The sequence below is a fragment of the Herpailurus yagouaroundi genome, unplaced genomic scaffold (assembly GCF_014898765.1).
Source record: "Herpailurus yagouaroundi ecotype Mexico unplaced genomic scaffold, PumYag 140, whole genome shotgun sequence".
In the NCBI taxonomy this organism is placed as follows: domain Eukaryota; kingdom Metazoa; phylum Chordata; class Mammalia; order Carnivora; family Felidae; genus Herpailurus; species Herpailurus yagouaroundi.
Genome location: NW_024412395.1, coordinates 60,701,973 through 60,774,061, shown reverse-complemented (window position 1 = coordinate 60,774,061; position 72,089 = coordinate 60,701,973). Strand labels below are relative to the sequence as shown.

Sequence of the window (72,089 nt, the reverse complement as noted above, 5' to 3'; positions counted from 1 at the left end):
AACTCTGGGATTTAATTTATATTTCAGAGTTTTCTTGTAGGCTCAAGCTGAAATAATCTTTCCTAATTTGTCTAAAATTGTCCCTTTGCTTTGGCTTCTTTCCCTTCCCTGTCCTGCTTTTCCCACTTCCTTATCAGTTTCTCCTTGCGAACAATTCAATAAATCACTTGCTTTTGAATTCTTGCTTGGGGTTCAGCTTCTGGGAAACTTGACCATGACAACTTATGGTGGACAAACAGCAGTACAGGTGAGCAGGAGCAGGAGGCACCCTGGGCGGGGGGGGGGGGGGGTCCCAAAACCCCAGCTGAGGACAATACCACTGTGCAAATGGGAGGCAGTTTTACTGCATACAATTGGAATCACTGAGATGACTAATTTTGACAGACCACAGAGTAGGTTTTTCCATAGGCCCTTGTAAAGAAAACAAAATCTTCAATTATAACTTCCAGGAACTCTAATGCCAATTTACAGAAGGATGTTTTCTACATCATTATTTGTCACTCAATATAATCAAATTCTGTTTAGAAACAAGCAACCACACAGGTTGCCAAAACAACACGGTGCTGTGTGAACCCATCTTCCTGCAGTTTAATTTCATGTAGACATAGACTTGAGAATACCTAGAAAAACAGAGGAAACTATATCCATCAGCTAATCTCCCTAAAATATTATTTAAAAAAAATTTTTTTTCAACGTTTATTTATTTTTGGGACAGAGAGAGACAGAGCATGAACAGGGGAGGGGCAGAGAGAGAGGGAGACACAGAATCGGAAACAGGCTCCAGGCTCTGAGCCATCAGCCCAGAGCCCGACGCGGGGCTCGAACTCCCGGACCGCGAGATCGTGACCTGGCTGAAGTCGGACGCCCAACCGACTGCGCCACCCAGGCGCCCCTAAAATATTATTTTAAAGTACAGTCAACCTGTGAGGTGGTTATGTCACTATAAACCCATCATTAAGTACAAAATAACATAAGTCAAAACTGTATTTAATACACCTAATCTCCTGAACAGCATAGCTTAGCCTAGCGTACCTTAAATATGCTTAGAACTCTTTACATTAGCCTATAGCTAAGCAGAATCACCTAACACAAAGTCTATTTTATAATAAAATGTCGAATGCCTTGGCCATTTGTTGAATACTGCATGGAAAGTGACAAACAGAATTGTTGTGTGGGCAGAGAATGTTTGTAAATGTGTTGGTAATTTACCTCCATGCTTGCGTGGCTGACTGGGAGCCGTGGCTGCCACCACTCAGAATCACAAGAGAGTATTGTACTGCATATTGACAGCCTAGGAAAAAAATAGAAACTCAAAATTCAAACTATGGTTTCTACTGAATGTGTCTCACTTTCACACCAACATTAGTCAGGAAGTCGTAAAGTGAGCTACCATGTTGGGGATTATCTGTAGTTAAGTTTTTGGTAAATATTGAGCATTAGCAAGTTCAAAGTTATTTTTTTTTCCTGATTAGCATTCAAAATCAAATCCAAGTTGCTGGTTTAGTGAAGAGCAACATACTTTAAGTGTCAGTTAAGGTGATACTATAGTCTATAATTATCAGACATTATAAGGTGGGCAAAAATGATGAAGCATAGGTGATGAGAATTAATGCATCTACCTGACCTCTGTTTCTTGTCTTCTCCAATATTCAATATTTTGGAGTTAAGAGTTCAAACACTGTATGAAAAAAAAAGGTTGTTTCTACTTAAAACCAAAGCCCCAGAATTATAGCAACAAGAACTGAGACTTTCACAACCACCACTTCATATTAGGAAATGTACAGGCTTTGCTTCCTCTCTCAGAAGTCCCCTTTAAGTTCCAAAGGGAAGGAAAAAGGAGAAAATATTTTCAAACTAAGATTAATAAGTGGAAAAATTCAAGAGATAATGGATACAAGTGATTATATAAACATTCTCCTTTTAGGGAACATCTTGAGAAATTGAGTGATGGTCATAATGTGTAATTTTTCATCAATAGATTCATCTAAGCTTAATACCAACACAATACTGACTTTTTATTACCAGCATGGTAATATCAAGATGTGATGATGACAATAACTGAAGTCATTGAGTTATTTTCCTCTCTCTTCTAGTGGGAAGACACATCCAACACTCAAAGCCAGCAAATCTATTTAAGTGTACAAGTGTACCTTGCAAGGTTGCCAAATCTTAAGCTCTCTTAAGTTCTTTCTTCCAGAGGCAACCCACTGACATGAGAGGACCCTAACAGCAGGGTAATGAAGAGTGGATTACTCTCTGTAGACTTGAGGGTGGGGAGGAAAAATCCCATTGTGGAGGTGGGGGGAGGGATGTCTCAGTAAGAGTATTAACCCACAGAACTGCACTGGAGGAAGTTCCCTATGGAGCATCCAGAAAATAATAAAGTTCCTGTAGGAGAAAATCAGTATTTGGCAACCAACTGCAGAGCCACAGTTAGATGAGAGAGCAACAATCCTCAGATGAGGAAGATCATTCACTACCACAACAGTAATTCCAATATTCAGAACTTCTCCTTCCTTGCTCCTCTCTACCTACCTCAACACACACACACACACACACACACACACACACACACACACACACGATAAGCAGGTACAGATGCATGGAAGGAGAATCAGTCTGCCATCCTTCCCACTGAGTAATCTCAGAAGCCAGCGTGACCTGAATGCTGAGGTTTTGGACAATTTTCAGTAACAAAATAAATACATAATTTGTTCCCCAAAGTAAACAGAAGTGATTAAAAATGGTACTTGCTGTCAATTTTATATTATCTCAATCCATTGGAATTTGTCAGCTAATATCTGTTATCAGTGATAATAGAAAAAAACTGCCCTGTTTTTACCATGTTGCTGAGTTGTAACCTTGCATTTCTATAAGGGTCTGACCTCCATCGTTAACCAGGACTTCCATCAGATTGACCTTTAATCCATTCAAATATTTATTAAAGGAAAAAAGTTGTGTAGTAGAAAGAACTATACTGGCCTAAGTATCAGTCTGGTTCTATCATGTACCAACTTCAGGATTTCAGGAAAGCTTCTCCTTTAACATCTCTGAGTCCTAGTTTTCTAGAATTTAAAAAGGGGCCCATAATGGGGCACCTGGGTGGCTCAGTTGATTAAGCATCCGACTTCGGCTCAGGTCGTGATCTCACGGTTCATGGGTTCAAGCCCTGCGTTGGGCTCTGTGCTGACAGCTCAGAGCCTGGAGCCTTCTTGGGATTCTGTGTCTCCCCCTCTCTCTGCCCGTCCCCTGCTTGCATTCTGTCTCTCTCTCTCTCTCTCAAAATAAATAAACGTTAAAAGGGGGGGGGAGGGCATAGTATTTATCTATATAGTAAACACTCAAGCTCAACAATGTTTGTTTTCATTCCACTCATATCCTCAACCTCTAGACCAATCTTAAATAGTATTTTTTTCAAACAGTGGACATTAATTAATTGCATTAATTTCTATGGTGTTATCTTTTTAGTCAATGAGTTATTTCCTTTTTAATTCTGCTAAGGAAGTGAACAGATATTTTCCCTTTAGGATTTTTTGTTCTTGTTGTTTCACATCTTTAAACGATGCTTAACATTTGGGCAGCTATTGTCTATAAATCTAGAGTGTGTGTGAATTTAGAGCCCCAATTCACCTTAGCTTGTTAAATCTGTGCCTTAACAGCTTTCGCGGAGCAGGAATACCAACATGACTGAGTTGTATGCCTTCCCTGTGTGCATATTTGTTTTCCTTCATTGTTATTTGAGTTAGTACTTTTAATTTTTTTAAGACAACAGTATGTTTGCATTTGGCCTAGTTCAGCCATAATAAATTCTTGCTCTATCCCATGACAGGTTTTCCTAGGCTGCCATGTAAGTGTCCTGTATCCTGTCAAATTTGCTATTTAAATATTTGGATTTTTCTTCTTACTTTCTTATGGCTTATCTTCCTTCTACTTTATGGTGATGATTGTATTCTGACCCTCAAAGGCTCTAATTTGCATGCCTCTAGTAACCAATTTATAGTTAGCTGCTGTAATAGTCCATAACAGTGCCTGCAGTCTTTAAAATAGTTCCCTGTAGCAAATCATATCTATAAACATTTTACAGGAAGGGTAAGTCAACATGTTTAAACGGGCTGCCTCAAAAAGGACCTGTATAATTTATGGAGTAGAATGGAAATATTGCTACTTGAAGCATTTTCTCATTCCACTAAACCTCTAGTGTGGCTTCAATGTTCAGTGACTGGAAGAGGAAATAAATGTCCAGATATTCTTCTGGAATCTATTTCTTTTTCCATCTTTCCATGAGTATAAATAGCTCTGGACCACATCTCTTGAAATTCTCCTTCAATTTCCCTTGACCTTGGGCAAATTATATCAGTAACTTACCTCTGTGCCTCAGTCTCCTCATCCGTAAAATGAAGATAATAGCAATCTCTTTCCTAAGGTTGTTGAGAGGAGTACATGGTTTATATGTAAAATGTGCTTCAAGAACCTCTGGCCTTCAGTAGGCACTCAACAAGTGTTAGTTATAATTTTTACTCCTTCAATCACCTGTTCAGTGCCTTCTTCATCTCTACCAGACTCCGTCAAGCTAACAAGGCAAAGGAAGATGGGGCACCAAAGCCAAGGAGAAAGAGAAGTCCTGTTCTTGGACTCATACATTTTGGGTTGACTATCACTTCAGGGAAGACTTTGAATCGTTTGTTCCAGTCCAATGTTTTCCATGCAGCACCTTCCTGTCCCCTGCTGTCCTGTAGATTCCTATATATCTCTTGAATCTTACTTCAGTGAATAAGACCACAAATGAAATATTCTTGTTTTACTTTCAGTTTATTATCACTGACACAAGGAACAAGCAATAAGTCCGGAGGAATCAGAGCTAAAAGAAAGCAAGCTGTGGACACGTAAAGATAATAATGACAATGAAAAAGCAAGTTCTAGTAGCAGACTGTCCTCACGTTTCCGATGTTCAGTTTCCTATATCCTTCCTTCAGAAATAACCCTGGGAACAGCTGAGAGGTTGATCAGAAAGCCAAACAGACGTTCTGGCTCCACAGAGGAGATTATGTTCTGGTCATTGAGAGAGCAGCATACGATTTTCAGTGTAATCAACACAAATTGAAAAACTATTTCCCTAGATCTAACCTATTCAATAATACTTACTGAATACCCACTATGTGGGTATGTGCACTGAGGTATGAAATGATAAATAAAACACAGTAGTCTGTCTTCAAGTAGCTCATGACCTAGTAGGAGAAATTAAGTATACAAATAGCCATAAGGAGAAAATATTAAGTTCTGTAGGCAACAAATAAATAAGGATCTCTGAAGCAAAAACTGAAAAGTGTAGTCAGTTCCCATGAACTGTTGAGAGATACTTGACATTCAAATAAAAGTTGACTAAGTGCCTGGTCAGATCAAGGCTCTGTCCTGGATTCTACATTAGGTGCAAAGGTCAAGAGGTAACCTATAATCTTATCGGGGATGTAAGACATACAGACACACAACGATGTAAAAAGCTGAATGTTAAAAGGCACGTGGGAACACAGAGCAGAAAGTACTTCTCAGCAGACCCACACAGGTGACATGGGTGGAGGTGGCTGTCTCCCTCGTCCAAGCCCACTCCAGGTCTCAGGTGGGCTACAGCAATCGCTCTGCGGGGATCTTGCTTCTGCTCTTTCCTCCAGCAACCTTGCCTTCCTCACACTTTGCCCAGAATGACTTTAAAACGTAAAAAGCAGATCATGGTTCTTCCTTGTCTATGGCCCTTCAAAGGCCTCTTACTGGCCTTGGCATCAAAACCAGACACTTTGTCACAGCCTAAAGCTCTGGGCCCCACTACTTTTGTAGCTGGGCCCCACTCAGCTCACAACACTTGCCCACTCCACTGTATTTGCGCTGGCTCTTTGCTGGTCCTTGGCCATATCAAGCATGTTCCCTTCTCAGAATCTTTGTACTTACAGCCCCCTCTTCCCTGGACTCTCTTCACACTCTCAACATGGGTCATACCTGGATCCTAGCCTTGCCTCTTGAGAACCCCTGCTCCTGTCCTCCAACACAGTAGCCAGTGGCTGCCAGTGTTACTTCCTGTGCCTGAGTCATTCTCTTGATACTCTGCCTGCTTTTCAGGTGTGGTGGGACTGGTGGGAGATCTCCCTTTACTATCTCTTGAATAGATCTCAGAGCAGGCGTCTTAAGTCGCTTGTAGGGGGCAAAGTAGCCCAATGAACCATTGCTGGGGCAGTGAATTAGATAATGTCTTGGTCTGTGTGGTGACATAAGTGTCAGTATGAAACCTATACTCCACTTCCAATGCTTTAGTCGTTTCCTTTGAGACCTCAATCAAGTTACTTAACCTCTCTGTGTCTTTCTATCTCCATTCGGAATGTCCCCTATGTCACTCCTAGGTCCAAACTTCTTTCCTCTATTCCTCCACTTATTCATCCCACACATACTTACTGAGGACCTGCTTTATACGTGGTGCTGTGCTACCCCCAAGGGCTAACCTGTGAATAAGACACATACCATATGTGCATTTAGGAGCTTAAACTTGAGCACAGGAGACAGACACCAGGCAGTTTTATCCCATGTGCTAATGGAATAACAATCTCCCTCTCAAACCCCTACTTGGGTTTTCACACATGGGAGAAGATAAATACTTGGATTTTTCCAGATCCTATTACAGAAACCAGTGGAAAAGAGCACCCTTCCCAGAAATTCAAATTGGAAAGGTACAGGAAAACTGTCATTTCAAAGCATCCCATAGTTGGTTATTTTGCTGGTTTGTTTTTCCTAAGAGTAGATGGTGGCTTGTTGTTTGAAAAGGCACAATCATGGGCTCTGCTTTTTCTGTACTTCTTATGTGATGATAAACTTCTAAGCAAATCTAAAAGCAGGAGAGTAAACGAAGGAAAAGTGTCATTTATCTGCACAAACTGTCATCTCCACTGAGGAGAGGGTAAGCTGTACAGATTAAGTTAGATTTAGGGAAAAGTTTTTATTCCTTAATATGGATCTAAGCTAAGTCTATAAGAATTATTGCTTTCCCTGGAGAGTGTGCGTATGTGTGTGTGTGTGTGAGTGTTTGTGTAAAGTGTTCCAAGAGTTTCTTCCAAGAGATTTAAAAAAGAAAAAGGAAACATGCCTTCACTTCATAGGAGTGAAAAGTCTGCTAAAGTTGGCTACCCTGACATGAAAACACCTCTCTAGGTGGTCTTATAGAATGCCCCCATGCTTTTATTTCAGACAAAACTCAGATTTTAGGAAACATTCCAGTATGGTTAGTTGCATGCCTTCACTAACCCTTGTAGACAGAGAGGCAAGAATTACAAAGCAAGATCAGCACTTCTGAGGAAACAGTCGAACAAATAAATAAAAATTTGTCCAAGGATAGTCTGAAGAGAAGATTTTACTCTCCGAGGTACAGAAGGCAGACCTCAAGACTGGGAAAGAGGCAGGAGTTAAGGTCGCCCATCAGGAGAACCTATAAGAAATTCTTTCCCTTGAACTTCTGGAATAGTGACATTTCACAAATAGTTTTAAAATGTTTCTCTCCCACAGTATAGCTTTCTCTGGTAATCCCTGACTCTTCAGTAGAGTGAGCTACACATGGACAGCCTTGTGTTAGTAGGATTGTGAGTAATTAGGTTCAAGTTCAGTGAAGAGAATGGTTCCCTTTCTCACATCACTTCCTGCTGAACTAGCAGCAAGTACTGAAGGAGACCATGGTCCCAGCATCACATAAAGGGAGGTAAAGCAAGTAATATTCAAGACATTCATTTCTGAGAGTACAAAGGAGGAGATCTTGATGTGGTGATGTCAATGCCAAGTTAGTAGACTCTAAATGGCCAGAAGCCAAATAGTCCTTTTTTGTTGTTGTTGTTGTTCCAAATTTACTAAAGGAAAGAAATTCTTAAGAAGGTGAAGCTGAAAGGGGCACCTGGCACGACACTGCAGTCGGTTCAGCATCTGACTTCAGCTCATGTCATGATCTCGCAGTTCATGAGTTTGAGCCCCATGTCGGGCTCTGTGCTGACAGCACAGAGCCTGGAGCCTGTTTCGGATTCTGTGTCTCCCCTCTCTCTGTGCCCCTCCCCTGCTCATGCTCTGTCTCTCTCTGTCTCTCAAAAATGAATAAACATTAAATATTTTTTTTAAAAAAGGTGAAGCTGAAATTGAGGAACTAAGCAAACACAAAATCACAACTGTGGTGGGTATTCCCTGAGAAAGCCCAAGACACTAAAAGATAAAAGAATGGAGAAACTAACTTAATTCTCAAGTTCTGAAGACTGAGTAGGATTTATCAAGCTAAAGGGGAGCATGCCAAGAAAAGCATCTGTGGAAAGAAGAGGGAAGTGAATGCTGACAAGGGTTCATAGAACTGAAAGAAAGCCTGAATGGCCAAATCACTCACCCTGAGACAGAATGAGACTGGGACTGGATCCTGCAGGGACTTAGGAGGCAGTTTTAAAATGTTGAATTTTATCGTAATACAAGAAGGTTAGGCATTTCCTCCAGGTCCCCAAGTGCTGTTAACTGTAGAAAGAAGTGAATTAGTGTTCTGGCTTACAAGAGAAGGAAAGTGACGAGAAAGAGTTTATTGGAACTTGTATATTCCAAGGATGGTCATGAAGGTTGATAGGTTTGATAAGCTGAGAGAACAGAACAGGGTTTCCAAACAAGAAAAAATGGAACACGCATAGCTCAGAAGAGGAGAATTATCAGTTTTCATAACAGGGAGTAGCTAAGTCTATCCGCTAAAAAAGAAGTCACAATATTCTCCCCCCCCCCATATGAAATTATTGTTTCTACTTGCAAAATATCATGATTGTATTTTTTTTCTTTCCAATGACGTGTAATTAAGTATTTAAGACAAGATGAGCTCTGATTTTCTTTGGCAACTAGACTGTAGGATAATTTCTAGCGTTATCATTCAGCCATTGAAATCTTTCATGTTAAAAGTTTATTCATTAATCTACAATAATTTATTCAAGGAACTAGGGTTAGATATTTTCCTTCTTAACTATTTCTACACTATAGGAGTATACACACAATCAAGGAACAAACCATAATTCCTGATTTCCTGCCCACTCCTCCTAGGTTAAGGGACCACCCAGTTTTTAAGAGTAATTTGAAGTGGTATTTGTGAAGTCATACTTTTTTTTCTAGATGAATTTTATTCAGAAAAATAAATCTCTTAGTTGGGATCTTTTGAGCTGCAAATGACATAAGAAGTAACTATAAATCAGGGCGCCCGGGTGGCTCAGTTGGTTAAGTGTCTGACTTGATTTCGCCTCAGGTCACGATCTCACAGTTTGAGAGTTGAGGCCCACTTTGGGCTCTGCACTGACAGTGTGCAGCCTGCTTGTGATTCTCTCTCTGCCCCTCCCCTGCTTGTGCTCTCTCTAAAAAATAAATAAATAAACATTAAAAAAAAGAAGTAACTATAAGTTATTTAGTTAATAATAGGTACGCAATTGTGCGAAACAAGGCAGGTGGTTTCAGGACTGAAAGTCACAGGCACAATGGTCTGAGCAAGGGCCTGGGTGTGCTCTACCTTTCTGCTTGGCCATGCCCAGTATGTCAGAGATGTCTTCCTTGTGGTTTAAGGTGGTGGTAGCAGCTCCCAATGTCACATACAGACACATTGGCATCTATCCTACACAAAGATGACTTTTCTCTTATAAAGCCTTTTTATTGGGAAGAAAAAGTCTCCCCAAAACTCTCTGATGGAAATCTTCCCCTCGGGCCTCATTGGCCACATCTTGGTCACATGTATGTGCGTAATGTGATCACTGGAAAGATGAGACCAATGACGATTTATGCCTTGAGATTTATGCATTAAGAGTTGCATCTTTCCTGAGCAGAGCGGAAGGTGGATGCTAGAGTAAAACTGGAAATCTCCTTGAAGAGTAGAAAAAGAGGAAGACAAGAAAGGGCAGGAAAAGGTGTAGAGAATGAATAATTCTGAAATTAGAGGGCCTGTTTAAAGAACTGAGAGCAGTACTTTAAGAAAACCAATGGCAGTGTGCTCTATATTGTTGGCCTGAAGGGGCAGAGTGGTTACCCAGACCCAGAAGGAGGAGGTTATGTTTTAAAGCCTTCTATAAAGCCAGCCAGAGGCAAACTCACAATGAAGAAGCCCAGGAGACCATCTGGACTCTCCTCATCTCTTGTTGAGGTTCCCCATTGGCCAATCTTGCCTGGAAGCCAGAAGGCAAGTAGTTCATCTAGCAATGTCTCTTGTGGCAGGATGAGGGGAAGAGTGGAGAGCTGATTTGCAGGTGCAAATATATAGCACAATCGAAGTAGCCATTCATTAACTCCATCCCACTGTCATTGCAAACAGAAACCATACTGCACATGCCTTTTCAAACAAAAATTAAGTTACTTTTAATTAAGTAACATAAAGAGTTGTTCTCTTTTCCTTCCTTATCCTATTCCTTTCAAAGTATGCCTACAACATTGTTTCCTTTAGTTAGTAACAGATTTTTTTTTCCTTTAGCCTGATCATTTAGCAACACTAAATGAGTGTTAACAATCACTCAAAATGATTATACACACAGTGCAGTCTAAGGAAAGGGAAATCGATACCTCCATTGTACCTGTTGGACAGAAGACCCCCAAGGAGTAGGGTCTTGGGAGACAAGGCAGGCAAGGAGTAGTTTAAGTTGTTTTAGCATTTACATTTTCAAATATTTTTTCAAAGCTCTTTTAAAAATTCAAATAATCCCTGGGGAGCCTAGGTGGCTTAGTCGGTTAAGCATCGACTTCAGCTCAGGTCATGATCTCACAGTTTGTGAGTTTGAGCCCCAGGTCAAGCTCTGTGCTGTCAGCTCGGAGCCTGGAGACTGCTTCAGATTCTGTGTCTCCTTCTCTCTCTGCCTTTCCCCTGCTCGCACTCTGTCTCTCTCTCTCTCTCTCAAAAATAAATAAAAAACATTAAAAAAACCCTTTTTTTAATCAAATAACTTGAACCTACACAGAACAATGTTATCTTATTTTGCCTCCCTAGATTTCTTCCCAAAATTCCTTACAAGAACCTCTAATATGGGGTGCCTAGGGGGTTCAGTCAGTTGAGCCTCCGACTTTGGCTCAGGTCATGATCTCACAGTTTGTGGGTTCGAGCCCCGCATCAGGCTCTGTGCTGACCGCTTGCTCAGAGCCTGGAGCCTGCTTTGAATTCTGTGTCTCCTTCTCTCTCTGCCCCTCCCCCGCTCACACTTTATCTCACTCTGTTTCTCAAAAATAAATAAATGTAAAAAAAAACAAAAAGGAACACCTAATATTTTTCAGAGTGATTCAAATTTTTCCTATCCTCCAAGTCATGCAGCACCAGGAGAAAGAAAAAGACAGAAGGGCATAAAGAAACCACAGGAAGAACAAGTAAAACTTGAAGGTGTTAACCCTCAAATTCTCAGTCTCTTATTCTAATCTCTACCCATCCACTTCTTCCTTCTGCCCTTTGCTGCTCTGAAAATAGGACAATAAACTCCAAACGCATGACATGCCACCTCCATCTGGGGTCTATCAGCTACTGCGCTTGGCTTTCAAGACTCTCATTTTGTCTTGCTCCTGGCTGAACCACGAGAGCACATTCCAGTGTGGTGCTAATATTAAGGTGCATGTACCATGCTTAATCAATTGACTCCATATTTTAAAACATGATGGTTTCAGGTGAAAGAGCCAGAGAATGAATAAAATAGTTATGCAGTCCCCATTATATGGTACTAATTGATTTTAGTACCTCTTCTAAGTCAAAGAAATGTAAATGGGTTAATTTGGGATAGCTGTTAGCAACACTTAATCTTTTCATGCCTGAAATTTATACTTATCTACGGATAAAATTATGAAATCTCTTTGAAATACTTAATATCAAATAGAATAGAAAAGATAAGCTGGACTTTGTTTTAAATAGCTAACACTCTAATAGTTCCTTGCGTCTTTTTGCTAACAGAAAGGCAAGGTAATTAGTCCACAGATGTAAGATCCACAAGAACAGATACTTTTATCTCCTGTGTTCACTAATGTATTCTCAAGGGCAAAAACAGTGTCTGGCACGTCATAGATACTCAATTAATATATGTTGAATAATGAATGAATAGCTAAAGCCCCAAAGTAAGACTATCAAACAATTTAAGTTTCAAAAATACAGTTAGCTTATTTTAGGTGCTAAATACTAAAAACTATCAATAATAATAACAACATTATTACCGTTTTTAATATATATTCTTTGCCAACTTGGGTGTTTCATTTGTAATACCTCGCTGAATCCTTACGAAAGATTCAATTTTACCATAGAACAAGTAGGAAGAATCCCATTCTTTAGATGAAAACACTGAGAGGCTATTGTTTAGTGAACCCAGGATTCACATCCTTATCTGTACCTGTCTCCAAAGATCAATTTCTTTTTTTTTTTTTTCCAACGTTTATTTATTTTTGGGACAGAGAGAGACAGAGCATGAACGGGGGAGGGGCAGAGAGAGAGGGAGACACAGAATCGGAAACAGGCTCCAGGCTCTGAGCCATCAGCCCAGAGCCCGACGCGGGGCTCGAACTCACGGACCGCGAGATCGTGACCTGGCTGAAGTCGGACGCTTAACCGACTGCGCCACCCAGGCGCCCCTCCAAAGATCAATTTCTTAAGCACAAAACTATACCGACAGTTTGTATCACCAAAGTGTAACATCTCAAACTTGGAATCCAAGATTTAGTTCTTGAATCAAAAAACCTTTAACTTGGGCTCAGGCAGCTCTAGATTTGAATATCTTTATGGCCTCTTTCCTCAGAGTGACAGCACACAAGTTCTTTTATTTCCCAGGGCCTCAGTTACTTTATCTGTAGGCTGTGTTTAGTTATCCTACCTCAGGAGGATTTTGCTAGAATTCAGTGACACATTCTCATGAAGCTTGCCTAGCATATAATAAATGCTTATTTTTATGATTTTGTGACTAGCCACAAAAAACACAATGAATTGGTGGGTTAAATTATTCTATTTGAAACAAAAATGCATAGAAATGTGATCTAAATAATTCCAATACTGAAAATGCCTATTGTCACTTCATATTTTTTTTCCTCTTTGTTAGTTGGGGGTGGAAGAGACATTTCTCTCCCAGGATCCTATAATAAACTTGCTGTTTCACTTTGTCAGTAGAGAGAGCTTTATCTATTAAGTCTTCAGGACCCAGTCTCAGGAAATACTAGTCACTGTTAATGACTGATGAAGGAAACATGAGAGGTCAGACTGACATTAAAGTCATTCTCGTTTCATATAACTTTGTTTTCAGGGCTCAAGAAGAGCACAGAGAAGTAGAGAACATTGCCTGCTAATTACTTTTTACTAAGTCCTAATTGCTAGCTTTTTTGTTTGTTTGTTTATTAAACTTTCTGTTTTCTTCATAAGATCACAGACATTTTCCTTTATTGCTTAATTTTTCCAAATTACTGGTAGGCACAAAGCATCCTCTGAGACCTATCTTTTCAGCTCTACTTGTACCAAAGGGCATTTTTAATTACTTAAGCTTTTCAATTTTTTTGAGAACTATTACATACCACAGTAGAACATCATCTTAAAATGAATGTAATATCTATGCCAATGTTTGTCTGAGTTCCTCATTTCCTTAAGAGCTTCCCTCTAAATGAGGGCAAGACGTGGCAGGCGGGGGGCAGGGGGAAGAAAGGAAAGAAAAAGAATTTCAAGAGAAAAGGGGGAAAATTAGCATACCCTTTTATTTTGTTGATTTTAAGAATTATTAACTTCTAAATCTCTGGCACACAGTAGACATAAATGAAGCTATGTCTTGATATGATGGTAAGAAAGTGAAGTACAATGGGGATGAGAAGGCATAAGGTAGCAATGTTTAAAAAGTGTTTGGGCATAAACCACACAGGTGTAAAGCAAGAGTTCAGGTGAGACAAAGGAAGATGTGATGGATTTGACTGAGAAGACAACAGGGTAGTTCTGAAAACAATTTTGGAGAACAGGCTAGGCTAATGCACTTTCTCAACTTAGGCTGGTCATGACAATCACCTGAGAATGTAATGTCCTGATGCCTAAGCAGCCATTGGGGCATTGAAATCACAATCTCTGAGAGTGGGATCTGGGCACCACGTGGTTTTAAGCTCCTGGTGATTCCATGAACAGCCAAGGCTGAGAGCCACTGGGCTAAGCAGGAAGATTCTAGTGCATGATTCTCCCCCATCGCTTTGAATAACACAGACATCTTAGCAGGCAAAATCATTATTTTTAAGGAGACAGTAAGCAACCTAACACATTTTCCTGTACGAATTCACTGCCTGAGTTTCCTGACAACTTCTGTCCATCCTTGGTAGAACTGGAGACAATGCTCTGAGTAAGAATCAAGTTGCAGCTCTGAGTCTTCAGAGTGGCAGAATTATAAACAGGGGGCTGTTGGATCTCTACACTCCCCTACAGCTGCTGAAAAATCTTGATCTCTGGAGCAGCTGTAGGTAAAGCCTATCTTCTCTCCAGCTGCCCAAGGAAACACTTGCCACCCCAAGCAGCTGTCCCAAAGCATAAATGAATTAACCTCCACCAGGAGTCACAAACAGCTGCTGAAATCAGCTGCTGGGACTGAGGTGAAGAGAAGGGCAGGGAAGTCATTGTCAGTTCCGAGGGGAACCCACGATACTCCCAGTAGTGCCATGGGTGGAGAGTACACAAAAGGGTGAAAGCTTGTGCAACAATTGCAAATAAATATCTGCCAATGAAGTTACTAATTAAGAAGGACACACTTTGACAAGAAGCTCTTAATCACTTTCCATTTTCTTGGAAACTTAAATATCCAGCATGTTAAAAAAAAAACACACATCTTGAAATGCTAAAATAGTTTTCAAATTGACAGAACTGGTTTATTGTTTTCTCATCCATTGTTCCTTTTTTTAAAATCTAGGCATTAACAAGTTTTCTTCTTTGTACTTGTCAGGTTTTAGAAACATGAGCTAAGGCTTTTTTTAAAAAGCTACTTTAAATGAATGAATTTTTCCTTCATTTCAAATGGTGGCACTTTACATATTTTTTAAATGCATTTTTAGTGAGTTAGAGAGTACATTTAAAGGTGTTAACAAATTCTGGAGCTTAAGACATATATTCCAATTTTTCTGGCACCTGGTGCATGTTGCTAAGCAGTGGCAGTAAGCTTCACAACCCAGAAGGCACCAAGGTCCAATGCCATTTTAACACTTAATTTTTATCTCTTACCCCCATGATAATATTCTTACCTTCCTGTCTTGCTCTCTTATATTCTTATGCCTTTAATACCTTACTGCCTGAGTTTATCACATTTTTAGCTTATTATCTTTTTAGTTCAAGATATGGTAGGTTAACCAACAGAGCTGTAGTAAAAAGTATTTTAAAAAGGATAGTTTTGAAGTAATCCCATAATGATTTCATGTACTTTTATGGTTCAAGGTCTATAGATTTAAAATGACACCAATTGAATCTTTTCTATCGTAAAGCCTCAAATATATCAGTAAGGTTGCAAATACAGTATTTTAACTCCATCACCAATGTCTTTTTGATATCATTTTTTTCCCTCAGGGTAAAACATATTTTTAATATATTTTTCTAAGAATCTCCAAAAGAGAATATATACATAACCTTTTGAAGCAGAGAAAGACAGACTTAGAAAAATCTAGAGAATTAGAGAAAGTTCAAAGAAGCATTACATAGATAGCCATAAGGTGGAACTTAGAATACACATGCAACAAGGGAGGAGTAAGGAATATGTCAGTCGGAACAATTTCCGTTACAAATTGCAGAACTCAACTCAAAATGATCTGAGCAAATAAATATTTAAACTCAGAAGTAGCCACTTTCAGTTAAAACTATGTTTTTGATAGATACCATTAGGACTCTGTTTCTCTTCCTTTTACCTCTCCACTTTCCTTTGTAAGTCTTCATTCCTATTCAGGTTCTCTCCCAGTGATGATAAAGAACACAGGAGAACCCACGCTTACATAATACTACCTTAGCAATCACAGAGGAAAGACAGCACCTCTTTCAAATATATCTAGTCTCAGGGCTAAATTTTACTGAACCAAATTAGAGCAAGTGCCCTTCCCTGAGCTGAACTGTGGCCAGGGAACATACCAACATATGCAGGCCACTTGCCAACTTCTAGATCTGGAGAAGGGTAGACTCATGCCTACCTGAATTACATGGACTGAAAGTGGAGGAAGGGTTGTGACGCAAAAGAAAGTCTGTGAGATATGGAGAGGAAGCCACATATGCACATGCATGAAAGCATGTGCCCACCCCCCCCCCACACACACTACACACCTATACCTTTCAGCATCCCAGATAATGTGCTCAAAATAGGATAATTTAAGGAAGGTTTGATAAAGAACTATTTACTTAATAAAGATATGGGCAGGGTAAAACAGAACAAGAAAAAGAGGAGACGGCAGCTAACAGAATCGGAAAGAAGGCAATCTTATAGAGATTTCTCTCCCTTGGAGAGAAATAACAGCCTTTTGTCAAGAGACAGAGCCAGCACAAGACAACCTGGCAAGGAAGAAGCCAGGGGAACAAATACGCTAGCCTCACTCACCTCCTTCCCTCAGATCTCTGATAGAGGAGCCCCATTGGCTAAACCCAGCAGGAAGTCAGATGACAAGGGAGCTCCCAGGACACGGTTAAAAATAGAATGGACATGGCAGATCAAACAGAAGATATCTAGCACATGCAGCCACTACAAAAAGATAGTTCATAACAGTGTCTGGTAGCAAATGTATGATGGAACAAATCCCATTACAATAAAGAACATAGAGATAAGATATCTGTAGAACTTAAAGGAAATCCATCCTCAGTTCCATCTAATCTCCCAACATTTATTTGTCTCCCTGCTTTTCTTCATAGCCAAGTTCACTGAAAGAATAGTTCATGTACCCTACTTCTACTTTCATCCCCAACAGTGGACAACAGTGATTTTCCAAATGCGGTCCCCTGACCAGCAGCATCAATATCACCTGGAAACTGGTTGGAGATACAAACTCATCTGACCTCATCCTAGACCTGCTGAATTAAAAACTCTTGAGAAGTTGGGGCTCACCAATCTGTGTTTTAACAAGCCTTCCAGATGACCCTGAAACACATTAAAGTTTGAGAATCACTGCACTGCAAAATGCCTATTTCTAAGATTACCAATGAATTGTACCACGGTAGTGTCTATGAACACTTTTCTGTCCTCATCTTACTTGACCTTGACTTTGACCTTTTTGTGCAATATGTGATACTGTGATCTCTTCTGCATGGGGGATTATCCTCTCTGTCATTTCATGCTCCTGTCTCAGGTCGTAAGGCAGGAATATCCATCCTCTTAAAATATTAGGAAGAAAACTAATGCTCATGTCTTTACCCATCATATCCAAACCTCCCTAATACCAGTAAGCACCACTGATGATAAGCAGAGCTAATGAAGTGAAAATAACTGCTCTCATGAAAAATGCCCCTTAGGTATGTATGTTTGTTTGTTTGCTTGCTTGTTTGTTGTTTCTTAGGTTGCCTCCTTGAAAGCTTTATTGTGTGTTCTTTGATCCTGCATCTGCCATACATAAAACTCAGTTACAGCAGTGTGGGAAGGTGGAACCTATAGTTTTCCAGCCATTGTTTCTTCTAGTAGAAAGGGTAGTATCATTCAAGGAGTATATAAGAAGGCAACCCAGTCTGGCCTAAGGCAAATTTTCCAAGCCAATAAATAATTGCTGGATATCAACAGTTGTTTGTCAACAAATAATGCTGATATCTTTATCTGGCTCTTATGTATCATTTTTCAATTCAGAATCCACTAAACTAGTGGAGAAGTGTGGTTAATTATGACTCTAAACCCCCAACATAAGATGTATTGTCTGGAAAACTGTGAGAATAGATTCACGACTTAACCATTTTAGATCAAACTATGACATGGCCAGACTGAACATTCTAATGTGTCTGAAATGGCTACCTTTAACAAGTGGTGGTTATTGAATTTTTTGAACTTTGAAATCAGGAAGCTTATATTGTGGCAAGAGTCTACATGAGTCTCTACAAGAGTGTTTAACAGGTTTCGGCTATGTAGGTAGGTAGGCTTTAGCCTAAGTGAATAAGGGGTGGGTTGGATCTCTAAGCAACACTTTAACTGGTGGGCTTGAGCTTAGAACCACAGTTGGTTTTAAGCAGGAAAGGGAGTCATAATAGCACTCATGATGAACATTTCAGAGGCTTCAAACATAACAGGCAGAAATCTGGTTGTAGGTGCAAATAATGTGTCCTTTCCCAAGGTCAGGAGAGACTCCTTTCGGGAATTTAAATTGGGAAGACAATTTCACTTCTTCTGGGACTTGGTCCCACATAGAGTAAGATATTTGTTAGAGCCAAGAAAGGGCCCTATCACAATATTCAGACTTTTTGTGCATACACTTTTGGGAAGCATCTCAGCCTGGAATATGAAGTACAGGGCTGGAGTTAGTGTCTCCTGAGCCATAGAAGTTGAGATTTTTGGAGTCCTGAGAATCAGTAGAAGAAATCTAACAGATTGTTTGTTCCCACCCCTATCCTATTCCTTAGCTGTTGCCAAATGATCCATTATGGGGAGAGAGGAGTCAAGTCTTCCTAAAAGAGGAATATAAGTGGTAGAGGTGGTGCCACTAGAGTCCTAAAGATGGACTGATGACAAAGGAATTAAAAAAAAATACTAGAAGTTTATTGTAAAGAAGCACATGGCATTGGTCACTGTTTTTCATTGGACTTCTGCTCTTGCAGCAATGAAAACACAGGTTTTGCATAAATGGGATCTAATAATAGCCAACTTAACAATTTCATGGAGAAACTAAAACCAAAAACATTTCTATCATTTTTTAAATCTATCTATCCTCCAAATGCCAGTAAATACATGATCCTTAGCTGACAGCAGTAGTGAGTCTAGATAGTGGTATATTTTAAGCCCTGATTATGTTATTTTGGTAAAATTGATGTTACGGAGCCTATGGATTTTTGTGCTTTCTCAATCATGTGGGTAAGCACGTAGCACTGCTGTGATCCAGTGTGTCCTATTGATTCTCCGACTCCTTTAAAGGACCCACTAGAAGATACTGGAGGAATTCTCACTGACTTAAAATGCTGAAGGAATTCTCACTGACTTAAAACCCCTACTTAACTGAAAAACAGAAAAATAAAGCATGATGGAGAGCTAAATTTTAGATTTTAATTCTTTGGAAATTTAATTTAGAAGCAAATTTATTCTGGGCATTAATTTATCCTCAGCAATTTAATAATTAGAGGGTGTTCTGATTGTGAAAATTTGGGTCATGTTTCTAGTGCTCCTGGCATTGTGTTATCTGGAACATTTTCTATTGTAATTTGACTGAATATGTAACTCAGTGAATTATATAAATGAATATAATTTGAGATAGTGAATAGAATAGAGAATACATATAATGCATCTTAGTAGACAAATTATTGAATGTAGTCTTCTTTTCACTATTATAGATCATTCTAGGGCAATATCTGAATTGCCCACCATGGTTCAAAGAGCATAACAGGAGTGGTAGATGGTGACAGTGTGTGATATCACAAAGATGGGAACAAGACTGGCCTTCCAAACTACAGCTCCCTCCTGCACACCAAGTTTTCCATAAGCTTAACAGTCAAGCCAAAGTGTCAAGAAAATGGTAAGCTGTGGTGTATAAGAGAATCATTTCCTGATACTGATTACATTTCAGCTTCAAACCCTAACATGGGACCTCCCACCCTCTCTAATCTCCTCACTGCTCCCAAAGGAAGAGGGAATGACAGATATGGGTGAGAGTCTACCCTTTCTTGGGGACGTTAATGTGATAGTCTTTTTGTGCACTTCCTCCTTTATAAAACTCTATCTTCTTTTGGCTACTGTAATTCCATTTTCCTCAAATGTTTTTCCTACCTCTCTGTCCAATTCTTCACAGTATCTTTGACCACCTCCACTCTCTCCACACATTCCTTCAGCAGGTTATCCAGGATACTGTCTTTGGTGCTTTCAGAATAACTGTGCTAAAATGCAAATAGAGACATGTCACTCTTTGACTTAACATTTTTCAATGGATTCCTTTAGCTTTTGGAGCAAAATCTACTCTTTAGCTTAGTCTATGAAGCTCTTCATAATCTGGTCCCTGATGGCCTGTTGTAAATAAATGAATAGGGACATGATAAAATTTACAGATCTGAAATACCACTGCAATAACAATGTAGATGAACATAATAGGTAAATATTCCAGTAAATATCTGTGAATAAAGGAATGAAGGAATAGGGTATGAGATCCTGACTGAGGATGTATTAAAAAAAGTGAGAGGAAAGAAGGACTCAGAGATAATAAGTTAGTAAGTCTTCAGCAAGGGAAAATAATTAATTAGAGGTAGGAGATTGTAGGGGAAGTGATAATATAGACTTTTTGTGCAGTTGATGGTGTCATTTTTCAAGACAGAATCACAAAGAAGACAATTTTAAGGTAAAATTTGTAAGTTCAGTATTAGAAATATTGGTCTCAAGCTTCCAACCACAACCCAATTAATTCTTTGCTCCATCTGTTTGAAATAATTTATCTGAACACAACATTATATTTTCTCTGTATTTCAAACCTATTCTGACTTTCTTGAGTGCATTTCCCTCTTTTGTTCCTGACATCTTTCCATTCTTTGAGACTCATTTTAAACATCCTTTGCTTTAGGAAGCTTGCTGTGCTCCTTCTATCAATCCATAAATTATAAATTATATCCATAAAATGCATGCACCTATCCATCCATTAATTTACTTGATATTTCAGTATCTAGTTAACAATGTATTAAATATTTATGAAGTACCTACTATGTGTCATGTGCTGTCCCTGTTCTGTACCCCCTACTTCTAAAATAATATTTAACATATTACACTGTAGTGCTTGATTTAGAATATATCTTTTCCACACAGTATATGCTCTTTGAATGTAGATATGCTCTATTAATTGGATTTAGTTTTCCTAGCACCAGGCTATACAGGCATATGGAGGCTGCTTGGAAAATGATTGGGAGGCAATGAATCCAAGAAACCTATTGATAAGTTAGGTGTTAAACTCTGGCCAATGGTGCCTTTGAAAATCTGATCCCTGTAGATTCTACTCTGAGAAAGACAAGAAACACACATAACGTAACACCAAATGTCAGGAATCAAATTTTGCACCAAGGTGAATGAAGTAGGCATCAGTGGGACTGAGCAGCTGGCAAGCCTTGAAAGAACCGGAGGAGAAGCTGTTGCAACAAGGCATCTCACAAGTCAAATTCATAAATGCTAAACAATTACCTGGAGGACCCTTTATGTATCATTAAGAATGAATTTCTCTGAACCAGGACTGGATTCATAAAGGAGTAGAACTCAATGAAATACTGTTAGTATTATCATTATTAGGTCTTTATTGAATTGTGAATGAATCTTCCATTACCTTAAAATATATTGCAACTTTATTACAACTGTGATTTTACAATTTTCTCTGGCTATTAAATGTTACTGTGTCTTAAAAATTCTTAAAGGACTACTGCTTCAAAGTCGAGTTATGATTTTCCCCATATTTTCCAGATATAAACAAGTAATACAAAATTTTCCATTTGACTTGATTGCTACACTTAATAAGTTGTCCAAGTGTGTCCAACAGAGATCAAGATCTTTTTTTATAATGATTTCTAAATTTGTTTAAACTGACTTTAATCTTTTAATAGACATGCACTCATTTGTTAGCATTTCTAACAAATGTTCTTAAAGTCTGTCGTGTTTGTTTTTACATATAGTTATTGGAGAAGAAATTTAGCATACTATGCTTGAGGGCAAAATGTCAAACACACACAGTATTATAACACAAAAGTAGTGAAATTTACCTTTAAATATAAGTTTAAATTAGATGTGTAAGTCAATAAAAATCTACAAATGTGTTTAAAGGCCATAGGATTTTCACTAACCTAGCTCTCACTTACTGATCACTTAAGGAATTTGAAGGGCTAAAGAAATGAGGGAAAGTTTATAGAATATGACTGATTGGTTATGAGAGGTCAAGAAAGGTGTCTGGCCTAGTTAACTAGATAAATAGAATAACTATTAACAAACAGGAAAATAAAAATGAGGAGCAAACAAATTTATTAAAAATGAATGTGTGGCTTTTTAAAGATACTGAATTGGATGGTATAGTGGGATATCAGAATGACAAAAAGCATTTATACATTACTTAGAGATATGAGAGTAGAATTCAAGAAGGAGATAATGACTGAAATAAAAAGCATGTGTGAGAGTCCTTTATAAAAAAATAAGGATGTATGACATGGTAAAGAATTCAGAGAGTAGAAATTTAGAACAAGAAGGGACACCTGGGTGGCTCAGTCGGTTAAGTGTCTGACTTTGGCTCAGGTCACGATCTCACAGTTCGTGAGTCTGAGCCCTGCATCGAGCTCTGTGCTGACAGCTCAGAGCCTGGAGCCTGCTTCAGATTCTGTGTCTCTCTCTCCTTGTCTCTCTATGCCCCTCTCCCACTAGCACTCTGTCTCTCTCTGTCAAAAATGAATAAGCTTTTTAAAAATTTCTTAAAAAAGAAATTTAGAACAAGAAGACAGAAACAATCAATAGAACAAGAAGTAATAGCACTAAGAAACTGAAGAAACCTCCAAACAAGAACCATCTTGCATAATTTTTCTCCCTTTAAGGGAGACGGAAGGGTGTGTTAATCAGAATAGTCTAGGCTGCTTTAACAACTCCCAGACCTAAGTAGATTAACAAAATGAAAGTTTATTTATCTTTCTCTCAGGAAGTCTTTTGTACTTTGGGTGACTCTCCAAGACAAGTGTCTTCTCTGAAGCCACTCAACATTCCAAGAAACTTTGATCTTATGACTCCACTGTTTCAATATGTGGTCTGCATGCTCACTACTGGGAAAATAAAGAAGCAAGCAGGCTGCACAAGGAGTGTGGCAGTTGTATCTTGCATCAACTTGTCCAATCTGACACTATTTCCCAGAATCCCTTTCCGCTTTAAGTTTCACAGTTAAAGGTGGCCAATGCAAGAATAGCCCAAGATTAGAAAGGTAAAAATGAAATGGTAGTGGGGCACCTGGATGGCTCAGTTAAGCATCCGACTCTGGATTTCAGTTCAGGTCACGGTCTTATGGTTGTGAGATCGAGCTCTGTGTTGGACTAGGCATGGACCCTGCTTAAGATTCTCTCTCTCCCTCTCTGTCTGACCCTCTCCACCCTCTCTCTCTCTCTCAAAAAAAAAAAAAAAAAAAAAATGAGGGGTGCCTGGGTGGCTCAGTCGGTTAAGCGTCCGACTTCAGCTCAGGTCACGATCTCTCGGTCCGTGAGTTCGAGCCCCATGTTGGGCTCTGGGCCAATGGCTCGGAGCGTGGAGCCTGCCTCCGATTCTGTGTCTCCTTCTATCTCTGCCCCTCCCCTGTTCATGCTCTGTCTCTCTCTGTCTCAAAAATAAATAAACGTTAAAAAAAAATGAAATGGTAATGGTACGCTCTAAAAATCTTCATGACGGGAGATAGTGAGAGACAGATGCAAAGCTATCAGCAGATTCTGCTTTGTCTTTGCTCTCCCCACACTAACAAATAAATGGGGAGGCACAGAAGATCTAAGCTTCTTACTCACCCTCACTCCATGTCCTGACTACCAGCCTTTCTAATCAACAGTAATACCCAGCCCACTAACAGTTGCAAAGGCAACAACCTACCATATACTTCTCCAGCTCTCTTCTTTCACAGTCCCACACTGGCAGGTGGACATATCCGGCTTATGTAATCCCTGACAAGCACTAATTTATCCACCCGTGCCAGTGCTTCAGAAGTACTGCTTTGTGACTTTTTTACTGATCTCCAAATCACCCTTTTATACTTCTATTTCTCCGTCCACTACAATTGTGTAAATTCTTATCCAATAATAAGTCCCTTGTTCCGTAATACTTATAGTGGTTCTACTTTCCTGACTGACATTTATTGCTAAAAATTTTGGGACCAAGTGTGGTTCCAGGGGAACAGAAGTTTAAGAATGGGAACAAAGAGGGGCGCCTGGGTGGCTCAGTCAGTTGAGCATGGACTTCGGCTCAGGTCGTGATCTTGCGGTCCGTGAGTTCGAGCCCCACGTCAGGCTCTGTGCTGACAGCTCAGAGCCTGGAGCCTGTTTCAGATTCTGTGTCTCCCTCTCTCTGACCTTCCCCTGTTCATGCTCTATCTCTCCCTGTCTCAAAAATAAATAAAACATTAAAAAATTTTTATTAAAAAAAATTTAAAAAAAAAGAATGGGAACAAAGAGTTAGTTTTCTTAGTAAATAGTAATGAAAGCATTAATGACCCTATTGACAGTGACAAAGAAAACTGTTATTCTGCAACATGCAGTGGCAGAAATATCACTTGAATTATCACCTGTACTCAAAGGCCTATAGAAGGGAAAGATTTGAGTGATTTGCTCTTTTAAAACATTTTAATACAAATAAAAGTATAATGAGTTGTCTGTTCTAAATGCACTAGAAAACTTGGAGAAAAAATGATGGACTCAGGATGTTAAATTTACATCTCAAAGATTGGTAACAACAACAACAACAACAAAAACAACAACACACCAAAAATAGTTTCTCCGTCTGCTCCCAAAAGGCATCCTCATTTCTTTAATTGTATATCAAGATTTCTGAAGGCAAAACCCAAAGTCTAATCCACTGTGTGGCTACATTACAACCTCAGTTGGATTCCCAACCTCATGGTAAAGACATTGAGAAAGAGTGAGATGCTAAAAAATATGATGGGCACATTCCAATGAAGTATAGGACCGTGACTCCCTAGATTGTACTGATCTTCTCTTGCCAGTAAAAGCAGCCCTGCTCACCCTGTCCAAGTATGGAGATGGACTTCCCTGAGGTAGTTATCATGTAGGGATTTACCCAATCAAGACCGACTCTCCTTCCATCTAGGCCTACAAACCAGACCTAATTCCTGCCAGGCTCCAAATGGTCAGGTTCAAGATAACTACTATACCCACTCAAAGACTTCTAATATGTTTGTCATTTTTGTTTAATCAACAAACCCGAGCAAATATGTACGGCAATGGCTTATTAGAGTGTTGAGTTGTGGTAGAAGGAATATCTTGTTTGATGGGACAGAATTTGTTGATATGGCAAGAATCAAATGGAACTCTCTTAATTTCCAGAGAGAAGATGAGCAAGACTACTGCAACAGGCCACAGAGCCATAGCAGTAATTAAAATGGTTTCAACAGGGATCTTTGGCATTTGACAATTTATCATGGCATACCTAAAATGGAAAAACTACTGATGTCTTAATTTATATAAGCAGAAATTACCTAGGAATGGAGAACAGATGTCTGACTTGAATCATAATAATAGTCACAGCTCGTTAACAATTCTAAGTTTTGAGCCAGTTCACAAACCCTGAGGCATTTGAGTGAAAGGAAGAATCCCTTGAGGAAGGACCCTGTCACATTGCCAAATAATATATCCTAAATCTTTTTCTTAGTCCTTCCTAAGGGACATGTGGCCTTTTACACATTATCTCTGAGCCGAAATAACTTCTTTTTGTCCATTTGTTGTTAGTTTTTAAAGTTTATTTATTTATATTGAGAGACAGAGAGAGAGAGGAAAAGAAAACACATGAGTGGGAAGGGGCAGAGAGAGAAGGAGAGAGAGAGCGACCCAAGCAGGCTCTGCACTGTCAGCTTCAAGACAGGGCTTGAACTCATGAACCATGAGATCGTGACCCAAGCTGAAATCAAGAGTCAGACACTTAACCGACTGAACCACCCAGGCACCCCTGAGCTGAAACAATTTTTGAAGAACCAAAACACCACAAGGGACCACCAGCCAGTCACAGTACAGGCTTGAGGAAATCAGGCAATTAATTAAGTTTTGTCTTGAGTCTAACTCATAGTAAGCTCAGTGTATCCCTAAAATCAACCCATCCTTCTTTTCCCACTTCTGGAATGCATTATTGGAATAGACATGATAAACAGGCAGAATCTCCACATTAGTTTCCTGGCTCATGGAGGAAAGAGCTATTAAGGTAAGAAAAACCAACTGGAAACCTCTACAACCACTCTACTCACAAAAATAATAAAGGCGGCATTTCATTCCTGGAGGGATTGCAGGTACAAGTGCCAATAACAAGGACTTGAAAGATATAGAAACAGTGATTCCTACCATATTTCTATTCAACTTGCCTATTTTTCCTGTGCAAAGGACAGATGAATCTTGAAGAGTGACAGGAGATTATTGCAAACTTAAACTGGTGGTGACTTCTATTACAGCTGCAGTTCCAGACGTGATTTTTTTACTGAAATAAACCAAACATGTTCCCTGGTTCCTTGTATGCAACTAGTGATTCTGTGAATGCGTTCACCTAGCAGAGATAGCAATACATTATTATGAATCTGCTTCAGGACTTTATCCACTATATAGTCCTATGTCATAATCTATTCCACAAGGAACTTCCTTGATCACCTCGCCATTCCACAAGATATCATGATGGTTCACACTGGTTATATCATGCTTAGATTTGTTGAGCAAGAAGTAGGAACTACACTAGACACCTTGATATGTATACGCAGAAAAAAAATAAGAAAAATTTCTAGGATTCTAACAGTTAGGAGCTCTTCCAAAGTAAAGGTTAAGCTTTTGAATTTGACTCTTCTTAACACTGAGAAAGGGATTATGCCTAGTGGGTCTCTTTGGATTTGAAGGCAACATTTATGTCATTTGGGCATGCTATTAGGACTAAATAGTTTATTTTTAATTGAGATAAACTTGGTATATAAAATTATATGTGTAAGGTGTAAAACATTATACTTTGATATTTATATGTACTACAAAGTGATCACCACCATGTTGTTTTGCTATTGGGTTGTATGGGTTCTTCACATATTTTGGATATTAACCCCTTATAAGATGTATGCTTTGCAAATATCCTCTCCCATTCAGTAGGTTGTTTGTTTGTTTTCATTTTGTTGATGGTTTCCTTCACTGTGCAGAAGCTTTTTACTTTGATAGATTCGTTTATTTTTAGTTTTGTTTCCTGTGCCTTTGGAATCAAATTTAAAAACAACAACAACAAACAAACAAAACATTGCTTGAACCAATGTCAAGGAACTTACCACCTCTGTTTTCTTCTAGGATGTTATGATTTCAGATCTTACATTTAAGTCTATAATACACTTGAGTTAACTTTTGTGTACAGTGTAAGATTCTTTTGCATGTGACTATCCCTGTCCAGTTTTCCCAACATTTATTAAAGAGACTGTCTTTTCCCCATTGTTCATTCTTGGCTCCTTTACTGTAAATTAATTTGCTATATATGTTTAGGTTTCTTCCTGGGCTCTCTCTCTCTTCCACTGAACTCTGTGTCTGTTTTTATGCCAGCACCATACTCTTTTGATTACTGAAGTTTTAAGCTTTGTTGTATAGTTTGAAATCAGGGAGTGTAGTGCCTCCAGCTTTGTTCTTCTTTCTCTAGATTGTTTTGGCTATCTGGGGTCTTTTGCGATTCCATACAGATTTCAGGATTATTTGTTCTAGGTTTCTGAAGAATGCCATTGGTATTCTTGATAAGGATTGTGTTGAATCTACAGATTGCTTTGGGTAGCATGGACATTTTAAAAAAATGTTAATTCTTCCAATTCATGTGGATGGAATATCCTTTCATTTATTTGTATCTTCTACAGTTTCTTTCATCAGAGTCATATAGTTGTCAGTGTACAGGTCTTTCACTCCCTTGGTTAAATATATTTCTCGATATTTTATTCTTTCTGATGCAATTATAAATGGGACTGTTTTCTTCATTCCTCTTTCTATAGTCTGTTATTATTGTATATAAATGTAGTATGTTTTTGTATTAGTTTTGTATACTGCAATATTAATGAATTCATTTATTAGTTCTAATAATTTTTTGATGGAGTCTATAGGGTTTTCTATATATCATGGCAACTGCAAATAGTGACACAGTTGTACCTTATCTTTTCCAATTTTGATGTCTTTTCTTTCTTTTTACTTGTTTAACTTGTGGCTAGGACTTCTAATATTATGTTGAATAAAAGTGGTGAGAGTGGGTATCCATGTCTTTTTCCAGAACTTAGAGGTAAATCTTTTAGCTTTTCACTACTGAGCATGATGTTAACTGTGGGTTTCTCCTATACGGTCTTTATTATATTGAGGTATGTTCCTTCTGTACCCATTTTGAGAGTACCCATCATAAATGGATGTTGGATTTTGTTAAATGCTTTTTCTGCATCCATATGATTTTTATCATTCGTTAATGTGGTATATCATGTTGACTGATTTGTGAATGTTAAACCATCCTTACATCTCCAGTATAATCCCACTTCATCATGGGGTATGATCCTTTTAATGCATTGTTGAACTCACTTTGCTAATACTTTGTTTAGGACTGTTAATTCGAATTAATATTCATCAGGGATATTGGCCTATAATTTTTTGTTTTGTGTTGTCTCTTGTCTGATTTTGGTATTAGGGTAATGCTAACCTCATTAAATGAGCTTGAAAGTGCTCCCTCCTCTTCAATATTTTGGAAGAATTTAATAAGGATAGCTATTAAATATTCATTGAATGCTTGGAAGAATTCTGCAATGAAACCATCTAGTCCTGGGCTTTTGTTTGCTGAGCAGTTTTTGATTACTGATATAATCTCCTTGCTAATAATCAGTCAGTTCAGATTTTCTATTTCTTCATGATTCATTTTCTAAAATAGGTACACCAGCTTTCTTTTCATTTCCATTTGCATGGAGCATCTTTTTTTGTCCCTTCACTTTTAGCCTGCATGTGTCCTTAGATCTGAAGCATCTCATAGGCAGTATGTATATGGGTCTTGTTTTTTTTTTTTTGTTTTTTTTTTTTTAATCCTTTCAGTCACCTTATGCTTTTTGATTGGGAAATTTAATCCATTTACAAGTAAAGTAACTACTGATAGGTATGTACTTAATTCCATTTTGTTTATTGTTTTCTGGCTGTTTTTGTAGTTCCTGTCTCTTTTCTTTTTCTCTCGATTTTTTTTTTTCCCTGTGCTTTGGTAATTTTCTTTAGTGTAATGTTTAGATTCCTTTTTTATTGCCTTTTGTGTATCTACTATGTATTTTTGTTTTGTGGTTACTGTGATATTCACATATAACACCCTCTATATATAATAGTCTCTTTTAAGTTGATAGCATCTTAAGTTTCAACATATTCTAAAAAGTGTATATTTTTACTCCCCACATATGTTCTGTTTTTATGTCATATTTTACATCTTTCTATTTTCTGTATCCCTTAACTAATTATAGTAAACTTTACTACTCTTGACTTTTAACCTTCATATTAGCTTTGTAAGTGGTTAATCCCCTACCTTTATTGTAATTTGCATTAACCAGCGAGGTTTTTACTTTCATATGTTTTCTTGTTACTACTAGTGCCTTTTTTTTTCAGTTTAAAAAAGTCTCTTTAACATTTCTTATAAGGCTATTTAGTGGTGATAAACTCCTTTACTTTTTGTTTGTCTAGAAAATGCTTTATCTCTCCTTGAATTCTGAATGATAACTTTGCCAGGTAAAGTATTCTTGGTTGGAAATATTTCCTCTCAGCACTTTGAATATATTATGACATCCTTTCTGCCCTGCAAAGTTTCTAGTGAAAAATCATCTTATAGTCTTATGGGGGCTCCCTTGTATTTAACAAGTTATTTTTCTCTTGCTGCTTTTAAGATTTTCTCTTTTTTTTTAACTTTTGACATTTTAATTATAATGTGTCTTGGTTTGTATATTGTTGGGTTCATCTTATTTTGAACTCTCTGGGGCTCTTGAACCTGGATGTCTATTTCCTTCCCCAGATTAGGAAAGTCTTCATTCATTATTTCTTCAAACAAGTTTTCTACCCTTTTCCTTCTCTTCTCCTCCTGGGACCCATATAATGTGGATGTTATTCTGTTTGGTCTCACAGGTCCCTCAAGCTATTTTCACATTTAAAATTCTTTTTTTTTTCTTTTTGTTGCTCTGTTTGAGTGAATTCAACTGACCTGCCTTCTAAGTCACTGATTCATTTTCTACTTTGTCTAGTCTGCTGTTGAACCCCTCTAGTATTCCGTTTGTGACTTCTGTTTGGTACTTTCTTATATTTTCCACCTCTTTGCTGAAGTTCTCCCTATGGTCATCGAACCTTCTACTGAGGTCAGTGTGCATCTTGGTGCCTATCACTTTGAATTCTTTATCAGGGAGATTATCTCCCTCCATTAATTGAAGTCTTTTATTGAGGTTTTGTCTTGTTCTTTCATCTAGAACATACTTCTCTGTCTCCTCATTTTGCTTGATTCTCTATGTTTGTTTCTACATATTAGATGACCTCTAATACATAGATGATTATGTATTAGCTACCTCTACCAGTCTTGAAAGAGTGGCCTTGTATAAAAAAAAAATGAACCTTATCTCCAACCTTGCCATGGCTTTTTATTGTTTTTCAGACCATTGAGATTGTCTGAGTAGCCTGATTTATTCTTCACAGGCCCCAGTTGTTGGGGATTTGCCAAGATTTGTCAGTATTCCTAAGGGAGGGCTCTCTGACAATTCTACGTTTCAGGCTAATTGTACGCCAGATCTTCAGGCAACAGCTTTTAAGGCATATAAGTATATAGTCCTGTGGGTCCATAATTGTAAACCCTGCTGACTTCTAGACCAGGGATCTAGAGGCATTCACTGGGTTAGGGTTGTCAAAATTGTGGGTTGGAAAGTGTGTATAAGTTCCTTTCAAAAGGGTATCAGTAAGCTGTGGGAGCCTAAGGGAGGGCACTAATATGGTGTCCCCCTGCCCATATTCCCTTGGGGCCTCTGTAGCTTGGAAACTTGAAGCCTGCTCCATAGGATGAAGTTCAAGGAAAAGAAAAAAAAGACTTTTTTTTTAATGAAGACTGGAGGTGTGTTTCAGTCTGAAGTTTGTGGAGTGCCCTGGGAGTGGTGGCCTGCCAAGAACTGTCTCTCAGATTGTTTCAGATCTATGGGGCCCAGAAGTACAATCCCCACTGGCACTAGAGCCAGGCACTCAAAGGATATCTTCCATCTGTGCATGCCTGCCACTGTGGCAGACTAGGCTGTACCTGAAACATATGTGGCAAGGTGCTTGGTCATCCCAACTGGCGTGGGGCAAGCTGCGGCATACGGGGATGGGGGAACTTGGTCAGTCTGGTTGTGGCAGGGTGAATGACACAATTACTGAGTAATCCAAAAGGCTGCCAGCTTTGAGTAGGGTTCAAACAAAGAAAGGATGTAGAAAAAAATCCAAGCTTCCGTATAAGTTATTCTTCTGCTTAGACCATATAATATAGCAGATCCAACAGTGCTTGAAGTGTTTGAGGCAGTAGGGATGCTGAATGAAGCCACTGTAAAGCCAATAAAGGTTTAAAAAAGTGCACAACTTTAATATTTTGCAGCTAAGTTGCGTCATCCTTTGAAGATAATACAAAGGATATATTTTTCTTTTTGAGAAATAGCTTCTGGCGTTTAGAGAATAGGTGCTCTATAGAGAATAGATGTTTAACAGTAGGCCACCAGATAATCCTGAAAACTAAATTGACTATCAAGAATTGATTGTTAATTTACCACCAAGTTATAAAATTGGGGGGTGCGGGAGGCAGGAGCACTCCATCATTAACTGGAAGAGGTATACACAAGATTAGGCTTGAACAATTCCTGAAAACACAAGCAAGATGTATGACCAAATAATCCAGATTCCTGTGATTCCTACTTCTGCTACCTTGCCTTCACTTTATCAGCCCACACATATGGAAGTTCCTTTCACCAGTTGACCAATGAGAAAAAAAAAGTGGTGATGGACTTACAGATGGCTCTGCACAGTATACTGACACTACCTCAAAGTGAAGGGCTATTCCACTAAAGTCCCACTGTGGGGTGGCCCTGAGGACAATCATGAAGGAAAAGCCCTAGCAGGTACAATTCTGAGCAATGCACCTATTTTTTTTTCCTTTGCCTAGAATGAGAGATGTCTACAAGTATGGATCTATGCTGATTCTTAGGCAAGGGCTATAGTTTGTTTGCTAGTCAGGGACTTGGAAGACACATGACTGGATTTGTTAAAAAGTTCTGGGTAAGAAGCCTGTAGATGGACCTCAGAAAATGAGCACCGAGTATGAAGATACTTGTGTATCATGTCAATGGCCACTGAAGAGGGACTCTAGCAGAAGAAACTTTAGAAATCAGGTGTACAAGAGTAATCATTCTATAGATGCTTTTCAGCGTCTTTCCTTAGCCATTCCTGACTTTGCTCCACTGGTTCATGAATAAAGTGGTCATGGTGGTAAAGATGAAAGTTGCTCATGAACTTAGCAATATGTACTTCCACTTACAAAGGCCACTCTGTCAAAAGCCACTGCTCAGTACTCAACCTAAAAATAGCAGAAATTAACACCGAGTACATGGTGTGCTATTCCCCAGGGGAACCAGACACCTCATGGTAGGTTGATTATTTTGAACCATTTCTTTCATGGAAAAGGCAGAAATCTTTTCTCACTTAAGACAATCATTTTGGATACAAATGTGCTATCCTCAACCACAAGGCTTCAGCAAAAACCACCATCTGTGAACTTTTAGAATGTCTTATCTAACAGCATGGTATTCTACACAGCATTGCTTCCATCCAAGAAACATATTTTACAGTAAGTAAAAAGCACCAATGGGTTTTTGCTCACTGAATTCATTCATCTTACCATGTTTCCTGAAATCAATGGAAAGATTCTGATACAGGGTCAATTGGGTGGTCACACACTGTAGGGTTGGAGTAATGTCCTTCTGCATGTAGCATATGCTCTGAATGAATGACCAACATATGATGCTGGGGTTTTGTTCCCCATAGCCAAGATTCATTGGTTGCAGAAACAAGGAATGGAAGATGATTTACTGTTACTGAGTAACATTTGGCAAAAGTTTTGCTTCCTGCCCCCACAAACTTGAGATCTGCTAGTTTAGAGATATTCATTCCAAAGGAAGGAATGTTCCTAATGGGGGATGCAACAATAATTCAAAGAAACTTAAGGTGAAACTGCCACCTGGCCACTCCACATGATGGTGAATCAGCAGTCAAAGAAGGAACTGTAGAGGGTATAATGATTTATTCTGACTACCAAGATAAAATTGTGTGGTTGTGGCAGAATTCTTAGATAGCTCCCCAAACTCCCACTCACTAGGGCACGCACTAGTATAACTCCCTCCCCTCGAATGTGGGCAAAACCTACAAATATGATTGGATAGGCACTCCCTTGATTAGGTTACATTATATATGACTCAGCTGCAGCAGACTGGAGTAAGATTCTCCTGCTGGACCTGGAAAAGTAGCTGTCATGTTGTTAGATAAGACAGCCTCAGGTCTAGAACCCATGAGCACCTTCTAGGAGCTGAAAGCAACCCTCTCTCCCCCTCAGTCAATACACAGAAAATAAGTGGGACCTTGGTCCTAGAACTACAAGGAACTGAATTCAGCCAATAGTCTGAATGACCATAGAAGAGAATCTTGAGTATCAGATGAGATCACAGCCCTGGCAACAACTTGGTCTCAGCCTGGCGGGACTATGGGCAGAGCACCTGGCTAATTTGCACCTAAACTCCTAACCCACAAAAACTGGGAGAAAATAAACGGGTATTGTTTTAAATTGCTAGTTTATGGTAACTTGGTATGCACTAATTACAAAACTAATACAATTGTATTGTTTCTACACAACATGGTAGGGAGGCAGATGTTTATAACACAGAACACTTCTCAGGACTCATATTCTTACAATGAAAACTTCATGGAACACTAAAATACTTCAAAATAACAGAACTACTAATGGCATAGACCCTTCAGGAATTCAGGTTTGGGACACCCCACCTGTCAAGAAACCATGATCAGCTCAGTTGCTTGCTGAAGGCAAAAGGAATAAGGAACAGGTATTAAAAGAAGCAAGGTCTAAACACCAGCTACAACCATGTGACTATTCCCAAAAATGAACACTATAATAGTTATGACTATTTCCTCCTTTCTTTGATATAGTTGTGTGCATACATTTTTGTGTATATGTCCATATATCTATATAGATGGATGGATGGATAGATAGATATGTCTTTTTCTTTATCACTTTGCTTTCTCCTGCTGTCCTACTATTAAACGTAATATGTGTTAATAACAATTAGCTAATATGTCAGTATTTAAGTTAGAAGATTTCAAAAACAGAGTGTGACTCAACTAGTAAAGATACGAACAATACCCAAAGACAGATGAAATGACTGTAGAATTTTGTGTCCTCTTTTGGGGGAGGATACAAATTAGCATGTTTTCAGTTTTGTGTAGATGCATCACATTAAGTGGAATCATGATTTAGCTATTAGACAGAAATGTGGTTCAAAGCATTATGAACAGATGCCACACTGACAAGAGGTGGTCACCATTGTTCTCTATTTTATCAAGTTGGCTAATCTAGAGCTATGTTTCCCAGAGTCCTCTTCCTCTATATAGTTCTCATTTAAAATGGGTCCAAAGAAGAAATCAATGTGTGAGAAATAAAGCAGCCACCATTACTTTCTGAAGGTCATCCAAGTTTAAAGGCAATAAGAAACACAAAGATCTTCCAAAAGATTTCAGCTTGTCTTTAATCTTCTTCATGTTGAGAGCAGACCCAAACGTACTCCTAGATTCAGCTTATTCTCACTCTTCCCCAGTCTGCATTCAGTTCCACCTCCAAATTGCTAACTCAGCTAATGAAGAGGAACCCCTACTCATCACCAAACATAGAAACAGTAACCTTCCACAGATTTTTCCACCAGTTCTCCTTTATGGTCCTACGCTAGCAGCTGCACATGTAATTAAATCATTAATACAAAATGAAATTTTAAAAAGGAACATCTTGCTTATATATAAAGGCATGTCCTAGCTGAATCTAAATAGCTTCAGAAATCCCCTGACCTTGTTGAGCCACACCAGTGCATCAGAGGGGCTGGTTAGCAGCTCTGTTCTCTAGCTTCCCCTACAATTTTTACAAGGCCTTATTCCTATCACAAATCCTTACTCCACAGTATTCAGTGGTCTGCTTCCCTGAGTGAAGCCTGACTGATACTGGAGCTTCTCACTTCTGCAGCCACAAAGGGATAGTTCATGGGCCAGAGTCCATAGTGCACTTACCTGCAAGGAGGCTGGAAAAGACTGGGGACCTGACAAGCAAGCAACAGTGATGTCCACCATTTCTTTTTCGTTTTTTAAATGCTAATTTTGTATTTTAAAGAAAGAAAAATAATAGCCATGTGCTAATTATTTGTAGAGCTACCAGGAATATAAAAGCTATATCTTATAAATATCAAGATGCTCCCTTTATCAACCTCCCAATAATACCACACTAAAGGAGCCCTTTCTTTTGTACACAAGGTGTAGGACGAAAGGTTTGGAATGAAGTTACATTACACACCTCTACAGAGTTCATTTACTTTCTACGCCTCTAACTGGTCAAAGACTTTTCACATACTGAAAAGGTGAGTAAGAGGCCATAAAATGCCTTTTAAAAGAACAAGTTCAGCATCTTTGTTAACAACGAAAGAACAACAGTAAAGACCAGAACTAGAGCACTGGGTGTTGTATGTAAGCAATGAATCACGGGAATCTACCCCCAAACACTAAGAGCACCCCGTATACACTGCATGTTAGCCAACTTGACAATGAATTATATTAAATAAATAAACAAACAAACATTACAAAATAAACAAATAAAATAAAATAAAAACCATAGAACTAGATAGTAAGGAAACAGCAAAGAGCATCCTGTCAAGAAGGTAAACGGTGGATGGAGGAGGAGATGGGACAGCAAGCTGAGACAGCAATTAAATCTTTAGAAGAATCCTGAGAGCAGCACCTGAGTGGCTCAGTTGATTAAGCAGCCCACTTTGGCTCAGGTCATGATCTTCTGGTTTGTGAGTTCAAGTCCCACATCGGGCTCTGGTACCGGCAGCTCAGAGTCTGGAGCCTGCTTCGGATTCCGTGTCTCCCTCTCTCTCTCTCTGCTTCTCCCCCACGCATGCTCTTTCTGTCTCTCTCTCAAAACTACATAAACATGAAAAAAGAGATAATCCTGAGATAGAGGATCTGAAAACACTCATAGAACACAAGAATGATGTTACGGAGCCCAAACTAACAAAGGAAAAAAAAAAAAAAAAAAAAAAACAGCTGAAGTTTCATTGACCAGAAAAAGACAAAGACCGGAATAAAAAGCATTAGAAGAGGGAGTACCTTAAAAATTATGGACCCCATGGCCCCTGCTAACAGGGAGAGAAACAAGAGCAGGAGCACAGATGCCAAAACGTCCCAATAGAAAAAGGTGTACAACTCTTTTCTCTTTTTCTTTCTCTCTCTCCCCATCCCAACCACACCCACCCACAATGAAAAGATTTTTTTCTATGACATGGTAATTAAATAATTAACACAAATTCAAATTTTAAAAAGTAACATTTTACTTATATAGAGGCATGTCCTGGCTGAATCTCAATTAAGATCAGAAGTGTGAAACCAACAAAGATATTCCTGCCCGCTTGCCACCACCATTATATTATATATATATATATAGAGAGAGAGAGAGAGAGAGAGAGAGAGAGAGAGGGAGACAGAGGGAGAGAGAGGGAGTGTGAGCACGTGAGCGAGCCCAGAGAATACTTGAGTAATATGCATGAAACAGAAAGTGACCTGTACAGAGAGATTTGGTAGATAGAGAAAAAAAGTTATAAATAGTATAGTATCTCCATACATCAGTTGGGAAATTATTACATAAACCCATCATAAATTTGATTTAATTGTCACCATCAAACTGGTGATTTCCAAAACAAAACAAAAAGGTATAATTAGGAAAAACATTAAAATATAATCTAGTTTTTAGTAGTCACTCTCAAATATCACAGATGAATAGTCTATTGACAAACTTTGAAGAAAATAATGAAACTTGGCTTATATCTGAAGCTGTGTTACAAAAAAATTGAAGCATAGTTGTTGCAAGAAATATGATGTGATACAGTACATCAATTTAGCTTTTGGTCCTTAAAATCTCCATAAGATCAATCACACTACTTCCTAGTAATAATAATAATAATAATAATAATAATAATAATAAATAATCTGATACTAATAATAATAAATAACAATAATAATAATCTGATACTACCAAGAGCTTACTCTGTGTTAGACACTTTCTTAAGTGCTATACTTATCTCAGTTAATCCTTGGAACCCTAGAAGGGGAACACTATTATTGCCTCCATTTCACAGATAAGAAATTGTACTTGAGATACTAAGTGATTCATTCAAGATCACACAGTAAGAAAAGAAACTCAGTACTTAAACCTACAGCTCTTTGACATGCAATTTCAGGCTGTTGTCCGATTGATGCTACCCTCTTCTATCCACAGACTTCCAAAACTGTTAATCCAACTATAAACATTATGCATCCCCCAGCAAAAAATTTTTCCTATAGATTTTATTAAAAATGTAAATCTTTTATGAAACTCTACATTTAAAAAAAAACAATTACTTTGGTTATTTTCTTGGATTTACAATCTTTCAAGAAGACAGTGTCTGCAAATTCTAGTTTAATTTAAATTCAACCCAAATTGAAAAGGTTTGCCACTCTCCAGAGTACCACCATTTCTGGTGTGGAACTGCTGACCTCGTTCTAAGTAAGGGATAAACTCACATAGCTTGAATGTAATCCTTAGGGAAAAGAGTTGAGTTATTGTTCATGTCCCATTTATATAAAATGCTGACCTTTCAAAATAATCCATTTCTTATTGTGTTTAAAGAATAAAAATAGGGGCGCCTGGGTGGCGCAGTCGGTTGAGCGTCCGACTTCAGCCAGGTCACGATCTCACGGTCCGGGAGTTCGAGCCCCGCGTCGGGCTCTGGGCTGATGGCTCAGAGCCTGGAGCCTGTTTCCGATTCTGTGTCTCCCTCTCTCTCTGCCCCTCCCCCGTTCATGCTCTGGCTCTCTCTGTCCCAAAAATAAATAAACGTTGAAAAAAAAATTTAAAAAAAAAGAATAAAAATAATTGTGCTTATACATTAACATCAATGATCTATGTTACTTTGACCTTGGTTTTTATATCTTATTTTCTGAATACCCAACTTAGGTTTAGTCTTTGGAAATATGACAGTATTTTATGTTGTGTAAAGTAAAATATCACATACTTAACCCTATACACTTTTAATCTGGGAGGTAAAATGGGTATGTAGAAAATAGCTGTCTCGGGGTGCCTGGGTGGCTCAGTCGGTTAAGTGTCCGACTTCAGCTCAGGTCATGATCTCGCGGTTCGTGAGTTTGAGTCCCATGTCGGGCTCTGTACTGACAGCTCAGAGCCTGGAGCTGCTTCAGATTCTGTGTCTCCCTCTCTCTCTGCCCCTCCCACTCATGTTCTGCCTCTCTCTCTCAAATATAAGTAATAAAACATTAAAAAAAAGAAAATAGCTGTCTCTACTTCATTAAATCTGATAAAGAGGAGGGGAAAGCCCATTAATTATCTAACTATATGATATTAAATAGTTATTACCAATTATTGTATTGGTGGCATATAGACATTGATTTTGGTTCATATCACAAAGTGTCAGCAACACTAAAAAGCCTACTGATTAGAGATAACAAAATTATAACACGTGACACTAACAAGCTTCAGAATGAGAAAATGCCTCCAAGCTTCTTCTTGTTTTATCGTATTTACAAAGAACATTTATTTAAAGGAACATTACAGAATTTAGAAGTCATTACAAAATATGGCAAAAAAAAAAAAAACTCCAAAAAGATAAATATTAGATAGCAAAGAAAACAGAGTTGTAGTTATAATAATCTTAATGTGGTATAAATTTAAAACAATGACATTCAATGGGATTAATTAAGAGCCATAGGTTAAATAAAATAGATACATCAAGAAAAATATTCAGGGAAGAATGTAAAAAACCTATGTTTTAGTAATGATATATTTAGTTGCAAGGAACAGAAATCTTTTAAAACTAGTTTAATGAAAACAAGGCTTAATATAAAAGTAAACATGCAAATTCCATGGGCATTCAAAGAAAGGGAAATGAAGCACTTACTAGACCATAAGGATCTCAGAAATGGAATTGGAAGGCAGGAACTAAGACACGCCTCCCGTGTCTTTCAAAGATCACCCATGTCTCTGTTCTCCCCCTCACCAGTTTCCTAGACTTCTACACATACAGCATGGCAACATCATCCCCAGCTCTCAACTCCACTGTTAAAGTACCTCCTACTATCAGATGAGCACAATTCCCAGATGCCTCAGCTGTGGGTTAATAGTCCCTGGGTTGGGTCTTCATCCCAAAACACAGACTGAACTGAAAGACAGTTGTAATAAAGAAAAACTTTGATACTGGGGCACCTAGCTGGCTCAATCAGTAGAATGTGCCACTCTTGATCCCAAGGTCATGAGTTCAAGCCCCACATTGGACATAGAGTCTACTTAAAATTTAAAATTTTTTTAATTAAAAAAAAAAACTTTGACAGAAAAAAACCCAACAAGTTGCATACCTACCTCCACCTACAAGAAAAACAACAGAAAGAAACAGTAAAATGTAAGCATTAGCTTATATATTTGAATTTCAAATGAGAAAAAGAGAAAAAGAAACCCATATGGTGGCATTGGCCCTGCCCAAATACAAAAAAAAAAAAAAAAAAGGGATTCTCAAAACAATTTATTTGGTCAAGATTTCCTCCCATTTTTAACACAAGTAAAACAACTTTATTTTTAGATTACCTAAATTGGAAACAAATGCTTAACAATACTTTGATTTTGGTTTTTGAACTCAACGAAAGCTGTTTGAATAACATAAGTCAACAGCTTCAACATGCACATTTTCAAATAGGTCTCTGGATAACATGTAGAAATGATGAACACAGAATTCAGGCCACTATTTTTAAAAGTGCTTAAATGGTACCCTTCAATAGAATTTCTATTATGGTTCAAGAAGAAAAGAAAAATCTCAGAGGTTAATGCAATTTATTTTAAATTGAGTTTTGTTAGGTGGACTCATAAGTTATTAATTAAAAATCAGATTTTTGTAATGTCTTCTAAGTATGCCTTCTAGGTATATATCTAATATCCAACTATCAAAACATGTGCATATAATATTATACAAAGTATCTCACAAAGCAATAAGAAAATGTCAGACACTGCTGTTTTTCATTCATTACAGAAACACTTTTTAATCTTTTTTTTAGAATCTATAAATTATTTTCTGTTTTCTATAGAATTCTTAGTAACGTGCTTTCCACAAAAGAGGCATTTTAAATTCACTGGCTGATTTTAATTTGCAGTGGTCTATCTTTCTTTTATCTACAATTCCATAAGTTTTATTAAGTGCCCGCTTTGTGAAAAGCACCATACTTAGTGATGCAATTAGGTTTTAGACTGGCTTTAATCAGTGATTAAACTTCCACTTTACTCTCCTTTTCTATGATTCCCTAACAAATGAAGAAATACATACTCGAACTGGTAAGTCCTTAGATAATTGAAGATTGATTACATTTCCTAATAATTTACCCACTTTAATTGGTTCTCCTTTGCTTCTATATTCTCTTTATTGCAGGATTCCTCCCTTAGCAATTTTTCTCTGTGCATCTTGAAATGACAAATTAATGTCAAGGAAAAAACCCTAACATTTTTGTACATAATTAATCACTGGAGTCATCTTCAATGGATCTTTCTTTAAATGGGATTAACTAGAAATTTGGACTTCTTTTATTTTCAAATTTTGTGAAGCTGAATTACACTATTTTAGTTAAGAAATGTTTCTGGGGATAGAAACACCACCAATTAATATTTAGCCAATAATGCAGAGAAGTTGGTGGCTTTCAAATTGTGTGCGGCATTGCTCTAGGTATAGTATATAAAGATTTACAAATTTTTCATCTATCTGGAATTTATGTTCAGCTTTCTTCCAAGTAGTTATCAGTGAAAGCCTCACACTTCCAAATTCCTCCTTGTAATATTAAACATATACAGATATAGATATAGATATAGATATAGATATAGATATATACCTACATACATATATATATATGTATGTAGGTATATGTATGTGTATATATATATATAGATATATAGATATATAGATATATATAGTGTTGACTTAGTATTAAACACATTTTGAAAACTTTTCCCACAATAATGGCTAAAAATGAAGCTCAGTTATAGTACAATAATAAAACACTGCTGTCTACAATCTCACATATTGAGAGGTATAAGCAAAACTACAAAGACTGGTAAATTAAGGACAGATTATATGAATCCAGTACAAGAAAGCCATGAACTAAAATTTTAAAGTAAACTGACTCAGAGAGTTGGGAGGAGAAGACAAATCAGTTGCTAAGGCCAAATCAGGAGCCAAGTATCCTAACTCAGGTGTGAGCAGGTTGAGGCCATTATGTACTAAGTAATAAAGCCAAAGGTCAAAACCCAATGGAGAAGTCAGAGGTCAGATCTTTGGCAAGTGTTGACAACAACCCTTAGTTTCTTCAAAACTAAGGTTGGTGGCAAAATCAGAGGCAGGCAGGAAGGGGGAATAGGGCAGATCTTCAGGATAAAACAGGGAAGCAGTAAAATAAATAGTATATCCAAAAAGTTAAAGGCCTAAAGGTAACAAGAGAGCAAGAAGTAACAATACTCTATAGCAGTAATCTTCAACAGAACTTTCTACAGGAGTGGAGTGTTCCAACTCTCAGCATCCAGTACAGTGGCCTATCCACGGGTGACTTGAGAGCATCTGAAGTATGAAAAGTGCAACTAAAGAAATAAGTTTTAATTTTTAATTTAAATTTAATTAGTTTAAATATAAATAACCATTTGTGTTTACTATTCTGGACAATGTACTTCTATGGGGTAGAAATATGACTGACTCCAAATCACATGGACTGTGTTTTATTACTACATGATCTCCTTCAAGGGCCCTGTTATATTATCATCCTTCCACTAGTTAAAAAAAAAAAAAATGCAGCTCCTTTCGCCCATCATCTGATACTACCCATTCTTCCCTGTTTCCCATCACAGTGATATCCAACCAGGGCAAGATTTTTATTTCTTGAGGGTGTGTTATATCAGAATATTGGGTTGGTGGGCATATAGTTCCTAGGCCCCCAGGTATGTCTGCTGTGCACCTCCCAATGTGCCTTTCCCAGTTAATCCACTGCCAGGAGATACCACTTTCCTTGGTCACATCCTGGGGATAAGCATGGAGGTAGTGCTTGCTGGCTTGGCCCTGAAAAGGAGAAATGAGAAGAGAATTGGGAATACAAAGAGTAATGGTGGTGATGGAAAGTGGAAAGAAACAGACAGGACATATTTATAAGAAATCATTTAGGAACATTTTGCTAGACTTCCAAAAGATCCTTCTTTTTTCCCTTCTGAATACTGTGGTAAGATTATAGATCTGATGATCCTGCTCTCTGGAGGTCTCAGACGGCTTGAATTTCAAGTTCAGCTTAAGAGCAGATATCTGAACTATATGAATAAAAGAGGTAGTACCTCTGCAATTTCTAGATTAGGTATAGAGGGAACTATAGGAAGCTGGCCCACCTTATACACTCATAGTGAAAATAATACTAATTCCAAATAATTTGGGAACAGCAGGAGGACATCATCTGTTATAACTAGTCCCTGTTGATTTCTTCTAGAACAGTGACTGCCACATAGCTGGCACTCAGTAATTATGAGTTGAATGCCAAACCATGGTTGTCTCAGCATCGACTATACATTTTTCCAAAAATGATACTGGATGTAAATGTCACCATCCCTGTGGTCTGTCTGCTGTGGATTTCTGAGTCTAAGGCATGGATAAGGATTAGGTAATGCATCACATTTTAACCATCAAAAGTAGAGCAGACTTCTGCTTCCAAGAATATAAAGTAGACATATTCTTGCCTATTCCTCCATGCTAACTACAACTAACCTCCCTGGACATCATATATAAAATGCATAAAATTTCTCAAAATTGGAGAAAAGAAGACTGATCAGATAGGAGCCAAGGAGTGACATAAATTTTCTTTTTGCCTCATATATCTCTGACTTGGAGCTAAGGAAATTGGCAACCTGAAAATGCCAATGGGCACAGAAAAAAAGCCCCAACAAAAGCCTCCTGTCTCTAGCCACATAAACAAGAAAAGGCCAGTCTAGCAACACAGAAAACTTTTACACAATAATTGCTCTACTCTGGACAAACAACATAGAAAAAACTATGGTCTCACTCCCACATCCACAACAGCAAAAGCTAATAGAGAGTTTAGACTTCCACCTTTATGAGGCTGTAAACAAGTATCCCCAAACCCATACCAAGCGTATCAGAGAAGGCCAAATAAAGCACTATGACTTTCATCTCCACCAGCAGTGTAGGTGGAGATTGTATGGGGAGCCAAAATTTCTATCTCCACCTGGAAATAATAACATACTTTTCCAAGCCCCTGCTGGGGTGGTGTAGGTGGAGGCCTTAGTGGAAAGTCAGGCTGTTCACCATTGCCCAGTGGTATCAAAACAATGCCTCACTGCATGACACTGAAGACAACCTGGAGAACTAGAACTCCCATCTCCACCCAAAAGTAATAATGAACCCTCACCTCAGGTGTCGGTGCAGACAAAATGGAGAACTTGAACTTCGACCTCCACCTGGCAGTAATGAAGCAGTGTCCTCTCCTCCCTTCTTATGCCAGAGCATCATCAGACAAAGTCAGCTAACACTGGTTTAAATAAGATCCAGAGTAGCATAATATAAAAACAGCCAAAACCCTAGACAAGAGTGACAAAGGAAAAACAAGAGACAAGACACAAATTACCAATATCAGAATTGAAACAGTGCATGTCACTTCAGGCTCTGCAGACATCAAAATGATAATAAGGGTTTACTACAACCAACTCAACAAACAAATTTGACAACTTAGATGAAATGGACCAATACCTTGAAAACCACAAACTCTTACAACTCATCCATATATAAAAGAGATCACTGAAATGGTCCTGCAATATTAAGGAAATCTAATGTGTAATTTTAAAACTCACAAAAAAGAAATTCTCAGGCCCACATAGTTTCACAGATTTCTGCCAAATGTTTAAAGAAAAATTAAAACCATTTGTACAATATCTTTTCTAGAAAATAGAAGAGGAATAAGCACTTCCCAACTCATTTTAGGAAGCTGATATAACAGCCAGAGAAAAACAGTACAAAGAAAGGAGAGAGAAGAAAGGAAAGAAAGAGAAGAAAGGGAAGAAGGAGGGAGGAAGGAAGGAAGGAATAGAGAAAGGGAGAGAGAGAAAGAGAGAAAAGGAGAAGAAAGAAAGAAAGAAGGAAGGAAAGAAGGAAAGAAAGAAAGAAGGGGAGGCAGGCAAGAAATGAACCTTGGCCTAAGTCTCATGCCTTATACAAGAAACTAACTCAAAAAATATCATGAATTTAAATGCAAAATATAAAACTATAAAACTTGTAAAAAACCTTGGAGAATATCTTTATGATCTAGGGCGATGCAAAGAGTTTCTTAGACTTGACACCAAAAGCATGATCCATCAAAGGAAAATTTATAAATTAAACTTCATCAAATTTTAAAACTTCTGCTCTGCAAAAGACCCTGATAAAAGGATGAAAAGCAAGCTATAGAGTAGGAGAAAAATATTTGCAAATTCGTATCTCACAAAGGACTAGAATCTAGAATACGTTTTTTAAAATTCAAAATTCAACATTAAGAAAGCAAACAATCCAATTGGAAAATATGCAAAAGACGTTTCACACACACACACACACACACACACACACACACACACAAACACACACTATATAGATACACACACACGTACACACACACATATACACACACAGATGTCAACAAACACATAAAAATATGTTCACCACCAATTGCCTTTAAAGGAATGCCTTTAACACCAAAGGTGCCTCATTTAAAACCACAATGAGGCACCACTACATACATATCAAATGACTAAAATAAACAATACTGGCAACATCAAATACCACCTGGATCATTGATACATTGCTGGTGGCAATGTAAAATGGTAGAGCCACTCTAGTAAAGAGTTTGGTAGTTTCTTTAAAAAACTAAATATTCTACAACGAGACTACCCAGCAATTGCAATTCTAGACATTTATCCCAGAGAAATCAAGAGTTGTATTTACAAACCTGTACACAAATATTTATAAATGCTTTGTTTATAATGGTCAAGAAATGGAAACAACCCACATGTCCTTCAGTGATGAATGCTTAAAGAGACTGGTACAGCCATGCCATAAAATACCACTCAGCAACACAAGAAGGAATTTTTTTTTCCAAATTTTTATTTAAATTCTAGTTAGTTACCATATACAGTAATACTGGTTTCAGGAGTAGCATTCAGGAGTAGCCAGTGTTCATCCCAAGTGACCTCCTTAACACATACCACCCATTTAGCCCATCCACCTCCCACCCCCTCTCCATCAACCCTCAGTTTGTTCTTTATAGTTCTTCATAGTCTTTTATGATTTGCTTCCCTCTTTTCTCCCTCTTTCTCCATTTTCATCTGTTTTGTTTCTTAAACTCCACAAATGAGTGAAATCAAATGGCATTTGTTCTTCTCTGCCTGACTTATTTTGCTTAGCATAATACACTCTACCTCCATCCATGTTGCAAATGGCAAGATTTTATTCTTTTTGATGGCTGAGTAATATTCCTTTATATATTTTACGTGTGTGTGTGTGTGTGTGTGTGTGTGTGTGTGTATTTTACATATATATGTGGGTATATATATATGTGTATATATATATATATATATATAGGTGTATGTATATATATGTATATATATATAGGTGTATGTGTATATATATATCATATATACATTCATATATATCACTTTGTCTTTAACCATTCATTGGTCAACAGATTTGGGCTCTTTCCATAATTTGGCTATTGATAATGCTGCTATAAACATCGGGGTGCATGTGCCCCTTCAAGTACTTTTGTATCCTGTGGGTAAATACTTAGTAGTGCAATTGCTGGGTCATAGGGTAGTTCTATTTTTAACTTTTTGAAGGACCTCCATACTGTTTTCCACAGTGGCTGCATCAGTTTGCATTCCTACCAACAGTGTAAGAGGGTTTTCCTTTCTCCATATCCTTGACAACATCTGTTGTTTCCTGAGTTGTTAATTTTAGCTATTCTGACCAGTATGAGATGGTATTTCATCATGGTTTTGATTTGTATTTCTCTGATAATCAATGATGTTGAGCATCTTTTCATGTGTCTGTTGGCCATCTGGATGTCTATAAGAATGAACTATTAACACACAACTTAGATGAATCTCCAGAGAATCATGCTGAGCAAAAAAAAAAAAAAAAATCAATCCTAAAATATTATATATGATTCCTTATATATCACTCTTGAATCAAAAAATTATACAAATAGAAAACACATATTGACACAGAGGGAGTAGACGTGGGTGTAGGTGCAATTATAAAAGGACAACACGAGGGATCCTTGTGGTTATAGTGGTTATAGAAAGATTCTGTGTCTTGACAATATCAATGTTAACATACTGGTTTTGAAATTGTATTATTATTTTACCAGGTATTAACTACTGTTGGGAGAAACTGAGTAATGGGTACACTTGGTCATTCTGTATTGTTTCTTACAATTCCATTTGAGTCTACAATCAACTCAAAATTTAAAAATCCATAAAACTAAAAAAAAAAAAAACTTTAAAAACAAAACCAGAGCACAAGGAATTTTCAGGGTCAGGGTGAAAAATAAGTGACATTATTAAATGGGGTTTCTTGGCATTATTTGATAGCTATATGTATTTTGCATATATACATGAAGGAGGAAGAAAAGACATTTTTGCTTTAAAGGATAAAATTAGAAAATGAAATTATAAGAATACAGGCTCAATGCAGGGAAGGACGTTTGTAATAGTGTGTCCAACACTGTAATGGGTTGCCTTGAGAAGTGAATTTCAATGTAATGCATTCAAGTAGAAAGAATGTTGCAAAAGGCATAAGTGTATTTGGTGGAGGGTAAGCCTCATCAGGGAATCACAAATTCACATGCCAAGAGGGAGCTGGCTAGGTATTGAACAGGAACTGCTAAAGCATGCTGGGGGGAGGAAAAAAGAAAGAGCAGTAAGGAACAGTGGAGTCATGGAAAACTGGAGAAGCCACCTGCAACTCAGCTCTGAGATGCTATTGCCTTGTGAGATTGCAGACCAAAAGGAGATCTTCAGATGTTTCAAGAGAAGCTGGAAACCTGGCCTTTTACATGTAAACTCCCAATAACCAAAATGCCTTTACTAATTTGTTTATTATATTCAAATACTATGAGGTGTAAAACGGTATAATCCAAATAAAACTTATCCTATTGTTTGAATTTCAACACTTCAAATGAATCATAAATAACGGTTCCTATCATGGCATCCTGCATTTCAATGTCCAAAATGTCTTACACTGACATCTATCATAGATTGCTATTTCCATGAAAACATTTTAAGAGTAAATATCTCATTAGTTGCAATTTGTATTAAGACATTAAGGGAATAGTTAAAGCAATGACTTTCTGTTAAGCCCTGCATAGGATTTCCAACTTGTTTTGAAAGTCATTTGTGAAAGCTCTAATTTTCTTGCAGAATATATTTTCTTTACCACATATTCAGACATATAATTAAATGTTTCATTGTTCAAATTTACTTCACAAAGGTATGTTTTTCTCTCCTGACATGACTGAAACTTTCTTGAGAGGAATTGTCAAGTCTTACATTTCCTTTTTCTATCCTTAGTATTACTTACTACAGTTTGGATCATACAATAAGTGCTCAAAAATGGTTAGATCATAATGATTTACTTACTACCAGGCCTTGTGTCAAGTGATGTAACTGAAGATATTCCTGGTCAAAAAGGTAAAAGTTTGGATAAGTGGGCCGTAAGATTTACACACACACACACACACACACACACACACACACACACACACACACACTAGAATATTACTCAGTGATCAAAAAGAATGAAATCTTGCCATTTGCAACCACATGGTTGGAACTAGAGGGTATCATGCTAAGCAAAATAAGTCAGGCAGAGAAAGACAAATATCATATGATTTCACTCATATGTGGAATTTAAGAAACAAAACAGATGAACATAGGGGTAGGGAAGCAAAAATAAGATAAAAACTGAGAGGGGCAAACCATAAGACACTCTTAAATACAGAAAACAGACTGAGGATTGCTGGCGGGTGCTGGGTGGGGAAATGGGTTAAATTGGCGACGGACATTAAGGAGGGCACTTGCTGGGATGAGCACTGGGTGTTATATGTCAGTGATGAATTGCTGAATTCTACTCCTGAAACGAATACTACACTGTATATTAACTAACTTGAATTTAGATAAATATTTTTAAAAGAAAAAAAATAAAGAAGCTTCATCAAAAACTACTTTTATGAACACATGGTTCCACACACAAAGTCAGTTTCAGAAATCCCCATATGCCAAGAGTGGAGCTGTTCAGCTGTTGTTGATGGGCATCATGCCCCAGGCAAAGGTCCTACTTTTCAAGACAATGCAGTTTTCACACCACTGTCTCCTGAATGGGTTGAGTCATTCTGCTTTCCACCCCTGAAGCTTTATCTCCTTTAACGTATTTCTTTGCCTCCATCAAATTTCTCCACACGTTGTGCATGCCTTTTCCCCCTGACGGCTGCTCCAAATATGACACATCCCATTCTTTTTTATCCACTAATGTGGTAACTGTTATTTGGGCTTCATGAACACATTTTTTTTATAGAAAGAAAAAAGGACACAAAAAAATCCACGTCCTACTGGGAATTTCAGCTTCAAAACTCAGTTCTGAGGATGCAAGCTGCATTGGGAATGGTTGACCAGAATTGTGGGCATGACAGTATGTAAACTTCAATACTAGAACAGTCTTCTCAGATCCTGAAATGCCACAGAGCAGTACAAAGGAGAGAGATGTGCTCTCTGCTATTTCATATCACCTTTTAGTCCTAAAAAAATAAAGGTACCAAACAACAGACAATGTCTCTCAAAGTGCAGTTCCTTTGCTGACTTTGAGTGTCAGATCTTACTCTAGTGAAAACAGTAACAACAGTGTGACTTGAGCTTTTTATTTTTTTTTTTCAATCTATAGCGAAAAGGAAGGCAATTTCTTATTTACCTGGTTAATGGACCAGCCTGTTAACTGGTGACTGACTTCTGCCCTTGCTTCCCCCACCCCTGTAGTTTATTCTCCAAGAGCAGCTAGTGAGCCTTTAAAAGACTTCAGATGGTGAACCTCATCCACTCCAAATTGCAATGGCTCTGCTTTTCAATTGGGATTAAAGCCCAAGTTGTACACCATCTCCTCACATACTCATCTCCCTCACTGAGCTGACCTTATCTATACCCTCTCCCGCCCTTCACTCTACTCCAGCCACAACAGTCTCTTTGCTGTCCTTTGAATACACTCAGCAGGCTGTGGCACTAGGGTGTCTGCACGTTCCCTCTGCCAGGACCACTTTCCCATAGACATCACTGCCTTCAAGATTGTGCTCATATATCAACACCTCAACAAAACCTGCCTCCACCATGCTATAAATGATCAAAATCCTTTCTCTCCTGTACTTCCAACTCCTTTCCTCCTGATCTTTCATTTGTCCATATTATTATTTATAATGACAGTCATATTATTTGCTTGAATTTTGTGTACTGCTTATAATGAAATTTACAAAAGCAGAAATACTTGTTTTATTTTCCTACTTAACCCAGCTACCTAAAACAGTGCCTGGCATATATGCACAGTAGACACTCAATAAAATTTGTTGACTAAATAATTAATGGTTAATTGGTTTATTTTGTTCTTTGAAGATAATAAAGGTATTATCCTGGACAGAAAAAAAAACATATTTTTAACAAAGTAATTGTAATTCATCATCACTGAATAATCAAAAACTTTATTTTCTGAATTCAAACTCATGCACTTTTGTTTGTTTGTTTGTTTGTTTGTTTGTTTTCCCAAAGAGCCACAGAAAGCCTTCAATACCCATATAGCATAAAAGTAAGCTGGAAACTTCCAGTTGAATTTGGGTTAGCAAATGAATTGAAGATTTAGAAAGCATTTTTTAATTATCTTCATTTGGAAAACAGGCAGGCCCATCTTTTGCCTCAGATGTAAAACACAGGAACTAGAATATTGCCTCAAGCATCAAAATTCTCTTTTGGTATTTGGTGCATACGTCAGTTAGTCAAACTCCTCCCCGGATCTTGAGTTTTTCCTGGCAATTTGCTCTGGTCTGGGACCTGGGCCCGTGTCCCTGACTCACACTTTCTAGGACCCTGTTAGCCCTCGCCTCTTAATCTCCCTGTTCTCTGGGTCTTTTGATTATGCACACTCATGTCCTCAACTTGGTCCCTGAGCCTTGGCTGATTTTCCAAATATTGACCTATGTAATAGAAACAGAGATGTGTCACCCACATCTCCCTTCTCAGAAATACTTGTTGACCAGCTGTGGTGAATATGGTCAGAAGACCACCTAATTAGCAGCCCCATCAGGGACTGCCCCAGCTTCAAATGGCCATCTGCCCATAGTCACACCCTTCCTTGAAGCAGCATACACCCCATTATGGCCCAATGCTGGACATTCTCAGGAGCCATTCTTGTTCCAGAGCTCCCTTCACGTTGGCCAAGGTACTGCCGGCATGCCTCACAATTCAGCTTCTCCCTGTGCCCAATCCTGCTTCCACCACTTTCCTTCACAAGAATAGATCTCCAATAAACATCTTGTATCCCCAAACACCATCACACTATCTGCTTCTGGAGAACTCAACTGGCAATAACAACATCCAATACCTCTAACTAAGGGAAAAGTCAAAACTGACAAACTTGAAGAGGTAGATGGTGAAGCAGAATGTGTGTAAGCAACACTCAGGGAGCAACAGATGATGACATAAGAGCCTTATCTACTACTGAAGCAATGTTAATAATGCTAATGAGTCCTCATTGTACTATGTGTTTTTTGTTTTTTTTTAATTTTTCTTTTTTCAACGTTTACTTATTTTTGGGACAGAGAGAGACAGAGCATGAACGGGGGAGGGGCAGAGAGAGAGGGAGACACAGAATCGGAAACAGGCTCCAGGCTCTGAGCCATCAGCCCAGAGCCCGACGTGGGGCTCGAACTCACGGAGTGCGAGATCGTGACCTGGCTGAAGTCAGACGCTTAACCGACTGCGCCACCCAGGCGCCCCTGTACTATGTGTTTTTAACATCAGCTAATAATACAAGAAAGCTACTTTGCTTTCTTAAAACTCTGAGCCAAAACTCTCTTCTAACTCACTCTCTGGAAAATTCTTCATTTTAAGTTGATAATTCTTTTATGAGACAAATAAATAAGCAAAACATATCAACTGTGAGATAATCAGAACATAGCTTAGGTTCTGAAGGAGGATAGTAGGAAAGCTAAGCTTACTAGATCATAGAATTCATAAGAATTTCATCTTGAAATTACATATTAACAACATTCACTTGTCAGAAATTCACTTTCAACTACATATCTTTCAGTTTTAAAATAATTCTAGGATAGAGCGGGTCTTTTTTATCTCTAAGATACAGTGAATGTATTGTAACTATTTCTGCTGCTGGTTGGAATAATCTTGTATTGGCCAAGATCATTCACCCCTTACTTTATTGTGATATTTCCCTATATTATTTGAGGTAAAACTACCTTTGATCCAATGCACCTAATATCCAGGAAAGACCTTAGCCAGATCCAAAATCACGCAAAGCAACTGTCTTGTCTTTGCCTGAGGGTGAATATAGTTAGTATTTTCCAAACTCCCTCTAGTCACCATGCGATCCTTTTGAGTAGCTGATTTCTGTGCCAAGCCCATTCGGCTTGGCCTCTTATGAGTGGTTCTGAATTCCAAAGGCTGCTTGTTTGAAAATTCATGAGCTTCTCAATGATGCGGTTCCTTTTTTGGCTGCCCCACTGCTCAGTTAGTTCAGACAACAAGCTGCTTAGGGATGGATAATTTTTCCATTTAGCTGCCAAAACCTACAGGGGGGTTGGTATTTTACTGCTATTGTGGAATTTTCAGAAGTTTGGAAAACAGAGGATTTTATTTTTTGTTTTGTTTTGATATAGGACATTTTGACAATGGCTTTGGCAGTGATACAAAAATCTCCATGCTTGTAAACCAGAATAACATTTTCAGCCATCTGGCTTGCATGTAGCACCCTCTGAGTGGGATAGATATAAAAACAGTTAGCAATTAAGAGGTTTAAAATGGCTTTCCCATTAGTTTCTGAACCGAACTATCCCATGATAAAGATATAACAGGCAATGAAGGGGGTGCTGATTCCTTGTCAGCACACTTCTCTTTGTGATAAAAATTGTCTGACACCTCCATAAATTCTTAATCTCTCAATCTTCCTTCACTATCACCACAACCATTCACCCGGATTTCTGGACTCAGATTTTTCTTTTGTCTTAAATATAACATCCCCAATCATAATGAATCACGAATTCCATTAAAAGATCCACCAAATGCCCAGTTATGTTGATTATTCTTCCTTTTGAATATGACTGAGGCTTCATACCAAACAACAGAGGAAAATTCTCAGGCCAGCATAATGTGAATCTCTACCTTTTAATTTTACATTTCAAGGCTTAATCTTCATACGATAAACATTAGATACTTTACCAGGATTGTTTTAAACAATAAAACACAGAAGAAAGTTTTGATTCTTGAAACTGAAAAGACATAGCCCTTTTAAATCAGAAATCATGCCTTTTGACCTCTTTAAAACTATTCAAAGATATTTATTATAATAATCTATACGTATATAAATAGCACTACCAACTTGGAGTCTTGTTGATTTCTGGTACAATAATAGGAAACCAAAGTTATCTGATGCTCTAGAAGCTAATTGTGACAAGTGATGCTGAAATAAAAGAGTAAAATAAAGTACAGTTTGCGAAGAGGTGTTTATCTTCCATCCAGCTTGCTCCCCAGAATCCTCTCCTGCCTGTCCAAGAATCATGATCTGCTAGTAACCTGCAGAAGAGGCTTTGTGCTGTCACTTATTTTGCACATTTTACACAGAGCAACATATTTTTATCCAAGGCTTTCAGAGATTTCTCACTTAGTTGTCAAGTTCAAAAAACCCAGAGCTGGAAGAGATCAGACAGGAATTTTCCCAAACAAATTAGCATGTTGAAGGAGGATGATGTAAATGGCAGCATGAGTTTCCCCATGCTTGAGCACGTTTTTCAGCACAGCTAAGACATTAACAAGTGATGGTCTCATGCACTTGGGCTAGTGATTTACGAAGTTGCTTCCTGATTTAATAGAGTGCTAGAAAGGATTGTTGTTATACCAACTAAAAGAATCATAAAATGGTAATGAATGTTATGAAACTTCATGAATATTTCATCTGAAGATAGGCTGTCAGATTTATCTTGAGGTTAAAGAGCACACAGGGCATAAATCAGGCCCAAGATGGTTGCTTGAGGTTCATAGTTGGTGAGAACTGTTTACATGTTAGGCAAGGCTATCTGTGGATGTTTATTACTTTAGTCACATGTTAGACCCTAGTTAAGATAAAGAAAAAAAATCTGGTTTTAAAATAAATCACTTTAAAAGGGATCAGCAAAGATTTTTAGGAAGGATTAGAGGTATTTTTTTGAGCCCAAATTGGTTTTACGGTAATTTTCTCATTGACTGTATTAAGTATTCAAAACTGTAATCAATATTCAATAAAAAGGGATCACAAGGCTATTGAATTGGCACGATAAAATGGAATAATGAGCATAAACTCATTCTTTAGCTATGAACGACACACATAACCATCATTTATACTAAATCTTTAATATATCATCAGTTTCAAGGCAATTTCTCAGTTGAAATATTTATAGTTAGTTTAAAATTCACTACTTATTTTGTTAGGTATATTTTATTTCTTCCAACAAAATCCCCCAAAATTATTCTTCCCCAGCCTCCACTAAAAACACAGAAGTGAAATTTAGTTCAGTGATTATGAAATTTAGTTCTAGCTCTATAGCTAGCTGACAGAAATCCCCTTAATTCCTTTAAATTAGGTTTTCTTCCTTTCCTATGTCTTTCAAAGTGTAACACGTGTTATTTAAACATAAAGATGAACTTTCTGATTTTTCAAAATTTACCTGGCAGTGGAAATGGAAAGATAGCAGCTCATTTATTCATTTGATCAGCCACTCAGCACAATTTTGAATGCTTACTATGTGCCACGTACCTTGCTAGGTGAGTGGGATGAAATGGTCGTTGGACGAATAAAGGTCCCTACCAGCAGAATGTTTTGCTTTAAGAGGGGTACCCATAAGTAAATAACCAATTATAAAAAGTGTGATGGCTGACATACGGGGCTGATATGAGAGCATACAGAAGGAGTGTACCTTCCCCAGAGTTTAGGGGTCTAATGTAGCACTTTGAGAAAAAAATTGTGTAAGGTCAGACTTACTTGGAGGAATGAAGTCATGATGAAGGAAGGTGTAGACCAGGAGAAAACAAAAACACATGACCTATTAGAGGAACGAAGGAAAAGTTTTAGAGGCTGAAGTGTATTGAATGTATACTTTTGGGGAGGAGGATGAGAAGATGGTAAGGGATGTTATTGAGGGCATAGACCAAGCCTATGAACCCTGCAAGAGGTTTGAACTCAACCTCAGGGCAATGGATTTCACTGGAGTTTCAGCAGTGGAATGATATTAATAGAATCTCATTTCATATTGTCTAACATTACATTTCTTGTTTAATAGAGATAATATTTTATACTTCTACTCTTCATATAAAATGAAAATGAAGGATTTGATCAGATGTCTTAAGTCAGTGACTGATGGGTTTTAAAAGTAATTTTATAAAGAAAGTAGAGGAGAAAATAAAATTATTTATGTAAAAAATGTTGAGTGGTAGAAAGGAGGGTTAACAAATAAATATACCTCTCTAAAAATAAAGTCAGATTGGGTTGGTTACCCTGAAGAATTTCCTGAGAAGAAAGGAATAGTTTCAAAGTTAGATCGTGAAATCTCTTTATGAAGGTATTAAAAAAAAAACATTTTAACGAGGAAAAAATAGCTTATATTCTGAAGAAATCACTCCCTTAAGGAGGTTTATTTCTGCATTTCCACATCCTCATCCTGCTCAATACCCAGAAAATGTAGTACCAAAATAATAACTAATACTCATTAAAGAAATGCAATGTACTTATCTTTAGGTGTTTTACAAGTAGTAGTTTATTAAAACTCCGAAGTGTTTTCCATGTATGAGCTTATTTAATCCTCACTGAAAAATCTGTGCAGTAAATCTATTATTATCCCTATTATTATGGGAGAGTTAGGAACAGAGAGTCAACTCATTTGCCCAAGTCACATGTCAGTAAGTTGCAGAGCTGGGATTTGAAACTAGGCAGCCAGGTTCTTAACCACAATCGGTGTCCCAGAGTACTCAGTCATGACATGCTACATAGCAACATAGTTTACACAGTTTTGATAGCAATCAGGAGGAATATAAATAAAAATTAACTGGGGCACCCAGGTGGCTCAGTCGGTTGAGCGTCCGACTTCGGCTCAGGTCATGATCTCCCGGTTTGTGAGTTCGAGCCCCGCGTCGGGCTCTGTGCTGACAGCTTGGAGCCTGGAGCCTGCTTCAGATTCTGTGTCTCCTCCTCTCTCTGCCCCTCCCCTGCTCATGCTCTGCCTCTCTGTCTCTCAATAATAAATAAATGTTCAAAAAAATTTAAACAAATAAAAATTAACCATCACAAGAGAAAAAATACGGTTTCTGTCTATCCTTGAATACTGTTTTCTCTCTGTGTATTATGGAGTCCATATTTAGGGGAAGAAGAAAAGCCCATTTCATTTTCTGTGAGACAAGCTTACTTTTGGAGATTTGACACTCACAGCAGTGTGTTTGTACATTGATTATTGATGAATGAACTTTGATTGCATTTTTACCTTGGTACTCATGTACAGTAAATGCATTGAATACATGATATCACTTATAAGGGAATAAATAATTTAAAAAACTTTCCTTTACAGAATATATCATACTGAACTGTCATGCACATTGCCCTCAGCTGAGTTATAATGTTATTACCTAATAGATGTCACATCCTTCATTCAAAATGAAAATTGTGCTTTTAATTTCCAGAAAAAAACCACCCTACATGTTTAAGCTGATGTACAGGGCATAATATCAAAGTGTCCCCAACACAAAGAGTCATTTGTTCAATTTTCTGACCTGCTCCAGCCTAAAGAATAAGGAGACCACAGGATGACAAAAGGTTTCCAGCAGAAACAGATTTACAGTCAGAATCGGTTTCCTATGTTTTCATTCATTTTGAATGAATACAAAGAATAATCTCTTGCTGCTAATACAAATGCAGCAAACTGAGCCATTAAATTGACAGTGTGATCTATCCCACTTCACACTGCTTTATAAGCAAAATGTATCATTCTCGGGAGCTTTCTCCTGGTTAAATAATTGTAAGAAATATATCTCTTGCCATTGCTTTTATTGATAAAACACAGCATGTCATCTTAATTCATTCTTCCAGTGCTCTGTTTCATCATCTTCTACCAAGTGATTGGGATTCTGATCACCCTGCGTTCGCTTTCAGATTGAAAGCCTCTATCTACTCATCTGTTCTTCTTCACGAAGAAAAGCTCTGGGGAAACATCTGTTTTCTAACTGAATCTTCGCTGGAAACTCAGATGCCAGCAAGCAATAACCTTGGGGTTCCTTTAGAAATCCTCATGGGTCCCTGCTACGTCAGGGCTTGAAGCTAACAGAATTAACGGACAAAGTGCTGTTACTTGATTTTCATTTCTGAATTTGATTTGGGGTACATGAGCTTCACGGAGTAATGATAATGTTTTACTGATCTCTGAAGTTAGTCATCACTTGAGGAAAGGGTTAGAAGTCTGGAAGCTTTAGCTGCGGATCTTAAACTTTATTCTTTCCCTTTTCCTCCACTGACATTCAATTAAGTTTGCAGCTTGTTTTAATTTCAGAATGTGAAGAACAATTGCGTTGTCTCAATCAGGTATTGTTATGAAATTTCCCACTTCTAATAGCAAACGGAGATTTACAATTTTAGTCTGAAATTGGCATCAGTTGGAATTTTTTTTATTTCCTCATGGAATTTGCTGAAAATTCATCTACCCATTTAATTCAAATGACTGAGAAAAGTAATAAACTTAAATCAGAAGCAGACTTTAGTCATCACACAAGTCAAAAGAAATACACAACCTAGAAAATTTGTAGATATTGATCATCTTTATAATTAGTCTTAACTTTTGCTAAAAACCAAACCATAAACTTTAAACTGATGTGTGTGTATGCGGACATACACACACACACCTACATATAAACACTTACATGTATTCATATCATACACCGTGTTAATAGAATTATTTATATTTTCTTTTGTGTCAGCTTTACTGAGGGATAATTGACAAATCAAATTGTAAGATATTTAAAGTGTATATCATGATGACTTCATATACATATACACTGTGAAAAGATTTCTCCCCTCTAGCTAATTAACACATCCATCACCGCACATATTTATTTTTATTTATGTATTTTTTTGTAAGACCGTTTTAAGTTGTATTCATTTAGCAAATTTCAACTGTACAAAATAGAATATTGGAAGCAATGTGTCACCCACTGTTTCATTATCCATTACTATAAACAATCCACTTCAACTGAACAATTTAGAGGAACAAATTATTTTTTATAAGTCTCTCAGTTGACTGAACTCAGCTGGGAAATTCTTCTCCTTCATATGGCGGAGTCTGGGGTCATTCACTCAACTGCATTCAGCTGGAGACTGAGCTTGACTGGAAGGTCCCAGAAAGTTTTGCTCATATGTTTGGCCCTCTGGTGCCCTTTTACATAGCCACTCCGCATAGCTAACTTGAACTTCCTCACAGCATGGTGACCTCAGGATAGATTCTTTTTTCTTTTAATTTGATACACAATATTACGTTAGTTTCAAGTGTACAACATAGTGATTACCACATAAGTGTAATTACCATCTGCCACCCTACAAACTGATTACAATATTACTGACTATATTCCCTGTGCTGTAATTTTCATTCCTGTGACTTACTTATTTGACAACTGGAATTTTGTACCTCTTAATCCCCTTCACCTATTTTGCTCATCCTCCTAGCCCCCTCTTCTGGCAACCACAGTTCTCTGTATTTATGGATCTGTTTCTGCTTTTTTTGTTTGTTGTTCATTTGCTTTGTCCTGTTTTTTTTTTTTTTTGATTCCACATATAAGTGAAATCATATAGTATTTGTCTTTCTCTGATTGACTTATTTCACTTAGCTTAATATCCTGTAGTTCTATCCATGTAGTCATGAATGGCAATATCTCATTCTTTTTTTGTGGCTGAGTAATATTCATTGTATTTTCTTTCATCAGAGTCTTACACTTTTCAGAGTACAAGTCCTTCACATGCTTCATATTCCCAGATATTCTTTTTGATGCAATTGTAAATGGGATTATTTTCTTAATTCCTCTTTCTGCTACTCTGTTATTAGTATATAAAGATGTAAGATTTCTGTATATTAATTTAGCATTCTACAACTTTACTGAATTCATTTATTAGCTCTAACAGTTTTGGGTAGTCTTCAGGGGTTTCTATACAGAGTATCATGTCATCTACAAATAGTGACAGTTTTACTTCTTCCTTACTAATTCAGATGCATTTTGTTTCTTTTTCTTCTCTGATGGCTGTGGCTAGGATTTTTAATACTATGTTGAATAAAAGTGGCAAGAGTGGACACTCTTATCTTGTTCTTGATCTTAGAGGAAAAGCTTTTAACTATTCACCATTGACTATGATGTTAGCTGTGGGTTCTTCACATATGGCCTTTATTATGTTGAACAACGTTCCCTCTGAACTGACTTTGTTGAGTTTTTATCATGAATGGGTGTTGAATTTTGTCAAATGCTTTTCCTGCATCTACTGAGATGAACATACGGTTTTTTTATCCTTCATTTTACTAATTTGGTGTATTAATTTCATTTGCAGATCTTAAACCCTCTTTGCATCCCTGGAATAAATCTCACTTGATTGTGGTGAATGATTCTTTTAATGCATGTTGAATTCAGTTTGCTAACATTTGGTTGAGGATTTTTGCACCTATGTTCATCAGGGATATCGACCTGTCATTACCTACCTTCCTCCTTCCTCCTTCCTTCCTCCCTTCCTTCCTTCCTCCCTTCCTCCCTTCCTCCCTCCCTTCTTCTCTCTCTCTCTCTCTCTCTTTTGCTGGTTCTGGCATCAGGATAATGCTGGCCTCACATAATGAATCTGGGAAATTTCCTTCCTCTTCTTTTTTTTTTTTTTTTCTAATTTAAGAAGGATAGGTATTAACTCTTCTTTAAGTGTTTTATAGAATTCAGCTGCGAAGTCAACTGGTCCTAGACTATTGTTTATTGGGAGGCTTTTTAATTACTAATTCAATTTCGTTGCTAATAATTGGTCTGTTCAATTTTCTATTTCTTCCTGATCATTTTTGGGAGGCTTGTGTTTCTAGGAATTTATCTATTTCTCCTAGGTTTTCCAATTTCTGGCATATAATTTTTCTTAGTAGTTTCTTATAATCCTTTGTGTCTCTATAGTGTCAGTTGTTACTATTCCTCTTCCTTTTCTCATTTTATGATTCCTTTCTCATGTTTTCATGATAAGTCTGGCTAAAGGTTTATCAATTTTATCTTTTCTTTCTTTTTCAGCACAGCCTCCTCCATCTGCTGCCCCCTCCCACCTCCACCTCCAGCACCTCCCAGCGACAGTTCATCCTGCAACTATTAAGCCACACCAGGATGGGGGGAAAGAATAAAAATGGGGAAGGTTCACACCACCCAGGGGTCACCAGGCTAGAGTGCAGGTCAGTCAGGCTTAGATCATGCCCTTCCTCCTTCTCACACCCAGGTACACCCATGCAAGTATACTCCAACCTCTGGGCAGGCAACTGAGTATAGGATAGGGACTGCACCCCAGGGACCAGGGGAGGAGCTGACTCTTCAGAGGTCTCCAGGGTGTGCTCTGCACCAAGCCTGGCAGGCTCAGGTCAAGGTGCACCTCGCTCCTGCCAGCTGGTGAAGGGGCCACACTTACATGGAAGAAGGCAGATGACTGGAAGAGCTCCATACTCTCCCCCAACCCCCATCCAGGACCCACAGACCAGGCAGCCACCCTCACTACAGGTGCCAGACCCAATTTTATTTTTTTTCAAGGATCCAGCTGTTGGTTTCTTTGATCTTTTCTATTATATTCTGTCTCTATTTCATTTATTTCCACTCTGATCTTTATTATTCCCCTCCTTCTACTAACTTTGGGCTTTGTTTTCTTCTTCTTTTCCCTAGTTCCTTTAGGTGTAAAGTTAGATCATTTATTTGAGATTTTTCTTTTTTTTTCTTGGGTTGCCCTGTATAGGATAGTCAGATTCTTACATAGCAGCTGGCTTCAATAATAATAAAGTAAAAGCGGCCAGTCCCCTTCAGGACTAGGCTTGGAATTGGCACAACATCACTTGAACTGCATTCTATTGGGCAAAACAAGTCATAAAGCCAGGTCAAATTCAAGTGGAAGGGACTGACTCTACCTCTTTATTGTGAGAACCATATGAATGACGGGAAAGGAAGAAACTGGCGGCCACCTTTGAAGACTATCTGGCACACCTAACTAAATTTCAAAGGCCTCTCTCTTTAAATTAGAACGGACTACTCTCAGATTTCTTCATCATACTAGACATTAATTAGTTTTTCCAAAATATCAGTCTGTCTAACTCACACAAAACCCCACATGTTTAAAATTGCATGGATTAATTTGCTCGTGATGCTATCCCTACACATTCACTAATGTTAACACTGAAATCAAACTTCACACTTCAACTTTATAGTCCTTTCCTCACTGTGCTTTCAGTTCTCACTAGCCCTGTCTTCATCTGTTTACATTTCCCCCTGGGATATCATTTGAAATCAAGCAGAAAATAAAAACTGAAAACAAACTTACAATGTGTTTACATGTATGACCCAGGCAATCTAGTCAAATCCAACCATCTATCCAGAAGGTCAAGAGGAATTGTGAAACCCGAGAGAAGTCACCAAGTAGTATGTCTCACCATCCATCTCACTCAAACAAAGTAACTCCCATTTTCAATTATCCACACCAATGGTTCCTTGCATTGACAGGAGTAACCAAGAGGTGACTTCACATTTAACAAGCATTTAATAAATATTAGTCACAAAATATTTTTTTACACATGTATCAAAAAAGTCATCCTAATTCTTTTGTGTGAAAACATCCATTGAGATCCCTATATATGCTAGATGTTGGGAACATAAAGGTAAATTATCTCCTTCACAAAGTCTCAGAAAGCTAAACATGTAAAATACTTACTGAGGTTTCTAGCCATTTCTTTTTTTTAATCTTTAATTTAATCACATAAAACAAAATGATCTCTCATCAAAGTTTCTATTCATAGTGCTTTCCATAACCTCAAGTAAGATTAAACCAAATAAAACTGCTGTATTGACATAAGGATATCTAACAATAAAAGATTTCTAAAAAAAAAAAAAAAAAAAAAAAAAAGACAATAATTTCAGAAAGTTTTCTCATCTCCAGATCAGAGATTTGAGAGACATAAACCTCAAACAGAAAAATTCTCTGTAAGTTATTACTAAGTGGGAAAATCAGCTCCCATTACATATGAGGGGTACATGAAGGTTTAATTTATTTATTAATTCAATACATATTTGTTGAGCACCTGCTATGTGCCAGCTTGGTGATGGGTGTACCATGGAAGAAAAAAACAAAACAAAACAAAAATTCAGTCTCCTCTCTCACAGAGCCTCCTCTCGCCTGGTAAATACAGACATGCCACTATAATCTAGTGAGGTACACTTTCCAAGTGAGTAATATGAAATCCCATGGGATACACAATAGGGTTCTTTAATCTAGGGCAAGAGGTCAGGGATAGCTCCCATAGAAAAGAATGAGTATAAATTAGTTAAATGTAAGTGTGGGGGTGGGAAAGAAGAATGTTCCAGGCAGAGGGAATAGAATGCGCATAGGCTCAAAGTTAAGAGAACATACTCCCTTCTGGGAAGTGAACATCCTTTAGCCTGGCTGGAGCACAACTGTGACAGGAAATTGTGGAGTAAGTATGTAGCTCACACTTCTGGAATGCTACTGCTTCCTGGTGAGCAGGAAAGCAGGAGGTTAGTCATGTAAGTCCACAAACATCCCTATTCTAAAGACTTATAGAACATACCATGCACATTATTAGTTTTGAACAGCATATGTGTATGTATTTGATCATATCACACAAACACACAAAAGAATGGCAAAGAAAGTACATCAACATGTTAACGATGATAGGATTACAGATTATTTTATTCTAAATTTGCAACTTTGTAAAATTTTTGCATTTTCAAAATTTTATACAAGGCTACACATAAAAATTATATTCTGTTATTATATTTAACACAAAAACATAGTTTTAAATGTAACATAACTTCTGAATATAACTACAAATGATATTCCTGAACCTTTTTATAAATCCTCTATTTCTCAGGACACTTTCCATTCTACTGTTCTTTCTGTTTTTTAAAAATAAATGTTTTACAGGGGTGCCTGGATGGCTCAGCCGGTTGAGCGTCCGACTTCAGCTCAGGTCATGCTCTCACGGCTCGTGGGTTCAAGCCCCACATTGGGCTCTGTGCTGACAGCTTAGGGCCTGGAGCCTGCTCGGGATTCTGTGTCTCCCTCTTTCTCTGCCCCTCCCCCACTCACACTCTGTCTCTATCTCTGTCTCTCTCTCAAAAATAAGCATTAAAAAAACATTTTTTAAAAAAAGACACAAAAAAGTATGCATTTTAATCATGTTTCTAACTCGCAGAGCATAACCCTTAAATTTGGTAAATATTATATATATATATATATGTATATTTATCTTATATAATCATATTATACAAATATATGATTTTATACACTGGTATGATTTGAATCCAACATATTACATATTATTTTCACAACTCTACAAATACCCTGAATGTTGCTAAAATTTCTCTCTTACACAAACCACCTCTAAACTTTGGTGGACTAAATGGAAGTTAGCATTTTTTTCTGATTCTAGCAGGCTCTTCCCAGTTTTCTTTCATTAGTCACCCCACATGATGTTTCCTCACTATTTGCAAATTCTGCCTATCAAACCCAAATCCGCAAGCCCATCACGGTTCAGAATTTAAACTCAAAGTAGACAGGAAAACAAACTTGTTTTTAACCTTATGTGTGTGGCTGAGACCACAGAAGATGCACACAGAATAAATGCATCTGGTGACAACTGAAATGAAGATGGCAAGAGTCATGCACATCCTCGAAAATCAATACAAATAAAAAGTGCTTTCTGTTCCTCTAGTTCCATTTCTCAGAGCTGAGTTTATGCTGTTTTCTGTAATTCCAGGCATGATTGCCAACATAGAAAGAGAATAATAATCTAAGTCTTAGCTCACACACAGGCCTTCAGAGGCCACTGGCATATGCTGAACATCAAAATTCATAACTTAATTTGTTTACTTAAGGAATCTCTCAGTTGGTTATCAAATGTGAAGTGTTTTAGAGCTAAGATTAAAAAAAAAAACCTAACACGCCTGAATTATTAATTATCAGTTTACGATTTAAGTCTTTACTTGGCAAAAATAATTCACTTTTCAAAGATTGTTATAACAGGTCTTGGGCACAGCTAGAGCAAACATTTGTGTTTGTATTAAATCTGGCTATTTCCACATATGCTCACTGTGACTTTAGGAACAGAGCCACAGGGAGAAAGTAAGGCCGGCAGTCATTCACATTGTGCTGATAACAGCAATTTGGGTTGGTAGGCTAGCTGTGTCAAAAGGAACAATATTAATATTAATATTTATAACTTGCCTTTCTCCTGCCTTAAATCTACTGAAGACATTGTCATATTTATCTTTAGGCTATTCTTGTGGTGAGCACAGGTACCAATTTTTAAAAAATGTAAGAAGATTTCTATAATCCTCTTGGTGATGTCTAGTTCCAAATTAGAAAAAAAAAAATTATAGGTATTTGAAGTGCCCCAAACTGATATTCCCTGATTGAATGAAAAAGGCATTCCAGTTATGTGTTTACTGTATAGCTGTCTACCAAATCAAAAGTGTGACTTACAGAATGAAGACAGGAAGAAGACGGACCAAATCTAAAGGAGATTGATAGGATTTGCAACAATGTTCCTCGGTCATTTTCTCCCACAATAGAACACTGTGTTCCAATCCTAAAGTCTAGATGGAAAAAAATAGAGCTGTAGTTCTAGGACCACATGGTAACAGAGAGGCTAAAGAGATCTGGGGGTTATGTGCACTATTTCCCACCCTCTAAGCCGACTATCACCCAAACTATGTTGCAAACAAGTACAAGCCATAAATGGTAGGACACACTGATGAATTAGATTTAGTGATGAATCCAATGAATTCAAACCATGTATTCAGTAAATGTGTATTAATGCTTAAAATTCTAATTTTGGAATATAATTTTTGTACTTTACTCTTAGAAACTTAAAAAAGAATGCATCTAAGATTTCTTTCTCCCCTCCCTCCCTCTCTTCCTTCCTTTTTGATTGATTGATTTGATATGATTTGATTTGATTTGATTTGATTTGATTTTCGAGAGCAAGAGTGCAAGCAGGGGATGGGGCAAAGGGAGACAGAGAGAAAGAATATTTTTTAAAGTATTTATTTTGAGAGAGAGCACAAGTTGTGGAGGGTCAGGGAGAGATGAAGACAGAATCCCAAGCAGGCCGGATGCTATCAGTGCAGAGCCTGATGTGGGACCCAATTCCACAACCGTGGGATCATGATCTGAGCCGAAATCAAGAGTTGGACGTTCGACCAATTGAGCCACCCAGGTGTCTCCTTTTTGTGATTTTTCTGAACTAAGTAAATTTTGTTGCTTGTAAAATCTTTGGGACAATTTCCCAATCATAGTTTATGCTCAACAATCTGGCTTACCCAGTAAGATCTACAAGTAGCAGAACAGGCACGAGGTCCATTAGAAATGAACTCAAGATAGTTTCAGATTGAATGATGCAAACTTCATCTGTTCATAACAGATTCCTTGAATCTACCTTTGCAGCGAATGTTCATTGGGGTTTGCATTTTTGCATTTTTTCATCAGTTTGAAGGGTATACAATTATATTTAATTGTTACTGTAATGTACATATTACTAAGTCCAAGTACTATTTTATTCGTTTCATCTTTTTTTTTAATGTTTGTTTATTTTTGAGAGAGAGTGAAAGAGATAGCACAAGCAGGAGAGGGCAGAGAGGGAGAGAGACACAGAATCTAAAGCAGGCTCCAGGCTCGAACTCATGAACCATGAGATCACGACCTGAGCTGAAGTCCGACACTCAACCGACTAAGCCACCCTGGAGCCCCTATTTGTTTTATCTTGCTTTGTTTAGCCATTTAGACCTGTTCTCTCATGATTAGCCTCTTCCTATCTTTCTCACATTTTTCCATTGGCTTGTTAATTTTTAAGATCGCTCTCTGTCCTCTGCATTGCAAGTAGTTCTTCCAAATCTATGAGTTACCAGTTGACTTTCTTACCGATTTCTTTAACCATACATTTATCTAGTCAAGTAATTCTCTTTCCTTTTTTGAAGGCTTTGTTTCCAATCTTGGCTAAAAAGTCCTATCCTGACCATTCAAAACAGTAATCACACATCTAGGAATCTTTTTCAAAGAAATAACAACATATAAGGATTCAAGTACAGGATATTTAACACAGCATTACATTAGCAAAACAAGGGAATGTCTTCCAGAAGAAAAACAGTTGGGCAGATTATGGCACATACAGCCCTTGGACTGAATTTGAGCCCAGTCAGTTGAATCAGAGGGAATTCTACAAGGTGTTATTGAGAAAAGTAAATGCAAAAATGTGTATAATTAGATCCCAGTTTTGAAAATCAATGATAAAACAGTTGTATATTTATTTATACATGCTTATGTGTGTTTCTAAGTCTTTAAGTTATATAAATATATATCCTATATAATCATATAAACCTGCAGGATTCACACTAGACTGTAGCTATGGACGAGGACTGGGATCCCTAAGAAAACTGGGGAAAGGAAATAACATTTTATATACGACATATAACACATACGTGATATTATACCACATATTACATATAATATTATGTGTATATATGTATTTGTATCCATATATTGGGAGGTGGGAAGAGAGAAACATTTTCTTAAATGTAATGCCATTTTCCTTCCTAGTGAAGGAAATAAATAAGACAACTCCCAACAAGTTTTATTTTCAAAATGCAAATTACTTCATTCCAGCATTAGATGCCATCTGATAATTACCACATTATACCAATTGTTTAAACACTGACCATCACTGATATCACTAGAAGCTTCTCCATGTGACTTTGAGAGGGTTAACTGCTCTGTGTCTCACCTTTGAAAGAAAATTAGGAGAATACCAGGATTCATCGTAAAGGATTGATGTGAGCATTAAAGTAGATAATCTATGTAGGATTTAGGACACAGTCTGGCTAAATAAACACTAGTGGACTTAGCAGCAGTGCAAGTGGAAATGGTAGTAAATAGTTACCTTACGACTGCTTTCAAAACTCTTAACCAAAACAGTGCTTGGTTTGTACTGATCTCCTTCGCAGTTTCCAGGTAATTTGTAATTCATTTATCATCAGGAGAAAGGGCATCACCCACTGCTGTGCTAACACTCTCATACTCATTTTCCCCGTAAAGTGTGGTTCCTTAACTTCTGCTTGCTTATTTAAACTATTTTCTGTGTCCCCATCATGCCTTTAGACTTGTGACGTATCTTTACATGAGCAACAGTAATAACCTGCATTTCTGCAGTTCCTTATAGTTCACAAAATGTTTACATACCTTCTCTCATTTAATCCTCACAATTCTTCTGATAAAATGACTGAGGTCTAAAGTAGTTGCAGTTTTCCCTAGATCATGGCCAATAGGTGAAGAGCCAAGAGTCAAACCCAGGACTTATGCCTATAAAGCTCTTGCTCTTTTCAATTTTGATAGCTACTGTCGGATTGATTTTCCAAATACAAAAAGGATGGGCAAAGACCTAGTGTCTTTTTTTCAAAGCAATCCTTCAAGTTGTGATTATGATATATTTTATGTAATTCTAGCACTGGATTTGTAATCCCCGTCATTTTTCTGACACCACATAAGTCCTGGGAATTTAAGCTCACGATCACGGAGGAAAAAAACTATTACGATGACAGGCAAACTTATGGCAAGTTGTCCCACATATCTATTTGGCTAATACAACATTCATTCTCTTATATATGGCCCAGAGCTGGGAAGGAAATTTTCCTGTTCAAGGTAAGCTAATAAAGTTTTCCATATATTAGAGAGTGCATTTGTCCCTAAAGTACATCTACTTATACATGAGAGAATCTGAAAAGCCAGTAAGCATATCCAATCATCTCTGACAGAAAAAAATTATATAACTATGACATCTTGCATACAAATTCACATGTTTAATGCCAAGGCACTTGTATTTGAATTTCCTGTGTTTGAAGAGATGAGTACCGTGTGTTCACAGATTCCTTTTACGTGTTTAGAGAATAAAATGGCTCACAAATCTATCCACATTCCTTAATTCTTATAAAAGGAATTCCTTTAAATAAAAGAGGCCTTTATTTTGTCTCAGAAGTTACCCAGCAAAGTCTTTAATTTGACTATAAACTATCATCACATGTTTTGAGGTGCTTTACAAATATATGGCCCTAAGAGAGAAGTGACAAGGGGATAGAAAGGAAGATGCATAAATAATTATACATGGACCTATCCTAAAAGAATCTATAGCCTGCAAACAAAGGAAACAAGACACACACACACACACACACACACACACACACACACACGCACACTCATGCACACTATAAAGTAAAAGGTGATAAATATAAAGGGATGAAGCAAGATGTACGAAAAAAGGCATGGGTTCTAAAATCAACCAACAGTGGATGTGATTTTCAGCTCTGCCAACATGACTCTGAACAAGCTACTTAAACAATTTTGCTTAGTTTCATTTTTTGCTATAGAATGGGCATAATATTGTATACTTTACATAACTACTATAGTAACTGACCAAAGTAATGTGTGTAAATCACATAACTTGGTGCCTGGGCCAAAGATCTGCCCTGTAATGGTGACTGTGATCACTATAAAAAAGAATTAATGAGGTACCATCAAATTTCAGAGGATGGAAACAATTTGAAGAAGCATTATCGAGATAACATTTATAAAACTTGCTGGAGGTGAAAACTTATTAGAGGCAAAGAGAAGGGAAGCAGGGTCGATGGAAGTTTTGAAGACAGATGAGTTAAAGGCGCCGTTAATAAAAATATAGCTCAGGAGGACAAGATTAACCAGGGAGAAGAACTGCTGTTTACAGAAAATGACACCATTATACTTTAACGAGCTTGCATTTAACCAGGTATTTTCCTGATGTTTAGAAATAGGAAAAGCATGAAAGTCCTTTTCCCATGGGTGTATTTTAAGCAATCTAAATTACATGTTCAGCAAAAGCACTTGATACTACATGAGATGTACTTTTATAAAACTTCACCTGCACAGGCCTCCTTGGACTCCACAGCTGGTTCAGAATTACCTGACTGTGCAAGAAAATGACTTTGGCAGATTTGAAAAATCTGGCTGTGGCAGAACAAATGTTATTGAACCCACCAAACGAAAAATGAAGCCCAAATTTCAAAATCCTCTATGTCAAAGGAAAAAGGAAAGTCTTCAAATACAAGATGATGTAAGCTTAAGTTGGGAGATGCTTTGAATGATGAAATCCTCTATTAACGTGAAGAAACCTACAATAAACAAAAAACCCTGGGGTAGTTTCACAGAGTGCAACTGACTTTCAACGTGGTAAGCTACAAGAAAGCTGATCACAGTAAGTTAGGTGGATAAAGGCACCTTCCCATTCCCAGTGGCTCAGCTCTTGGTATACATCCAAATGCTTCAGGTAGGCCGCATTTTTTAGTTTTTCTTCAGAAATGATTAGCATCATATCGTAAAGTTATTTGGTATATAAGCTACTTTAAAACACTTTTTTCCACTGCGATAATAGAGAAAACACTCCGTGTGTCTGAACTAACCTTACTGACACATCCAGGAAACAAATGAATTTACTACGAACGAACGTAGGAATAGTTTTTCCCACAGGAAGGGTCTAACTGGGTTGACTCTGCTAGGCACAGCAAGTAAAGGCAGATCCTATAGCAGACTATTGAACCCCAGAAAAAGAGAGCATCTTTTTAAAAAGATTGCATTTCTTCAGTCTTTGGATTTCATCCTAAAATAAATATCATGGTTCTCTTGTTTTTCGGCTTTCATAAAAGCAATATGTGTAGCTCTTTCTAATGGTAGTTTTCCCAGTTAGAGTTTTGAAGCTATCCAGAACCCTATCTCTACTTAGCTCTTCCATACCTAAAAATGAAGGAACATCATAGTCACAGAGTATGCATTCATAAAACCACAGGATACAGTCCTTCCGCAAGTGTTAAACATTCTTTGGGAATACAACTCTATAGGAAAGTTCTACTCAACAAAAAAATAAATCTCTTCTCTCATGCAATATGATGAGAAGAGTCCTTTTATATTTTTAATATTCACTGGTTTCTTTTTAATACAGAAAATATAAAAAAAAACCAGTTCATCATCCACAGCACATATAAATTCTGATGACACTGAAAACAGAAAAAAAAAAACAAGATGAATAATACATGCAAATGGTAAGAAATTTCAAGTACTACTGAAAGGTACAAAATTAAAAGTCTCGTCCTCATCCCTAGTTCCAAGCCCTTTCCACAAAGGTGAACACTGCTAACAGTTTCTTGTACATCCTTCAGGAAAATAATTGGCAAATTCATTATACTAATCCTTTAAAATGTTAAGACCAAAGAATCATACAAAGCAATTATCCTGCGCTTTGCATTTTTTAGTCAATATATCCTAATGAGTATACACAGACCTATTCAATTTCTTGAAAAGAGCTAGGTGGTGTTCCAGTGTGCATGAGTCATAATTAGGTAACAGTGTCCTTAGTTGGTAGACATTTAGGCTGTGTCCAATTTTGTTTTGTTTTTCTCTTACCAATAATGCTACAGTAAACACACTGCACACGTAACTTGGAGAATGTCTGTGAGCATACAAAACTTTCTAGGAGTTTTACTGCCTGTACAAACAGTATGTTCATTTGAGGTTTGTATAGATGTTACTAAATTGCTTTCTGAAAGATAAGACCAATTTACTTTCCTAACATCTGTATGAGAACGCCTGCATTCTTCTACCTCACCAAACTTTCCTGAAAGATACTGAAGTTCTAACCTCCACTACCTGTGAATGTGCATTATTTGGAAATAGGGTCTTTGCAGATGATCAAATTCAGATTAAGTCATTTGTGTGTGAGCTAATCCAGTACGACCATGTCCTTAGAAAAGGGAGAAATCTGATACAGAGCCAGGCCCACAGGGAGAGTACCATATGAAGATGAAGGAAGAGATTGAAGTGATGCATCTACGAGCCAAGGAATGCCAAAGATTGCCTGAAGACCACCAGAAGGCAGGGGAGAGGCATGGAACAGACTCTCCCTCACAGCCCTCAGACTGCACAAACCAGAGACTGCTAAACTTAGAACTGTGAGACAATACATTTCCAATGTTTTAAGTCATCCAGTTGATGGCACTTGAAAATATACTTCATTGTTTCATTTGCTCTTAATTCATCCTTTCTCTTATCTTCACCTACCCTCAAAATTTTCATTTGTATGTCTCTACAGCACCCTAGTACGGTGTTTTAAATATAAACCCTAATAAGGGGTGCCTGGGTGGCTCAGTCAGTTAAGTGTCTGACTCTTGATTTCGGCTCAGGTCATGATCTCATCATCTGTGAGATGAAGCCCCACGGGGGGGGGGGGGTTCTGCTGTAATAGTGTGGAGCCTTCATGGGGTCCTCTCTTTCCCTCTTTCTCTGCCCCTCCTCTGCTTTCATGTGCCCTCTCTCTCCCTCTCTCTCTCTCTCTCTCTCTCAAAATAAGTAAATAAACACTATAAACAAATTCTGTAATAAGTAGGCTAGTAAGAAAAAAATTATAGGAGAAAGTGATAGGTTATTATTGTTTTGATTGGCATTTCTTTGTAAGTGAAGTGGGGCATCTGTATATTATTTTTGGACTTTTGCAAATTTTTTTTGCCTGAAAGTACTTCTTCATATTCTATGCTTATTTTTCTATTGAATTTTGGATTTTTATTCACTTGTACAAGTCCCTTGGAAACCAAAGAGATTATCAGTTTATCATATGTGCTGCAAGTATATTTCCAGGCTCTAATTTGTTTTTAATTTAATGAAAGCACGTTATACTATTCTTTTATATTTTTATATTACTATGCCGTTATATAATCAAATTAGTCAAAGTTTTCCAGGAAGGCTTTCGAGTGTGTGTCTCATTTAAAAACACCGTTATACTTTTAAATCATAAACAAACAAACTTATTTTATGGTTGTATTTTTTACATTTAAATTCTGATTCATATATGAGGATGAACTATACATCAGGTCAAAAATGTCAAATATCACCAGTTTCATAAGATTCTACTTATTTCTCAATGCAAGTGAGGTAGTTGATTAGCTCACTTTTTTCTTAATGGCTATCCAGGTCCCAATACTCTTTGATGTATAAACTGGTTTTTCTCTAATGACTTAAATAAAAACAAATATGATCAATATTTAGGTCAATTTTCTATATTTCTGATCGATCTATTCTTATTTCTAATATATTCTATTCTTATAATTGTGAGGACCTTAGAATCGATTTCCTCTCCCTTTTCCGTCACCATTTAAAAAACAAAAATAAAAACAAAAATAAATAAATAAACAAAAACAAGATTTGGATTGTGATGGAGTTTGCACTAA

General features: G+C 37.6%; 1 long non-coding RNA gene across 1 annotated transcript; it reads right to left on the bottom strand.

Annotated features, from left to right (window-relative positions):
* Positions 1 to 41,819: 41,819 nt before the first annotated feature.
* On the bottom strand, positions 41,820 to 43,796 carry LOC121030273 (uncharacterized). Its single transcript, XR_005790151.1, has 2 exons — positions 43,634 to 43,796; positions 41,820 to 42,282 (listed from the first exon to the last, which is right to left on the bottom strand). It is a non-coding gene; the product is annotated as an uncharacterized LOC121030273 (long non-coding RNA).
* Positions 43,797 to 72,089: the final 28,293 nt, after the last annotated feature.